The 62,843-nt window shown below is 43.2% G+C and overlaps 1 protein-coding gene and 1 non-coding gene across 2 annotated transcripts; one reads left to right on the top strand and one right to left on the bottom strand.

Annotated features, from left to right (window-relative positions):
* Positions 1–17,006: 17,006 nt before the first annotated feature.
* On the bottom strand, positions 17,007–17,113 carry LOC133053198 (U6 spliceosomal RNA). The gene has a single exon (XR_009692133.1). It is a non-coding gene; the product is annotated as a U6 spliceosomal RNA (small nuclear RNA).
* Positions 17,114–21,406: 4,293 nt separating this feature from the next.
* LOC133052177 (synaptonemal complex protein 3-like) lies at positions 21,407–60,640 on the top strand. The gene is made up of 5 exons (XM_061136943.1): positions 21,407–21,519; positions 22,388–22,487; positions 23,981–24,079; positions 27,289–27,393; positions 60,590–60,640. Exons 1-5 carry the CDS (start codon positions 21,407–21,409, stop codon positions 60,638–60,640), a joined length of 468 nt encoding a protein of 155 aa, XP_060992926.1.
* Positions 60,641–62,843: the final 2,203 nt, after the last annotated feature.

A 62,843-nucleotide genomic window follows, 5' to 3' on the forward strand; every position in this document is an offset into this window, starting at 1 on the left:
GATTTCTGTGGTTAGAAGAATCTAACATAGTCTGCATGTAATTTGAGTCCTGGATCCTGGACATCACTTGGTATTCTTCTGCTTTCTCTTTGGGAATGTCTGGAAGCAATGCTGGCATAGGCTAACAGTGATGAGGAAAGGAAAGGAAACAACACTGGCAAGGCATCTAGCACTCTGCCTGCCATATAGTCCCACCCAGTAAGTGTCAGTGATCATGACAGTGTCAATGCAAGTTTGTGTGAAGGATTTTTATCCAGGCCAGGGTGGGATTTCTGGCCCAGTCATTAGGGTCAGATGAATGCATTGCCCTTAGCTGACAAGGGACACAGTTTCTAAGTTAACATTGATCTTTGCTTACTCATTTTCTTTTAAAGTGTGTACTTTAAAATTATTTTAAAACATGCCATAAAGTATACAAATCATGACTATCAGGGCAAAAATTCGAAAGTAATGTTTAAACAGTACTCAGCCAAAAGCATTTAAGAAAGAAATAGCACCAATACCACACACCTCCTCAGAGAGCAGAGAAAGCAGAGGAACAGGGTCTAACTCATCCCAGGTGATCAAGACAGTGACGCCACTGAAGCTTGGCTCAGTTATCACAAGAAAGAAAACCACAGGTCAATCTCCTCCATGAAAATCCCAAACACAACACTAGCACCCCGAGTCAAGGGATCTCCTGAAAAACCTAACCCTTGACAATGAAGCTGGACCCTCTCCAGAAAGGTAAGGTTGGCCCAACAGTGGGAAATCAGTGCTCTTCACCATTTCAGCAGGACCAGAAATAGAAACAGCATGATCATCTCAATAGATCTCTGCTTCTTCAGCAAAGATTTTAATGACATTTTTCAAACATACAAAAAATCCGGGAGAATAGCACAGTGAATTCCCACTGAACAATGATTAAGGTTGTTGTTTCATTCCATTTTCCTTTGTTGATATATTTTAGAGTAAATTCAAGACTCTTAAATTCTCTTCCCTTCTCATTTCTGTTTCTTCTCTTTCTTCACACACACCCCCACCCCAAGTTGCCAAATACCTGGTGCGAATCAGTTAAAACATTGTTCTCCATTTGTTGTTTATTCAAGAGTTGTTGCTCATATACTTACTGTGTGCTGGCCCCTAAGCTAGGCTGGGACACAGTAGTTTGTATGACTCAGAGGCTGTCATTCCACATTGGGTTAGGAGCCCCTGCTCTATTCTCCCATAAGTCCCTGTGCTTCTAGCTGTAATAAGATGGTTTGCACAACATTTCCTTTATGCGTGTTGGTCCCAGGGGACTGTGAGCTCCATGAAGGCAGGGGCTCCTACAATTTTTGCTTTTGCATATCCTGGCCCTAGTACACAGTTGGCACATGAGTTTTTGTAAATGCCTTTAGGAGGATACCAGTATTTACTTGAGGGGACACAAAGGCTGACGGAAGCTGCTTGTTTCTATTCAGTTTGGTTTTTAGTGGAGGTTTGTGGGAATGTTAGAGTTTAGAGTTATTCAAAGTGAACAATCTCTGAGCAAGATTGTAGGGCAAAGGAGAGAGATTAGTGAAGGTGGGAGAGTCAGGCTGGCAGAAAGAGAACACCAGTAGCATCAGTGACGTCATACACAGAAATATAATCTGTTAAGGGAAGGAGGGTCAGGACCTCTGAAAGTTAAGGGGACAGAAGGAGTTGTCAGTCCAATTTACCCCTGCTCCCAACTGCCCTTACAGCAGTTACATGCTGTCGAGTGCATTCCATCCAATAAGCCCCCTTTGTCCAAAGGCTCATTTCTTCCTCACCGTTGCTCGTTGAAGCACTGAGGGTCATAGCATCTAAGCAACTAAGTCTAAACATGTCTAAGACATGTGCCGAAACTCACAATTCTCAAGTGGCAGGGTCAGAATGTTCACCCAGCTCTCTCCAAAATTCAGTCTCAGCCACTAAGACGCACTTGGGAGAAGCCGAACACAGTCTCTTAAAGACAGGAAAAAAAAATAGATGTAAAGATGAGGCACAGGAGACAGATACGCTAACCAGGTCTCTCGCTAAACAAGGCCCCCCGCCCACTTTCCCCTCTCCATTTTTCAGTGTTGTCTCCATGCTGGGGGTGGGGATGGGCCCTGGCTCACATCCCCCAGAGAGGAAGAAGCTTCCCCTCTGGCTCCAATCTAGAACATTCCAGTGGGGTGAGGTACCGCGACAGGCTCAGGCTGGGACTATGCCCAAATCTGCCTCTGGCAGGGGGCCAGAGAAGGAGACTTTTCAGCAGAAGTGGGTAGGGGTGCTGGGTTGACAAGACACTCCACTCTAGATTTACAGAAAACCCAGTAAGTGCCCATGGGAAACCAAAGCTCTGAAGTAATTAATTACTGAAGTTGGCATGCTGCCACACTTGAAAGCAACTGCAGAACGTTATCAGAATGAATGTATTTGACATGAATATGATGAACCTGTGGCTCTGTTTTTACATGAAACTTTTGTAATTGGACGGATTTCATTATTCAGAGGCTCCAAAGAAAGGTCTGCCAAGCACTTAGTCTGGTGGCAACTCTATAGTAAAGTTCTCCAACACTGGCAGTGATCATGGTTCACCAGTGGCCCTCAGGTTATATTCGTGGTCTTATAGCTGCTCATCCTCCACTGCGGGCCCCAGCTCTAGCCACACCCTTTGTCAGCCACATCCCATTTCCCACAAGTGCCATGCACTTCTCTGCCTCGATACTCTTGCAGATGCCCCTCTTATTGCTTGGACTATCTTTCCCCCTCCTCATTCACCTGTGAAACTTCTACTGATATGTCAGGATCCATCACCAACATTTCATGCACTGAGAAATTCTCTAAGAGTTGGCCTCTGGTCTTGAGTTCTTTGAGGCTGTGGTGAGGAAACAAAGCATGTAATATTTAGGCTGTCCAACGGCCTCGATAAGATTCTGCATCCCAGACTGCCAAAAAAGAAAGCAAGTGTTTTGTCATGGATACAGAGAATTAGAGGGAGAAAATGGACAAGACTCTCTAAGGACAAGTATCAACAATATGCCCTCCTAAGGACTAACCCTGCAACAAATTGTGAAATGGTGGTGCATCTGTTCCACATTCCCTATAGATTTTCATCTTTGATGAAAGAAGGAAAATGCATGAGCAAGCAGATAACTGAGGGAGGTAGAAAAGTTAAATTGATGTAGGGAGACTCTGTATCTCTATCTGTAACAGTATCCTTATAACTGTCTTTCTATTTACATCTGCACCTCTGTGTAGACACCTGTCTATCTGTCTCCATACGCAGAGAGAAGAATGAAAGCAAATAATACCGCCAGTGTGAAATGGCATATTATGCCTGAGTAGTGGACTTAGGGGTGAATTCCATTTCCTTCATAAATCATATTTGTTATCAATTTTATTACACTCAAGGTTTATTATTTCTACAATTGGACCAAAGGCTTCACATTAGAAGTTAGGTTAAATTAGAGTACCCCATCATAGATTATCAGGGGGAAGTAGAATGCTTCTCCTTAGCTAACTTCTGGAAGGCTACCTTTGAACATTCGATAAGTGTTGTCCGTACATTGTAAGAAGTAAGAAAGTTGGTGTGATGGTCTATAGATAAAAAGATTCACCCAGCGCCTAAATTCTCATGTTGTTGGATGAGAATTGAAAGGCATCAATGAAATTCACCCCTAAACCTTTGGCACAGAAGGCTCTAATTTGGAGCTAGGAAAGTCAGAAGAGGATATAACTCAATCTTGGTTATTGGTCGGGCAGATACTCCATTCTTATCCGTTGTTCTTTGTTTCCTTTGTGTGTGTGTGTGTGTGTGTTTTCTCTTTTTCCCTCATTTTTGATCCTTTCTTAGCATCCGTGAACTCTAATTGGGAAACTAAGACACTAGTGTCAGGAAGCCAGCAGGTGGAGATGTTGAGCTGCCTTTGTGAATGTCAGCCAGGCCTTCACAAATACAGTGGTTCCAACTTTAGTGGGGCTGACAGCAACCTGGAGAATGCATTAAAAATGTAGCTTCCTTACATATTGTGGTACTCCTATGTTGGGTGCATATATATTTATAATTGCTATATCTTCTTCTTGGATTGATCCTTTGATCATTATGTAGTGTCCTTCTTTGTCTCTTTTCATAGCCTTTAGTTTGAAGTCTATTTTATCTGATATAAGTATTGCGACTCCTGCTTTCTTTTGGTCTCCGTTTGCGTGAAATATATTTTTCCAGCCCTTCACTTTCAGTCTGTATGTGTCCCTTGCTTTGAGGTGGGTCTCTTGTAGACAGCATATATAGGGGTCTTGCTTTTGTATCCATTCAGCCAGTCTTTGTCTTTTGGTTGGGGCATTCAACCCATTTACATTTAAGGTAATTATTGATAAGAATGGTCCCATTTCCATTTGCTTTGTTGTTTTGGGTTCATGTTCATACACTGTTTCTGTATTTCCTGTCTAGAGAAGATCCTTTAGCATTTGTTGAAGAATGAAGGGGAAATTAACAATAACACAATAATAGTGGGAGACTTTAATACCCCACTCACACCTATAGATAGATCAACTAAACAGAAAATTAACAAGGAAACACAAACTTTAAATGACACAGTGGACCAGCTAGACCTAATTGATATCTATAGGACATTTCACCCCAAAACAATCAACTTCACCTTTTTCTCAAGTGCACATGGAAACTTCTCCAGAATAGATCACATCCTGGGCCATAAATCTAGCCTTGGTAAATTCAAAAAAATTGAAATCATTCCAGTCATCTTTTCTGACCACAAGGCAGTAAGATTAGATCTCAATTACAGCAAAAAAAAAAAAAAAAAACAACTATTAAAAATTCCAACATATGGAGGCTAAATAACACACTTCTGAATAACGAACAAATCATAGAAGAAATCAAAAAAGAAATCAAAATATGCATAGAAATGAATGAAAATGAAAACACAACAACCCAAAACCTATGGGACACTGTAAAAGCAGTGCTAAGGGGAACGTTCATAGCAATACAGGCTTACTTCAAGAAACAAGAGAAAAGTCAAATAAATAACCTAACTCTACCCCTAAAGCAACTAGAGAAGGAAGAAATGAAGAACCCCAGGGTTAGTAGAAGGAAAGAAATCTTAAAAATTAGGGCAGAAATAAATGCAAAAGAAACAAAAAAGACCATAGCAAAAATCAACAAAGCTAAAAGTTGGGTTTTTGAAAAGGTAAATAAAATTGACAAGCTGTTAGCCAGACTCATCAAGAAACAAAGGGAGAAGAACCAAATCAACAAAATTAGAAATGAAAATGGAGAGATCACAACAGACAACACTGAAATACAAAGGATCATAAGAGACTACTACCAGCAGCTCTATGCCAATAAAATGGACAACTTGGAAGAAATGGACAAATTCTTAGAAAAGTATAACTTTCCAAAACTGAACCAGGAAGAAATAGAAGATCTTAACAGACACATCACAAGCACAGAAATAGAAACTGTAATCAGAAATCTTCCAGCAAACAAAAGCCCGGGACCAGATGGCTTCACAGCTGAATTCTACCAAAAATTTAGAGAAGAGCTAACACCTATCTTACTCAAACTCTTCCAGGAAATTGCAGAAGAAGGCAAACTTCCAAACTCATTCTATGAGGCCACCATTACCCTAATACGAAAACCAGACAAGGATGCCACAAAAAAAGAAAACTACAGGCCAATATCACTGATGAACATAGATGCAAAAATCCTTAACAAAATGCTAGCAAGCAGAATCCAACAACATATTAAAAAGATCATACATCATGACCAAGTGGGCTTTATCCCAGGAATGCAAGGATTCTTTAATATCCACAAATCAATCAATGTAATACACCACATTAACAATTTGAAATATAAAAACCATATGATTACCTCAGTAGATGAAGAGAAAGCCTTTGACAAAATTCAAAATCGATTTATGGTAAAAACTCTCCAGAAAGCAGGCATAGAAGGAACATACCTCAACATAATAAAAGCTATATATGACAAACCCACAGCAAACATTATCCTCAATGGTAAAAAATTGAAAGCATTTCCCTTAAAGTCAGGAACAAGACAAGGGTGTACACTCTCATCACTACTATTCAACATAGTTTTGGAAGTTTTGGCCACAGCAATAAGAGCAGAAAAAGAAATAAAAGGAATCCAGATAGGAAAAGAAGAAGTAAAACTCTCACTGTTTTCAGATGACATGATCCTCTACATAGAAAACCCTAAAGACTCTACCAGAAAATTACTAGAGCTAATCAATGAATACAGTAATGTTGCAGGATATAAAATTAACACACAGAAATCTCTTGCATTCCTATACACTAACAATGAGAAAACAGAAAGAGAAATTAAGGAAATAATACAATTCACCATTGCAACAAAAAGAATAAAATACTTAGGAGTATATCTACCTAAAGAAATGAAAGACCTATATATAGAAAACTATAAAACACTGATGAAAGAAATCAAAGAGGACACAAACAGGTGGAGAAACATACCGTGTTCATGGATTGGAAGAATTCATATTGTCAAAATGGCTATTCTACCCAAAGCAGTCTATAGATTCAATGCAATCCCTATCAAGCTACCAACGGTATTTTTCACAGAACTAGACCAAAGAATTTCACAATTTGTATGGAAATACAAAAAAACCTCAAATAGCCAAAGTAATCTTGAGAAAGAAGAATGGAGCTGGAGGAATCAACCTGCCTGACTTCAGACTCTACTACAAAGCCACAGTCATCAAGACAGTATGGTACTGGCACAAAGACAGAAATATAGATCAATGGAACAGAATAGAAAGCCCAGAGATAAATCCACGAACCTATGGACACCTTATCTTTGACAAAGGAGGCAAGGATATACAATGGAAAAAAGACAACCTCTTTAACAAGTGGTGCTGGGAAAACTGGTCAACCACTTGTAAAAGAATGAAACTAGAACACTTTCTAACACCATACACAAAAATAAACTCAAAATGGATTAAAGATCTAAATGTAAGACCAGAAACTATAAAACTCCTAGAGGAGAACATAGGCAAAACACTCTCCGACATAAATCAAAGCAAGATCCTCTATGACCCACCTCCCAGAATATTGGAAATAAAAGCAAAAATACACAAATGGGACCTAATGAAACTTAAAAGCTTTTGCACCACAAAGGAAACTATAAGTAAGGTGAAAAGACAGCCCTCAGATTGGGAGAAAATAATAGCAAATGAAGAAACAGACAAAGGATTAATCTCAAAAATATACAAGCAACTCCTGCAGCTCAATTCCAGAAAAATAAATGACCCATTAAAAAAATGGGCCAAAGAACTAAACAGACATTTCTCCAAAGAAGACATACAGATGGCTAACAAACACATGAAAAGATGCTCAACATCACTCATTATTAGAGAAATGCAAATCAAAACCACAATGAGGTACCATTACACACCAGTCAGGATGGCTGCTATCCAAAAGTCTACAAGCAATAAATGCTGGAGAGGGTGTGGAGAAAAGGGAACCCTCTTACACTGTTGGTGGGAATGCAAACTAGTACAGCCGCTACGGAAAGCAGTGTGGAGATTTCTTAAAAAACTGGAAATAGAACTGCCATATGACCCAGCAATCCCACTTCTGGGTATACACACTGAGGAAACCAGATCTGAAAGAGACATGTGCACCCCAATGTTCATCGCAGCACTGTTTATAATAGCCAGGACATGGAAGCAACCTAGATGCCCATCAGCAGATGAATGGATAAGGAAGCTGTGGCACATATACACCATGGAATATTACTCAGCCATTAAAAAGAATTCATTTGAACCAGTCCTAATGAGATGGATGAAGCTGGAGGCCCTTATACAGAGTGAAGTAAGCCAGAAAGATAAAGAACATTACAGCATACTGACACATGTATATGGAATTTAGAAAGGTGATAACGATAACCCTATATGCAGAACAGAAAAAGAGACACAGAAATACAGAACAGACTTCTGAACTTTGTGGGAGAATGTGAGGGTGGGATATTTCAAAAGAACAGCATGTATACTATCTATGGTGAAACAGATCACCAGCCCAGGTGGGATGCACGAGACAAGTGCTCCGGCCTGGTGCACTGGGAAGACCCAGAGGAATCGGGTGGAGAGGGAGGTGGGAGGGGGGATCAGGATTGGGAATACATGTAAATCCATGGCTGATTCATATCAATGTAAAAAAAAAAAAAAAGAAATATAGATCAATGGAACAAAATAGAAAGCCCAGAGATAAATCCACGAACCTATGGACACCTTATCTTCGACAAAGGAGGCAAGGATATGCAATGGAAAAAAGACAACCTCTTTAACAAGTGGTGCTGGGAAAACTGGTCAACCACTTGTAAAAGAATGAAACTAGAGCACCTTCTAACACCATACACAAAAATAAACTCAAAATGGATTAAAGATCTAAATGTAAGACCAGAAACTATAAAACTCCTAGAGGAGAACATAGGCAAAACACTCTCCGACATAAATCACAGCAGGATCCTCTATGACCCACCTCCCAGAATATTGGAAATAAAAGCAAAAATACACAAATGGGACCTAATGAAACTTAAAAGCTTTTGCACAACAAAGGAAACTATAAGCAAGGTGAAAAGACAGCCCTCGGATTGGGAGAAAATAATAGCAAATGAAGCAACAGACAAAGGATTAATCTCAAAAATATACAAGCAGCTCCTGAAGCTCAATTCCAGAAAAATAATCGACCCAATCAAAAAATGGGCCAAAGAACTAAACAGACATTTCTCCAAAGAAGACATACAGATGGCTAACAAACACATGATAAGATGCTCAACATCACTCATTAGCAGAGAAATGCAAATCAAAACCACAATGAGGTACCATTACACGCCAGTCAGGATGGCTGCTATCCAAAAGTCTACAAGCAATAAATGCTGGAGAGGGTGTGGAGGAAAGGGAACCCTCTTACACTGTTGGTGGGAATGCAAACTAGTACAGCCCCTATGGAGAACAGTGTTCAGATTCCTTAAAAATCTGGAAATAGAACTGCCATATGACCCAGCAATCCCACTTCTGGGCATACACACTGAGGAAACCAGATCTGAAAGAGACACGTGCACCCCAATGTTCATCGCAGCACTGTTTATAATAGCCAGGACATGGAAGCAACCTAGATGCCCATCAGCAGACGAATGGATAAGGAAGCTGTGGTACATATACACAATGGAATATTACTCAGCCGTTAGAAAGAATTCGTTTGAATCAGTTCTAATGAGATGGATGAAACTGGAGCCCATTATACAGAGTGAAGTAAGCCAGAAAGATAAAGAACATTACAGCATACTAACACATATATATGGAATTTAGAAAGATGGTAATGATAACCCTATATGCAAAACAGAAAAAGAGACACAGATGTACAGAACAGACTTTTGGTCTCTGTGGGAGAAGGTGAGTGTGGGATGTTTCGAGAGAACAGCATGTATATTATCTATAGTGAAACAGACCACCAGCCCAGGTGGGATGCATGAGACAAGTGCTCAGGGCCGGTGCACTGGGAAGACCCAGAGGGATGGGATGGGGAGGGAGGCGGGAGGGGGTATCAGGATTCGGAACACATGTAAATCCATGGCTGATTCATGTCAATGTATGGCAAAAACCACTACAATATTGTAAAGTAATTAGCCTCCAACTAATAAAAATGAATGAAAAAAAAAATGTAGCTTTCCAGTGCCCACCCACGGAGTTGTTTCTGTGGGCCTTGCATAAGGCCAAGGAGACTGGATTATTTATTTGACTGTGCCGGGCCTCTGTTACAGCAATATTCCTTGAGGCGTGTGAGATCCTTAACTGGGGCATGTGAGCTCTCAGTTGTGACATATGAGAACTAGTTCCCTGATTAGGGATTGAACCTGGGCCTGCTGCATTAGGAGCCTAGAGTCTTAGCCACTGGACCACCAGGGAAGTCCCTGGGAGTTTGGATTTTAACACACCCACTACCCTGTGATCCTGAGACAGGCTGGTGCATGCTCCACACCTTGAGAAACTGATGTAAATGGTAATTGTACCCTGGGTGGGCATGTGTGAAAATGTTAAGAGAAAGGGTATAAGTCGAGAAGGGAGCAGAGTGAAGGCAAGTTCTGGAGAGGCCCACCATGTAACTTCCCACTAGTGTCAGGGGAGGCAGAGGTAGCAAAGTTACTGAGAAGTGGCCAGATGGACAAGAGGATAACCAGAGAATATGTACTTATGGAAGCCAAAGGAACACAGGAAGAGGGCAAAGAAAAGCAAGAGGCAGTTTGTGGTGATGAATGCTGCTGCAAATCAAAAGAGATGAGGATCAAATCCACTCGATTTGGCCACACAGAGGTCACTGGCAGCTTTCAGGTGAGTGCCATTTGAAGAGTTGTGGGAGTTCATGTTGTGCTGGCTTACAGTAGGTCACAGAGCACATGGGAGGGGAGGAAATTGAGGCAACAAGCATACACAAGTCTTGATAGACCTTTGACTGCTAAGAGGAGAGTGGGGGTGGGATGGGTTGATTGAAAATAGAGCCAAGAGATTCTCCTTTGAGTTGAAGGAGATTTGAATACGTGCAAAGGTTAGTGGGAGTGGTGGGAAAGAGAAAGAGAGGCTCGAGATAGAGGATGGAGAGACACCGTGGACAAGAGTGGATCCTGCAAGGTTCCTGGAAGACAGGAGGCCATGTGCCCTAGAACAGAGGGGTGAGGCCCTCTCTCCTCAGACAGGGGGACAGTTTGGGACAGGTGCGGGTGGCCTGTAGGTTTGAGGGCAATAGGTGCCTGGGTTTCCATCTGAACCATTTTTTCTCAGAAAAATAGGGAAAGAGTGAGTTGCTGAGCATGGCAGGGGAGTTGTGAGGGGAAGGAGCAGGATTAAAGGTGGAGCAGAGTGGAAAACGTCGAAAATGGCAAGTGGAGAAAGTGGGTTGACCAGATGCAAATGGGATAAGTGGGGAGGAATTTGTGGGCTTGGTTGAGGCTGTCAGTCATCAATCCAAGGTGCTAATTCTTGGCCATCTTAGGTAATTTTCTCCACCGTGGCAGGGGCCAGCAAAAGGAAAGAGAGCTGGCTTTTCAGAAAAATAGGACTTCACCCAACAAAGACAGGGGCATCCCAGGAGGTTCTAGGGAAGGAATTGACTGAGATACTGGGCCTTCACTCATGCGAAGCTAGGAGGATTCGTGGACATAGGAAAGAAAAAGTGCCAGTGGAGTGGGTGTTCTGATGAGGCTGGTAAATGGATGCGGTGGGAGAACTCGAAGGATAGGAGACAGTGGTTCAAGTGCACGATATAAGAAGGGCAGATTTTTAAGACAGAGCAACTTTGGGTGAGGCCCTCGAAGTTGATGTAGTTTAAACAGAGTGCAGGAGCAGGTCATTTTAGATGAGGACATTTAAGGAACCAAGACACCAGAGAATATGCACGGAAATTGGGGTAAGAACAAGTTCCAAAGTGCTGAGTGAGTGAACACAGGTGACTGACGGACGGACAGATGGGAAGGCTGATTCAGAGGTCTTCTTTGAAGATTAACTTTGCAAGTTATGAGTTTGATTGTTATATTGAACACTTGTTAAAGTATTGGTTAGCTGTGTATCATCTTGTCACTTGTTAGGACCTTTCAGCATCATCCAGATGTTAGTTCTCCCTGAGATAACTTACAGATTTAATGCAATCCCATACAAATGCCAACAAGTTCTTCCCTCCCCTCCCAGAGATATCAAGATGATAGAATAGAAAAAAAAGCAAGAAAACTTCAAAAACAACCAAAGGGAAGAGCTTTACATGAGAACTGGCCAACTAGATATTACAGGATAGTCCAAAGGCTCTATAATTAAAACAGTGTGGTCTTGGACCACAAGTAGACAGACTGTCGAATGGAACATAATAGAAAGTACAGACTAGACCAAATAACATGCAGAAATTTATGGTATGAATAAGGTGGTATTTCAATCAGTGTGGGCAAAGATGAATAGTTTTCTTTATGATATGATTTTGAGGAAATTATATACTATTTGAATAATGAATATGTCAATTTTGAATGTCTACATAAAGGGAAATAAAGCAGTTGGATCTCTACATAATGTCAGCAGAAAACACCAGTTTCCACAGGAACACTGATTCAAAAATGAAAAATAAACCTTAAAAACATAAAAAAATAAAGGAGGAAGATTTTATGACTCCAGAGTAAAGATAAAGTTCTTTTAATAGGCACAGGAAAACACACATATAAAGACTAATATCCCAACATACCAGCAACTTCTATGAATTTATAACTAAACCTTCTACCAAAGGGAAAACTTGAAAAAACTCCCCCAGTGACACTTTTCATGGAGAATAATTTGAAATGACCAAACAGCATAAAAATGGAGCTCAACCTTATGAGTGACTGGAGATACGCAAAAGAGTAATTCTCCCCGATGTAATTTTATACCCACTAGGTCGGATACGACTGAAGTGACTTAGCAGCAGCAGCAGCAGCAGAGTGGCAACAGGCAAGAAACCCGATTCCAGCAAGTATTTGGTGAGGATAGGAAACAATGGGACTCAACCCGCTGGTGGAGGCAAAAGATGGAGACAGTTTCCCTGCACTCAGTGAGCCTATGACCTAGCCATCCCACTCCCTTAAACACTGAAATGCGTATTGCACATGGGCTAGACATCAGAACACTGCTTGCATCGGTGCTCTGAAGGGCTCTCAAGTGGAAAGCATGCAGATGTCCAGGGACAAGAAGAAAAATGGAGGGACAGAGGGAGGCGTGGCTCCACAAGGGTACATGACAGGGCAGGGAAAGAGAAAGCCCGGTGGAGACAGGTCACACTGTAGATACTGGTTGATACTGCCACAATGTCGAGTGATGCAAAGAGGAAGTGGCAGAAGACCACAGAGAACCTGATACAATTGACGGTGATTTGCAGACAACATAAGTAAGCAAGGCTATTTAAGGATTAGGTAACAGTGTCTTTAAAAAAAAAAAAAAAAAAAGAAAGAAAGGAAAATCCAAACCTGAAAATGGAGGGTTGTGGTTTATACAAGACACCCTGGAGGATGGCTCTTCATCTGCAAGCGGAAGGGAGTGAGTGGAACGGAAATCAGGAGGAGAGTGACTAGGGGTTGGTAAATGCTCCTTCATCAGGCAGGCGGAGGCTGGAGCACCTGTTCCTCACTCCCCTGGCCTTCTGTGATTTCCCAGGAAAACGGCCCGCAAGGGCAGTGTCCTCTGCAGACAGAACATGGAGAGCCGCAGCGTGGGTCCCCAGCCTGAGCACCCCGCCCTGGAGGGCTGTTCTGTAAGGGGCGGGGTGAGGCCCAGGCCCCGCCTCCCGCATGCGCACTGTGCCAGCCAATCGGCGCTGCTCCCTCTCAGGAGAGGCCGGTTGCTTCCGCGCTGTCCCGAGGTCCTGAGAGGAGCGTCGCGTGTGCGGTGTGAGGTTCGCAGTTTGGAGATTGTGGTGAGGAGCTCCCCTGTGTGGATAAAGGATGGAGGGAGGGAGGGACAGGCAGAGGGATCCAAGAGGGGAACAGAGGGACCCTCAGGGAGGCCGGCGGCACCACATGACCGTGAGCAGGGCTGGGGGAGGGGCGGCGCCATCTTCTCAGACTTGAAGGAATCAGAGTGTGGGGCTGTGGCAGCCAAGCTGGCCTCTGAGGCGATGTCCCCAAGGCTTCCCCTCGGTCTCCAGCCGGGCAGAAGGAGGACCCCAAGGGCTGGGCCAGCAGGCGGGGTTTGGGGAGAGCTGTCGGTCCCCACAACCCAGGAGAGTCTCAGAGGGTGGGCAGGCATCATCCACCCAGGTCTGTCCTTCCTGCCCGGCCACCGGGCGGGATGAGCCAGTGCCCTGAGGTCATCATGGGGTCCAGAAGGTGTGTTGGGAAGGCCCCCTACCCGACTGTGCCTGGACAGGTGCTGAACGGTTTATTCCCCACCCCTATGGAGGTATACTCAGCTTCGTCCTACATGTTGTTGGGCCTCCCCGCCGGGCACAGGATCCCTGGGGACACGAGGCACAGGGGTCAGCCTCTGTCCCCACGTGGGGTCCTGACACTCTGTCCCCAGAGGGTCGTGACACTGAGATGTCCGTGGGCAGCACGGGGCTGGGAGGGGCAGTGCAGCGGCCTGTCCTCCATCGCATTGCTGGGGGGAAGGGGTCACGATCACTACGTGGTTCAACAGCTCCTGGTCCAACAGGAGACAGGAGAATGTACACACCCTGTTCTGGCATCGCTCGTTGATCCTGGGGCCATCTGTGTCTTTACGTTTGTGCTTGCAGGGTGCAGGTGTATTGTCTGTACCTTGGAAGACACGAGTGGATGGAGACGCGTGGGAGGAAGCGTCTCAGGAGGGCTGAGGATGCCCTGATGGAGGCTCAGGCTATGGCAGCCTGTGACTCTGGGAGTCAGGAGAGAAGAGAGTTGAGTGAGCCAGAGAATTTTTGCCAAGGTATGGTCTGTCCAAAATCTTTGCAGATCACAGCGCATGGGCAAGGGCGGGGGTATGGGGTCGGGCAGTAACCCTGTCCCTTGGGTCACTGCTTCCCAGTCCTCCACATAGTAAGCAGGGAAAGCCATGTGTGTGCCAAGCTGTGTCATGTACCGAAGGCTGCCCAGTTCAGCCTCATATCCCAGATGGACTGCCCTGTAAGCTTCCTAGCAGCTCTCCTTCATAACTGCTTGCACGTCCTTCTTTCCAAATCATTTCCTGGGGTGCTACATGTTTTTTTTTTTTTTCTTTTTTTCCCCTAATTGTAAACCCTGAAAGGCTTGTAATTCTGTCTCCAAAAAGTGGTCCTGGTCCCTGACCTAACTTCATCTGACCTGTGCATACATGATTCCTCGAGATGTCTGCTATAAGAAGCTTTTGGTGATGCAAATCCTGGAACCTTACACAGTGAGGCTGTTTCTTCGGGAAACTTGACCAAAATGTCATACATCAGTTATAAAGGTTTTCCATTTTTATTTCTGTGCAGAAAACAGCTCAGTGATTGAAACCCTCGGAGGGAAACAGCCCTCTGCAGAAACATTTCAGGAAGATTTGCGGTAATGTTTTCTTTTTTTTTAACTTGATGCATTTTATTTATTTTATTTGCAGCAGGATAGGTAAATTTTTTTTTCATTTTATTAGTTGGAGGCTAATTACTTTACAATATTGTAGTGGGTTTTGTCATACATTGACATGAATCAGCCATGGAGTTACATGTATTCCCCATCCCGATCCCCCTTCCCACCTCCCTCTCCACCCGATTCCTCTGGGTCTTCCCAGTGCACCAGGCCCGAGCACTTGTCTCATGCATCCCACCTGGGCTGGTGGTCTGTTTCACTATAGATAATATACATGCTCTTCTCTCGAAACATCCCACCCTCACCTTCTCCCACAGAGACCAAATGTCTGTTCTGTACATCTGTGTCTCTTTTTCTGTTTTGCATATAGGGTTATCATTACCATCTTTCTAAATTCCATATATATGTGTTAGTATGCTGTAATGTTCTTTATCTTTCTGGCTTACTTCACTCTGTATAATGGGCTCCAGTTTCATCCATCTCATTAGAACTGATTCAAACGAATTCTTTCTAACGGCTGAGTAATATTCCATTGTGTATATGTGCCACAGCTTCCTTATCCATTCGTCTGCTGATGGGCATCTAGGTTGCTTCCATGTCCTGGCTATTATAAACAATGCTGCGATGAACATTGGGGTGCACGTGTCTCTTTCAGATCTGGTTTCCTCAGTGTGTATGCCCAGAAGTGGGATTGCTGGGTCATATGGCAGTTCTTTTTTTTTTTTTTTTTTTTTATTATTATTTTTTTTTTTTCCCAGTGGGTTTTGTCATACATTGATATGAATCAGCCATGGATTTACATGTATTCCCAATCCCGATCCCCCCTCCCACCTCCCTCTCCACCCGATTCCTCTGGGTCTTCCCAGTGCACCAGGCCGGAGCACTTGTCTCGTGCATCCCACCTGGGCTGGTGATCTGTTTCACCATAGATAGTATACATGCTGTTCTTTTGGAATATCCCACCCTCACATTCTCCCACAAAGTTCAAAAGTCTGTTCTGTATTTCTGTGTCTCTTTTTCTGTTCTGCATATAGGGTTATTGTTATCACCTTTCTAAATTCCATATACATGTGTCAGTATGCTGTAATGTTCTTTATCTTTCTGGCTTACTTCACTCTGTATAATGGGCTCCAGCTTCATCCATCTCATTAGGACTGGTTCAAATGAATTCTTTTTCATGGCTGAGTAATATTCCATGGTGTATATGTACCACAGCTTCCTTATCCATTCATCTGCTGATGGGCATCTAGGTTGCTTCCATGTCCTGGCTATTATAAACAGTGCTGCGATGAACATTGGGGTGCACGTATCTCTTTCAGATCTGGTTTCCTCAGTGTGTATGCCCAGAAGTGGGATTGCTGGGTCATATGGCAGTTCTATTTCCAGTTTTTTAAGAAATCTCCACACTGTTTTCCATAGCGGCTGTACTAGTTTGCATTCCCACCAACAGTGTAAGAGGGTTCCCTTTTCTCCACACCCTCTCCAGCATTTATTGCTTGTAGACTTTTGGATAGCAGCCATCCTGACTGGTGTGTAATGGTACCTCATTGTGGTTTTGATTTGCATTTCTCTGCTAATGAGTGATGTTGAGCATCTTATCATGTGTTTGTTAGCCATCTGTATGTCTTCTTTGGAGAAATGTCTGTTTAGTTCTTTGGCCCATTTTTTGATTGGGTCGATTATTTTTCTGGAATTGAGCTTCAGGAGCTGCTTGTATATTTTTGAGATTAATCCTTTGTCTGTTGCTTCATTTGCTATTATTTTCTCCCAATCCGAGGACTGTCTTTTCACCTTGCTTATAGTTTCCTTTGTTGTGCAAAAGCTTTTAAGTTTCATTAGGTCCCATTTGTGTATTTTTGCTTTTATTTCCAATATTCTAGGAGATGAGTCATAGAGGATCCTGCTGTGATTTATGTCGGAGAGTGTTTTGCCTATGTTCTCCTCTAGGAGTTTTATAGTTTCTAAAAATATGGAATGCTTCACGAATTTGCATGTCATCCTTGCGCAGGGGCCATGCTAATCTTCTCTCTATCGTTCCAATTTTAGTATATGTGCTGCCGAAGCGAGCACTGCGGTAATGTTTCATAGCAATTTTTACCTGCTAGTTAAAGTCAGCTTAGCTCATGTAACAAGTATTGTCTGTGAAATCCTTGAGTGGGGGATTTCTTTCATAACAAGTATGGTCTTTTAGGTTATCTTTACTGAATAAATTTTGATGTAACTTCTTCACAGGAATGAAATACAGAAGATGCTGGAAGAATTTAGAGGTATGTTTGAGTGATATTTATAATTAATGAAAATTGTTTTAAACCTTTTATAAATTTAGATGTTAAATCGGTGGATTATAAGACTTCTTAGATACAGGATTTTATGCAAGTATTCAGTGTGATTTGATTTATAGGTTTTGTACATTTTGTGGAAAGTGAAAATGGTACTAACATTGTTGATGAACCAAGAATGATGCTTTTATTTTGTGCATGTGTACCCTGAATGGAACATGTAAGGAAATGGATGAGATAGTTTGTACCTCCTTTGGTGTGCACACCTAAAGGGACATTTCAGTTTTTCAGGTCAGTTTTATTATTTTTTTAAAAATTTATATATTTTAATTGGAGGCTAATTACTTTACAGTATTGTAGAGGATTGTGCAATACATGGACATGTATCAGCCATGGGTGTACATCTGTTACCCATCCTGAATCCCCCCCACCTCCCTCGACATCCCATCCCTCAGGGTCATCTCCGTGCACCAGCCCTGAGCACCCTGTCTCATGCATCCAACCTGGGCTGGTGATCTGTTCCACACTTGATAATATACATGTTTCAATGCTATTCTCTCCGATCATCCCACCCTCGCCTTCTCCCACAGAGCCCAAAAGTCTGTTCTATACATCTGTGCCTCTTTTGCTGTCTTGCGTATAGGGTCATCATTACCATCTTTTAAAATTCCATATATATGTGTTATTACACTATATTGGTCTTTATCTTTTTGTCTTACTTCACTCTGTATAATGGGCTCCAGTTTCATCGACTTCATTAGAATTGATTCAAATGTATTCTTTTTAATGGCTGAGTAATATTCCATTGTGCTGTGTACCACAGCTTTCTTATCCATTTGCCTCCCGATGGACATCTAGCTTGCTTCCATGTCCTGGCTACTATAAACAGTGCTGCGATGAACATCGGGGTACACGTGTCTCTTTCAGTTCTGGTTTCCTCAGTTTGTATGCCCAGCAGTGGGAGTGCTGTGTCATATGGTAGTTCTAGTCCCAGTTTTTTTAAGGAATCTCCCCACTGTTCTCCATAGGGGTTGTACTAGTTTGCATTCCCACCAACAGTGTAAGAGGGTTCCCTTTTCTCCACACCCTCTCCAGCATTTATTGCTTGTAGACTTTAGGAGAGCAGCCATTCTGACTGTCATGAGATGGTACCTCATTGTGGTTTTGATTTGCATTTCTCTGCTAATGAGTGATGTTGAACATCTTTTCATGTGTTTGTTAGCCATCTGTATGTCTTCTTTGGAGAAATGTCTGTTTAGTTCTTTGGCCCATTTTTTGATTGGGTCATTTATTTTTCTGGAATTGAGCTGCAGGAGTTGCTTGTATATTTTTGAGATTAATCCTTTGTTTCTTCATTTGCTATTATTTTCTCCCAATCTGAGGGTTGTCTTTTCACCTTACTTATAGTTTCCTTTGTAGTGCAAAAGCTTTTAAGTTTCATTAGGTCCCATTTGTTTAGTTTTGCTTTTATTTCCAATATTCTGGGAGGTGGGTCATAGAGGATCTTGCTGTGATTTATGTCGGAGAGTGTTTTGCCTATGTTCTCCTCTAGGAGTTTTATAGTTTCTGGTCTTACATTTAGATCTTTAATCCATTTTGAGTTTATTTTTGTGTGTGGTGTTAGAAAGTGTTCTAGTTTCATTCTTTTACAAGTGGTCGACCAGTTTTCCCAGCACCACTTGTTAAAGAGGTTGTCTTTTTTCCGTTGGATGTTGACTTTTGTCAAAGGCTTTCTCTGCATCTATTGAGATAATCATATGATTTTTACCTTTCAATTTGTTGATGTGGTGTATTACCTTGATTCATTTGCAGATATTGAAGAATTCTTGCATCCGTGGAATAAAGCCCACTTGGTCATTATATGTGATGTTTTTAATATATTGTTGGATTCTTTTTGCTAGGATTTTTTAAGGATTTTTGAATCTATGTTCATCAGTGGTATTGGCCTGTAGTTTTCTTTTTTTGTGGCATCTTCGTTTGGTTTTGGTATTAGGGTGATGGGGACCTATAGATGGGGGCCCCTATAGGGCCTGAGTTTGGCAGTTTACCATCTTCTGCAATTTTCTGCAAGAGTTTGTGTAGGATTGGTGTTAGCTCTTCTCTCAATTTTTTGTACAATTCAGCTGTGAAGCTGTCTGGTCCTGGGTTTTTGTTTGCTGGAAGATTTCTGATTACAGTTTCAATTTCAGTGCTTGTGATGGGTCTGTTAAGAGTTTCTGTTTCTTCCCGGTTTAGTTTTGGAAAGTTATACTTTTCTAAGAATTTCTCCATTTCTTCCAAGTTGTCCATTTTATTGGTATACAAGTTGCTGACAGTGTCTTTTATGATCCTTTGTATTTCTGTGCTGTCTGTTCTGATCTCTCCATTTTCATTTCTAATTTTGTTGATTTAATTCCTCTCCCTTTGTTTCTTGTTGAGTCTGGCTAATGGTTTGTCAATTTTATTTATCTTCTCAAAGAACCAGCTTTTGGCTTTGTTGATTTCTGCTATGGTCTCTTTTGTTTCTTTTACATTTATTTTTGCTCTAATTTTTATGATTTCTTTCCATCTAGTAACCCTGGGGTTCTTCATTTCTTCCTTTTCTGGTTGCTTTAGCTGTAGAGTTAGGTTCTTTATTTGACTTTTTCCTTGTTTCTGGAGGTAAGCTTGTATTTCTATGAACCTTGCCGTTTTCAGTGCTTTTACTGAGTCCCATAGGTTTTGGGTTGTTGTGTTTTCATTTTCATTTGTTCCTATGCATATTTTGACTTCTTTTTTGATTTCTTCTGTGATTTGTTCATTATTCAGAAGTGTGTTGTTTTACCTCCATATGTTAGAATTTTTAATAGTGTTTTTCCTGTAGTTGACATCTAATCTTACTGCATCGTGATCAGAAAAGAAGCTTGGTATAGTTTCATTTATTTTTTTTGAATTTCAGGTCAATTTTAAATAGTCTTTATTTAGTTACTACTCATGACTTTCTGATGTTGTTTTCTCTGGTGTAGTAGCAGAAATGAAATCTATTTTCATTATTTAACCATTTATAATCTGTGTTGGAGAAAACTAGAGACAACTCTCCTAGCTAGTGAGAGATGTATAATCAGGTCCCCAAACTCGAAAGTTTTATACTGTTCTGTCAGATACTAGTTACCCTATCTGTGTTAGAGGGCAGCACATTTAGGAAAGCATTTGGGGCCATTTGATAGAGATCACCATCACAGGCAAGTATGCTGTGAATACTTTGCTCTGTTTCACTGGGAGGAGGTGCTTGTTTTGTGAGCTGCCTGGTGATCTGTTTATTGTGTATAGATTCTGGATGTATAAATTATATTTATTATATTGCAGACCCTTCATGATTACCTAAAGATAACTATTGATTGTAGACCCATAAAATCAAACCATGTGATTTCAAAGCTTATCTTGAAGTATTAAAACTTTGTGAAATTTAGCACTTATGAATAAAAGCATTATGTGCAAAGCTATGGTAAAAATATTTCTTAAATGTTCCTCAACTGCTTACTCGAAAACTGGATTTTTATACCCACCGTCTTTGTCTCCTTTAGTGAAATACAGTTAAAAACATCACTCACTAGATTGCTTGAAAAATCAGTTTCTTAACTTGCAATATAATGATTATCCTTTTGAAGGTTATTTTCACGAAGGGTTCTTTTCTGCATTATTTTGCAACACATCCTAATGGTAATCCATCTAAACATGTCCCTTGAACTACAGGAGACTTTACAAACTTACAAAGACTTGACTTTTCACTGTTTTCTGATGAGGAATGAATGGAAAGTTTTCTCTTGAGATTCTTTATACACATTTTGAAACTTGGAAATTGCTTTGATTGTTATCACTTTTCCAGTGTCTCTAAATCTAAAGGTGGTCTGTGGTTAGAAAAATTAGACTTGTTATACTATTACTGGAAAGGTTTTCCAGAAAAAAGTGAGCAAATCTTGCTGTTTGAAATGGTGTCTGTATTACAAATTTTAAGTGTCTTTGTGTATTGCTGAGGCAGCATTTGCCCATATTGATTTGAATGTATCAGAACAAAATAATTTTCCACATTTGACTTTAATGAGTAAATATTTTTTATATAGTTGACATGAAACAGGCTCTTCTTGCAAAGAGAAAAAAGTTTGAGATGAACACAAAAGCTACTATCAAAATCACTAATGAAAAACTTGATAGTGTTTGGAAAACACACCAAGAACAAAGGTAAAGTGGTTTAAGTTTTTGTGCCACAATGGCATTTTGTATAATTTCTTAGTGTCTCATGGTGAATATAACCTAAGGCAAAACATATTTTGCTTGTTTTTTTTTCCTAAGCAGGTAAAGTCTTTAATTTTGTAATCCTACTCCTCAAGAGAATTGAGATATATTTCCTAGAAGAAAATAAAGATGACCTTTTCCCTTCCCCTTTCAAAGAACAATTGAGTTTTCATTCTATGTAATAAAATTATATTCATTTTAGACCTGTCCTAGCTCAGCAGTAAGACTGATGTCTTAAACCATTATTCTTGTGACAGTTAACTGTATTCAGTTATGCAGAAAAAGTTAATCTTATATTGTGAAAAATTTGTACCATTTAACTAAGTTGTGTTTACTGTTCTTTTTTTCAAAATTCATTGTTGTGCCAAAGAGGGGAAATAGTTAAGTGAAATATTCCTGTTTGGTAATCTTCTCTGATAAATAGATAGTATAAGCTGACTGAATCTACTTATCATATTAGGACATACAGGATATTCAGTAAGAAGAAATGAAAAGTAAACTGCTTTTATTAATAGATAAAATGATGTTTCTGGGAAATTCATAGTACAATAAATTGTCACTAGATTTCAAGAAGTAGAGAGCATGTGCAATAGTGTTTGTATTTATTCAGTCAGGAGCAGTACTTTTGGAACTGAGGAGTAAGTTATCCACTTAACCTCTCTGTTTCCCGTGAGAATATTTCAGCTGCTATTGTGCTATTACTGCTTTCTTCTTTTATAGTGTAAATTGTGTCAAATCAATTTTGTTTTAAATACAGTTGATATTTGTTTGTATCTTTGTGGAGTTTGACATTGCTCTTTCTTATGTTTTACAGGCAGAATCTTTATCTCAAATATGCTCAGCAGTTTCAGACTTTGTTTCTGGAGTGGGATTTAGACATGAAGAAAGCCCAGGAACAAGAAGAAAAACTAGCTGTTAGTATCAGCCTTAGCTTTAAAATGAGCTTATTGTATCAAAGTCTCAATTAGCAATCGCTCAGGCAATGATACAGGAGAGAAGGTAGAGCCCCTGAACTCATGGGTGAAGGTGGGTGGGAGATGTAGTGAAGGGAGAATGAGTGTTCTCTTGGGAGTGCCTCTGTTTATTTAGTGAAGTAGTAAGGTCACCGTTTAGGAGTAAGGATGGTGGATAAGTTGTTGCCTTTAGGGGCAGAGAAGAAGCCCTGGAATTGTTTCCTGAGAAGACCAGGGAGATACCATTGCCAAGCAGCAATTACGGGTGCAACTTAAGTTGCTGTCCTAGTGATCATGAATTTAAAGTGAGGCCACTCCACATGGCTGATGCAGAGCAGCTGGAGAGGCGGATTTCCCAGGATTGGGGTTTAGTCATGAAGACTGACAGAGAAGGGGCCAAGGTACATGTGCCATGGCATAGGTGTAATGATCGATGGTGGGATTTAAGCTGAGGAGGAGGAGAGAGGAAGTCAAGAGAGTGGGGGTTGGGGACAATGAACAGTCCTAGCATCAGCGGATGTTATTCCTGATGTAGTGTTGACCTGTATGTAGCAAGAAAGGGAATGAAGTGTAAAACAGGGAGGTAGTGGTTGAATGCTGGGGGAAATGGAAAAAGAGTATATATAGTACAGTGATCAAGGGCCTGGACCCCGGAATGGTAAATGTTTGGGATCCAGTCTTGGTTGACCAGTGCTAGCTGTGAAACCAAGGACAGATTTGTTTATCTGTGTGTCTCAGTTTCCTCATCTATGAAAGGAAACACAGTGAGAGTATGTACCTCATAGAGACTTTTTGAGGAATAAAAAAATGAGATCATATAGAAGAAGTCTCTTAAAGTCATTGGAACCATACCTGACCCGTAGTTCCTGTTTAAGTCTTTGCTCTAATTAATATCATGTAGCCGGGGCAGTTCTTGGGAATGACCGAATCCCATGACTATGGGGTATGACTATATAAGTGAGTGGCTAATGTAAAGAAGAGGGTAAGTTTATTGTTGGAGTTTAGGTCAAAGAACAGAAAGGCCAGCTATTGGAAGGATCGTCTATGTGCATATTGAAGGGGCCAAGAATTAATATATACTTTGAGTATTGTTAAGAAAGAATAGTTCCTCAGCAATTACTGTTAGGAAGGATTACTTTGTAGATTTTGCCTACCCGTGGTAAACACATTATTGGAAGGGTCATTTGTGGATTTTGACCTCAAGAATGACATGTTTTGAAGATTGTTAAGAAAGAATATCTCCTACTCAGTGACTGATAGGGTAGGAATATTATATGGTTTCTGTCTTGTAGTGGTGAACACAGTTACTTCAACTTGGTCATCAAAGTTGTCAAAACAGGAAATGTTAACAAGCATTGAGTTAGAGAGAGTTCCTTTAAAGCTTAATGTATAAACATGCTTTCCAAATATTAAACGTTGCCCACATTTTACCACTTTTTCTTTTATATTTGTAGCGTATGTTTCGAGAGCAACGAAATGTTCTTCAACAAGCTAGACTTCTTCAGAGCCAGAGGCTGAAAAAAATTAAAAATTCATTTGAGCAATTCCTGAAGGTCTGTTGTATTTGGTAACACAGTACATCTTATAAAAACAATATGTATATAAAAGTAGAAGATAGTCTGTGTCTATCCAAACTTATGGGGGAGAAAACATTTAGGTTGTGCCTGCCTTTAACTTGTTAAACATTCTCCATTTTGAATTCATTGGTGTGAATACAGCCTAATTGGTAAATGTGTTTTTAGTTTTAGGATTCCTTTATACTTTTGTGAAAGTGAAAGTGTTAGTCACTCAGTCATGTCTGACTCTTTGCAATCCTGTGGACTGTAGCCTCTGTCCATGGAATTCTCCAAGCAAGAATACTGGAGTCGGTTGCCATTCCCTTCTCCAGGGGATCTTCCTGACCCAGGGATCGAGCCCAGGTCTCCCACATTGCAGGCAGATTCTTTACCATCTGAGCCATCAGGGAAGCCTATAGTTTTGTGGGAATCATTTAAAATGGGGAACTGCAAACTGGGAATTTAATCTAGATGTATATACATGGTGAAGAAAACTGATACTTGATTAACCTTTTTATCATAACTATTTTGTTCAGCAATGAGTATTTAGGCGATCAGCCAAGGACAAATATATACTGGAAATTTAGGAATTTAATAAATCATCTCTAAGTGTCTTTTACCTTTCTCCTATTAACTGTTGCTGCTGCATATAAAGTCAGGCAGTTGTAATTAGTGAAGACCTTTTTTGTTTTCAAATGCATTGTATGAACATTTATGGGGTATTAGCTTTTAGAATATGAGTAACTAATAGTGACTTTATATGCAAATTTACAATCACATGAGAAAGTCAAAGTGTATAACTGAATGAAAAACCCAGAAGAGGACTGCATGTTTGTGGATTGAGAGTGATTTGCTGTGTGATATTTGCACATTAGCAAATTGTCCTCAGTGCCTGTTGTCCCCTTCTTCATATATATATGTGCATACTTATTCAGGACGTGATGGGACCCTGCACATTCCCCTTCTTTTTCAGTGACAGGGGAAGCAGAAGTGTTCTTTTGAATGATCATCTTGTCCAAATACAAGATATTAATGTATCACTCTTTTAAAATTAATTGAGATGGCTTAAGTAAAACAGCTAAAGGCTTTTAAATAGATAATCTTTATTTTTTTCTTTTTTAATTTATTTTTCCCAATTAATTTATTAGTTGGAGGCTAATTACTTTACAATATTGTAGTGGTTTTGCCATACATTGACATGAGTCAGCCATGGATTTACATGTGTTCCCCATCCTGAACCTACCTCCCCATCCCATCCCTTTGGGTCTTCCCAGTGCATAAATAGATAATCTTTAAAGAGCTTTAGAATCATATATGTGCAAAAGTTATCTTGAACATGTTTCTAAGTAGACAAGGTGTGGCTCTAATGTTCCCTGAGAACCATTTACTACTAATTGGTATGAAGATTTGATAAAGTACCAAAAAAGATGCTTCTAAAGGTTATTGCTAAGTGTCAGCATTTATGGTATTAACTTTAGTGTTATCTATGATGACTCCACGTCCCTTGTCCTTCCCACCCAGCAATTACTGGACTCTGCAATTTTTAGCTCTGCAACTGCAATTTCTTTCTTTATAAAAAAATTGAAGTCTGATTGATTTACAATGTTGTGTTTAGTTTTTGGTATACAGCAATTTGATTCGTTATGCATATATATACATACATGTGTATTTTCTACAGTTTGTTGTGATCCACATAATCAAAGGCTTTGGCATAGTCAATAGAGCAGAAGTAGATGTTTTTTTTGGAACTCTCTCGCTTTTTCAATGATCCAGCAGATATTGGCAATTTGATCTCTGGTTCCACTGCCTTTTCTAAATCCAGCTTGAACATCTGTAATTTCACGTTTCACATACTGTTGAAGACTGGCTTGAGTATATATGTATATCATATACATACATATATATTTATATACATATACATATATATAGAGAGATCATATATATAGATTTATGTATCTAAATATATACATACATATATATATATATATAATTTTCCATTGTAGCTTATTATAAGATAGTGAATATGGTTCCCTGTGCTACACAGTAAATCCTGTGTTGTTTGTCTCTTTTATGTATAGTACAGTAGTTTGCACCTATTTCATTTCTTCCTTTGAATTCCACTGCTGCTGCCCTACCTGATTCAGGGGCTCATCATCCCTTGCTTGTTCTATTAAACTCTTGCCTGACTTCTCTCTTCTCCAATCCATCCGTCACACTTCTGTAATATGATCCTCCAAAAAGTATCCCTTCCCTCCTGCAAACCTGTCATAAAAGCTTCCAAGTTTGAAGTTTCACATGTTCAACTTGTCCCCCATAACAAGACCCACCCCCTTCTCTTTGTGATTTCCCACATACATTCTTTGTCTCCTCCCACCTGTACAGATCGGTTGCTTTCTCTGCACTAAGTCACCATTATCTCCTTGCTTTGTGTATGCTCCTCGCCTACAATAGGTTTGATTCCCTCCTTCCTTTACTAATTGACATCTTATTCTGACAACAAAGTCAGAATCAATCCTGTTTGATTGATTTAAATTACATAGCCATGGCTGAATATGCTTCCTGAATTGTTATAGTGTTTTTGTCTTTTATTTTTTAATTTTAAAAATATGTAAAGAAAAACACAGCTGAGCTGGAAACCTCTCCTTAGTTTTTTATCTTTTTTTTTTTTGATAGGATGGAAGGAGGACTACTCTTATTTTTAGATAGGATGCACCTGGTCAATATTTGCTGAATGAATGGTAAAGATTTAGAAATAAATTTGTTTTTCATCATGTAGTGAGGTCATAGTAGAGCTCATTCTATTCCCTCCAATGGAGCTATGTTGCACTCATTATTAGTCAATATACATGCATTGTTACTTATTGTTTAGAAAGCTCATTAGAGGGTTTTTAAATTCTGGTATTTCATTCCGTGGGACCATCGATCTTTTTGTTTTTACTCCCCCTTAACTTCCTTAAGTTATTGTTTTGAGCAAAGGGTAAGGTGATTGTACCACTGTAATAATACAGTTTGACTCAAGTCAGCATTTAGAAGATCTATTAAGTGAGTATTTCAATATCCATGTATTTGTTACAGTATTTTTATTTGGAATAAATAATGAGCATCCTTTGAATATTAAGTATTATTACTTTTGAACTTTAATCATATCCATCTAGAATGTGAGAGAAAACTGGTGCTTTCTCATTGAACTAGACTTTCTTTTTTAGCATATGGAGGAGTTAGAGAAGGATCATGAACATTTTCTGAATGATGAGCAAAGTGAAATTCGACAAGGAATGGCCATGCTGCAAGACAAAATTATCGTTGAAGCTGTAAGTAGTGTGTATTTAATATTGAGAACTACAGAGGGATGTGAGCATTGGGGTATTTTTTTTTAATGAAGTGTATATAACATTACCTAAATAATATGCAGATGTTTAATATTTCTTTCCTTTCCTGAAACAGCTGCAGAATGAACTGCAAATGCTTCAAAAGTTTCTCCTGTCCCTGTTATTCTGAGGGCTTTGGGGAAAGAGCTTGAACCCAAGTTGTATGATACAAATGCAACATCAGCCACACTGAAGCACATTATTTTATTTTATTTTTATTTTTTACTCTATTTGTTCATTTTTTATGAACCACATTATTTTAAAAATTATAGTTGAAGGGGGTACATCTTGTTTATCTTAGCACAGTTTTTCAGTGCAAGACTCCCCTATGTGTTAAAGCCTATATAAAACCTAAACAGTTTGTGACTATAATCAGCAATTCTCAAATTATAATCGTTAAGCTTTCAGCTCTTCTTGCTAGTAACATTAATGTTTTGTACCTAACAGTGTCAAATAAACTTTTAGCAATAAAGGTGGTTTAATTCTAGGTTTGTCATCAGTGTGTTCTATATCAGTCCAAGGAGTATAGAAAGAAAAGGAGCCTGGTGGGCTACCGTTCATGGGGTTGCAAAGAGTCAGACAAGACTGAGTGACTAACACATCCACACCAATTAAGTAACATTTTGATGTCTCTGTGGAAATAACATATTTACAAACCCATGTCTCAGCACGTTGTTCTCCCTTAAGGAAAAAAATTAAAGAGTATAAGATCCATTCTATCTGTGCGCCCCTTTGTATGTACTCATTAGTTTACAGATTCAATTCCAAAGGAAAAAAAATGATTTCAAAGGAAAAATCTACCCCATTGCTTTATAAAAATTATTAAGAGCAACTTACATTTCTTTTTTTAATTAACTGAACTGCTAAAATATCAGTAAGAGAACAGACTTAGCTATTGAAATACATAAATATCAGTGCTGAGACATGGCTTGTGACTACGTCATTTCCACAGAGACATCAAAATGTTACTTTAATTGGTGTGAGAGTGTTAGTCACTCAGTCATGTCCAACTCTTTGCAACCCCATGGATGGTAGCCCCCCAGGCTCCCTTGTCCATGGAATTCTCCAGGCAAGAATACTGGCATGGGTTGCCATGCCCTTCTCCAGGGTATCTTCCCGACCCAGGGATCAAACCCAGGTCTCCAGCATTGCAGGCAGATTTTTACCATTTGAGCTGGTTCATTATTAAATGACACGTGGCCTTAGCATTGATCAAAAGTGTTCCATTAATATATGCATGTATGCCAATTTGCTTCAGTCTCATTTGACTCTTTGTGACCCTATGGACTGTAGCCCACCAGGCTCCTCTGTCCATGGGTTTCTCCAGGCAAGAATACTGGAGTGGGTTGCCATGCCCTCCTCCAGCGGATCTTCCCAACTCAGGGATCAAACCCGTGTCCCTTGTGTGTCCTGCATTGGCAGGCAGTTTCTTTACCACTAGTGCCACCTGGGAAGCCCTCATCAATATATACATACACTTAATTACTTACAGTTAAAATATTTCATGTCTGTCTTTAAATATAAATTGCCTACAGTGCTTTGTTTTCAAGTTTCACATTCATTGACTATGTGGAAAGTTGATTTTTATTCAGCTAAAAACTTGGATAATTAATTCCTGTGCCTTTCCTTTTGTTTTGGGCATTTTTTTACACATAATAGCACAACACTCTCTTCATTTGGACACATGTTATTTAATAAACATGGCGTTGTTTCAGAATATATTGAAAGAAGTCAGTTAAACATCTTTTTCCAAGTTACTCAAATTGCTTTCTTGACCCATTCAAAACAATATATTCCTATTTGGAGGGGAGGAGTGACTCTCTCCTGTTTTTCTGTGTGTTTTTCCCTTTAATTCTGGCCCTATATACCAGCTTCCTCTTTAAGATTTTCCAAGATTTTTTAAAAACAAGCCCATACAGATTCTCCTTTTCTGACTTGAATGACATATGTCCCATGGACTGTAGCCTGCCAGTCTCCTTCTGTCCATGGGATTTCCCAGGCAAGAATACTGGAGTGGGTTACCATTTCCTTCTCCAAGAGATCTTCCCAACCCAGGGATTGAACCCAGGTCTCCTGCATTAGCAGGTGGCTTCTTTACCACTGAGCTACCTGGGAAGCCACCTTTGGTGACCATTTTTCTTTTTCCGTCAGCACTTTTCTTTCATGTCACTTGTGCCTTAGCTGGTATTTTATTTTTCACAAGAGGGAAAGTTTCGTGTCCACTGTTCTGTGACAATGAGATTTTAACTCAGAATATCAGGATAAGTGGCCCTAAAGCAAATGTAATGTTCTTTATCTTTCTGGCTTACTTCACTCTGTATAATGGGCTCCAGTTTCATCCATCTCATTAGAACTGGTTCAAATGAATTCTTTTTAACGGCTGAGTAATATTCCATGGTGTATATGTACCACAGCTTCCTTATCCATTCATCTGCTGATGGGCATCTAGGCTAACACATATATATGGAATTTAGAAAGTTGGTAATGACAACCCTATATGCAAAACAGAAAAAGAGACACAGAAGTACAGAACAGACTTTTGAACTCTGTGGGAGAAGGTGAGGGTGGGATGTTGTGAAAGAACAGCATGTATATTATCTATGGTGAAACAGGTCACCAGCCCAGGTGGGATGCATGAGACAAGTGCTCGAGCCTGGTGCACTGGGAAGACCCAGAGGAATCGGGTGGAGAGGGAGGTGGGAGGGGGGATCGGGATGGGGAATACGTGTAAAACTATTGCTGATTCATGTCAATGTATGACAAAACCCACTGAAAAAAAAAAAAAGCAAATGTAAAGACTCATTTCCCCCGCCTCTGAACTGGCAAGACCAATTTCTTTTACTAAATACAAATTTCAGAAAAACCACAGTTTGAGTTTCTAAATCCTAGTTGGTAGACATATATTTTCTTTTGTTTCATAGTAACTAAACACTTGCTTTGCAAACATCAAGGAAATCCTTTCTTCTCATATCCTTTGACTGGACAATTGCAGTGCTCTAAGGCATGCGCTTAGGTAGTATCACGACTTAATGTTTCGATTTATAGTGTTTAAAGTAAGTGTCACCTTTTGTTGCAATCAAAGTAAGCAAGGCAGATATCCTCATGTCCTGGATTTTTATCTAACCCTGCAGCAACAAAACCCCAAATGTCTAATAAGGATTTCTCTTCTGACACAGAGATTGCTAAAATTTTGAATCCTCAGGATTGACACTGAGTTTTGGAGCTGTATTTCTGATTACATGTCCAGACTGCTGCACTCTCATTCTGATCATACGTCTGAGCCCAAATGTTGATGATTACAATGGAGGCTTCTTGTCGTCTCCTTCAGCTACTACTCAGTCACTAAGCACCTGATCAGGTGCTTGATGACATGATGTCTAGAAAACATTACAATGAAGGTGTCTTGAAATTTACAGACACAAAACACTAAATGTGGCATCATACAAATGATGCAATGACCTTTGCAAACAAAAACAAAATATAAAAGGTTTCATGGTCTGTCTTTCCTGAAGCAGTGGCTATTTTCCTGCTATCCCTTAAATCTCAAACTGTAGCCTAAATTTTTTTCACTGAAAATAGGACATTTTAGAACAGTGTTCTGTATTTCAAAATATATGAACCTCACTGGAGTTGCATGGAATACACAGGAGTTGCAGGAACACACAGTTACAAAGACTGAGTCACAGAGGTAAAAGGACTAGGCTGAAATGCTAAGGCTTGAAAGACATGAGATCCAGTACTTCTGACTCCAGATTCTGTCAACTGTATGCTGCACAAGGAGACCACAAATCTTTAACCTGAAAGGTCCATCAGTCATTAATATGTAATCATCTCATTCGGTCAGATAATTATCTTATTCTTTTGAGGTTATTTCTAAGAAGGCCAAAGTCTTGAAATAAACACCATAGTTGAGGGGAGGCAGATACAAAGCTGCGATGCATACAAAATTTAGAGGAAGGCTCAAGGCTAGCTCTTGAGGAAATTTACCCACAAACCAAGGTCAAGTGGTTTCTTTCAGCAACTGAATTCCAGGAGAAAAAGGAGCCTCCTGCCTCCATCTTTCAGAGAGGGGTTTCTCCTGACCCAGTAGGGAGAAACATTCATATCACCTCCTTGACTTTACTTGAGTAACTCCATCTTGCTTCCCACCACCCTTCCCCCTTTTAGACTGAGGTATAATTCACGTATCACACAATGTTCATTTCAAGTGTACAATGTAATGATTTCATATTTTTATGTGTTGCAAAATGATCACCATATTGTGTCTAATTGGCATCCTTTACCTTTTCTCTGAGGCTGGAACTTGGCCCCCTGCAGAGGTACTAGGGGTGACTAGGGGCATGCCCCCTTTGTTCGACTCACACATCATTTTACAGAAGAAGCAAGTCTGACTTACATAGATAGGGTTTGCATCCTCAGCTCACCATAGCACCTGCCACTAGGGCGCACTAGGCCAATTCACTCCTTTACAAAATTGGCTTTGGAATTTTTTTCCTACCTGATATTTAAGCTGTGTATTACCAATTCCATATGGCAGTCCACATCTAAGTACATAAAGGAAATTCTAAGGTGACTATCTAACAGATATTTTGAATAATCACCTCTATGTATTAAATTTGGATTGCTTTTAGCCTTAAAAGTATGTTTGGGGGGTTAGCAAATCAAATATTCTGGTTTCCAGACACTTTTAAGAATACTGCCTGAATAGCTCTTTCATGTGTCAGAGGATTAAATAGTTACATCTCACCACTACAGGAAGAATGGAAGACCTTTGGGGAGATTAAGAATGGACATTAATTTGTTGATTTATTTCAAGAATAGTGTAGTCATGCTAAAGTAAAGGATAATCACGTGTCTTCCAATGGTCTGTGAACTTGGCACAATACAGATAGAGATTTTTTTAAAAGTTAATTTGACAGACAGGGTGAGGTTTTTCAAATTATCCAAAGATTCACTGCAGGGCTTCTTTTCCCACACTTTCTTATGTGTTAGTGTAACAGTAGCAGCTTGAGAAAGGTCAGCGAGACAGAGAAAAATGCAAGACAGTTGTTCAGAAACACTGTGAATTGAAGAGCAAACATAAGCATAACATATCCCAGCAAAATGTGAAATTTGATAATGCTGCATTTTCCTATATGGAGGTGTTTGTTACCAACACTGATTGTTTTTCCTCAATCAGTGACCAGGTTACACTTTTAAGCTCTAAAATTCTATATTTTATAGTCATTTTGGAAAATGTATGTGTAACTCACATCCCTTTGTTAAGCACAGTGTAATTAAAACAAATTTAACCTTTTCTTGGTGACCCAGAGTCATCATCATGAATACAAATTATGTTTTCTTCTCAGGGACCTACAGATCTATAGGGCTGCTTGCTTCTTGCACAAAGTGGTCTCAGAACCCTGCACTTGGCAGTTCTGTCTGTTTTTGTTTGTTTCTTCAATAGTGGTATACAGTTGTATTTTTTAAAAATCATTTATTTATTTTAATTGGAAGATATTTATTTACAATATTGTGATGCTTTTTGCCATACGTCAATATGCATTGGCCCTAGGTATCCGTGTGTCCCCTCCATCCTGAAACCCCCCTCCCATCTCCCTCCCCACCCTATCCCTCCATGTTGTCACAGAGCACCAGCTTTGGGTGCCCTGAGTTGTATATCAAACTCACAGTGCTTATTTATTTTGCATGTGGTAACGTATATGTTTCAGTGCTATTCTCTCAAATCAACCCATCCTCTCCTTGTCCCACTGAGTCCAAAAGTCTGTCCCTTACATCTGTGTTTCCTTTGCTGCCCTGCATTTAAGATCGTCAGTACCATCTTTCTAAATTCCATATATATGCGTTAATATACGGTATGTGTCTTTCTCTTTCTGACTTACTTCACTCTGTATAATAGGCTCTAGGTTCATCTGCTTCATTAGAAACTGACTAAAATACATTCCTTTTTATAGCTGAGTAATATTCCATTGTGAATATGTACCACAACTTCCTTATCCATTCATGTGTTGATAGACATCTGGGTTGCTTCCATGTCCTAGCTATTGTAAATAGTGCTGCAGTGAAACCAGAGTTGAAAAAGACACACATACCCCAGTGTTCATTGTGGCAGACAGTTCTTGATGCATCAAGTCCCCACCTCTGCTAGCACTGCCGCCATCTAACTTGATGTTATCTGCTGCAAGCTGGCGATCATTCTACAATGGTAACAAGCTTGTCTGTATTCCTGTGGGAAAGTAAAATTATTTAGACATCTTTCACCATTTTGTTTGGGGGGGAGTTGTCGGATGGGAGAAAACTGCAGTTCCTTTTGAGGTACCCAGTTGTGCATTCAAGGGAATAGGTTGTTGGAAGCTTGACCTCCAGCTTCCAACATCTTCTACTGTGTGTAATACACAATAAAATGATTTACAGATTATAAGAAGCAATTCTAACTACAGTTCAGAAACATTTGCTGTATAGATTCTAGAGACATCAGTCTAAAAATAAAAGACCTGTCCAGTAAACGCAGTGACTTAAAGACACAGTGCACTTTTGATGGTGTGAGGTACATATAAAGAAGTAAGCATATTATACATCTGTGAGTTCACATTCATGTAATTTGATGAAAATCACTGTGTTTATTTCAGTAACAAATTTTGACTGTTTTAGCTTTTATTTTTAGGGCTGAGTATTACTTCCCACTAACTGATTCAAATTCAGACAGGTAAAGTATAAGGAGACCATTTAATCTGACACCTGATATGGGGATGCATGAGTGCGTGCTCAGCCCCTCGTTTGTGTCCAACTGTTTGTGACCCCATGGACTGTAGCCAACCAGGCTCCTCTGTCCATGGGATTTACCAAGCAAGAATACTGGAGTGGGTAGTCATTTCATCCTCCAGGGGATCCTCCTGACCCAGGGATCAAACCCACGTCTCTTACCTCTCCTGCGTTGGCAGGTGGGTTCTTTTACCACTAACACTACCTGGGAAGCCCCTGTTGGCTCGGATGGTAAAGAATCTGTCTGCAGTGCAGGAGACTTGGGTTTGATCCCTGGGTCTGGAAGATCCCCTGGAGAAGGGCATGGTCACCTACTCCAGTATTCTTGCCTGGAGAATTCCATGGATATATACTGGAATACTGATACCTAAACCACTTAAATTCATGACTGAGTAACCTAATAAGTTTTCTTATACCGGATTCCTTGATACCAGAAAATTGTAATGGATAATAACAGTTAAAGCAATAAGTAAAGAACTTACTCTAAGGGGGAAAGTCTGGCTCCCTAAATACAACATTAGTACATAGCACAGTCTCACAGTGTCCGACCCTTGCAACCCCATGGACTGTAGCTCACCAGGCTCCTCTTCCCATGGGATTTCCCAGGCAAGAATACCGGAGTGGGTTGCCATTTCCTTCTCCAGGGGATCTTCCCAACTGCAGGCGGTATGCAATAGGGCATGCAGTAAGGTGAACCACATAGCCTAAAGGAGTAACCAGACCAGATCTATACTTTCTAGATTTCCACAGAGCCTCATGGTGTTATTCAGAGGTCATGTAGGTTTGGGTCAATATACACAGTGTTTTATGTCAGTGAAGGACTAGCAGAAATGAAAGGGATTTACTCTATACATATTTTACTGTGTTGAAGGCCATCAGCCCAGTGGTTGCTAGTTAATACATTGTTGCCCAGATCTCTAAAGTGTGCTTCAGTTTAGTTCAGTCACTCAGTTGTGTCCGACTTTTTGGACCCTATGGACTGCAGCATGCCAGGCCTCCCTGTCCATCACCAACTCCCGGTCCTTGCTCAAATCCTTGTCCATCAAGTTGGTAATGCCATCCAACCATCTCATCCTCTGTCCTCCCTTCTTTTCCTGCCTTCAGAGTCTTTTCCAGTGAGTCAGTTCTTTGCATCAGGTGGCCCAAGTATTGGAGTTTCAGCTTCAACATCAGTCCTTACAATGAATATTCAGGACTGACTTCCTTTAGGATGACTGGTTGGATCTCCTTGCAGTCCAAGGGACTCTCAAGAGTCTTCAACACCACAGTTCAGAAGCATCCATTCTCTGACACTCAGCTTTCTTTATGGTCCAAATCTCACATCCATACATGACTAGTGGAAAAACCAAAGTTTTGACTAGATGGACCTTTGTCAGCAAAGTAATGTCTCTGCTTTTTAATATGCTGTCTAGGTTGGTCATAACTTTTCTTCCAAGGAGCAAGTGTCTTTTACTTTCATGGCTGCAGTCACCATCTGCAGTGATTATGGAGCCCAAGAAAATAAAGTCTGTCACTGTTTCCATTGTTTCCCCATCTATTTGCCATGAAGTGATGGGACCAGATGCCGTGATCTTCATTTTTTGAATGTTGAGTTTTAAGCCAGCATTTTCACTGTCCCCTTTCACTTTGATCAAGAGGCTCTTCAGTCCCTCTTCGTTTTCTGCCATAAGGGTGGTGTCATCTGTGTATCTGAGGTGATTGATATTTCTCCTGGCAATCTTGATTCCAGCTTTTGCTTCATCCAGCCTGGCATTTCATATGATGTACTTTGCATCTAAGTTAAATAAACAGGGTGGCAGTATACAGCCTTGACATACTCCTTTCCCAGTTTGAAACCAATCCATTGTTCCATGTTCGGTTCTAACTGTTGCTTCTTGACCTGCATACAGAGTTCTCAAGAGGCAGGTAAGGTGGTCAGGTATTCCCATCTCTTGAAGAATTTTCCACAGTTTATTGTGATCCACACAGTCAAAGGCTTTGGCATAGTCAATAAAGCAGAAGTAGACGTTTTGCTGGAACTTTCTTCCTTTTTCTGTGATCCAACGGGTGTTGGCAATTTGATCTCTGGTTCTATACAAATGTTAAAATCAGTGATTAGCAGGAGTTTAGCTCTGCCCTGGAGTGTTGCCCACACATCACTCCTCCTCTCTCTGTCTCTGTCTCTCTGTTTTTTGCATTCTGACTTCAAGTGTCTGAAATGTAAAATTCTACAAGGCAACCCATTACACTTTTATCCATGTGAGTCAGGATTCTCTGAGCACTGCTCCTCCAAAACATATAAAGGGACAAATTAAGTGTTGAGGCTCACTAAATCCAGAATCATCTGTGTGCATTAAAACAGCTTTATTCTTGCTTATTTGTAGAGCAGAAACTGATGGTATTTTCTATGCCATATGATTACTGGGAGTGTCAGATGAAACAGTGAGGGTGAAATGTGTAGGCACAAATTATGTGCAGAATAAACGTTAGTTGTTAGTGACCCGTTGCTTCATTAATCTTCTGAACACCATGGACACCTAACGATGAGACCAGCATCCAGCTATGTGGATATAATTTGTGGTACCCAAACAATTTGGGTTAATTTTCCCACCACTTTTCTTGTTATGTAAGTGTTGAGTTCATGACCTTGGCTTCCTATGAACCCACTTTTTTTTTTCTTTTTTAAAAATTATTTTTTTATTGAAGGATAATTGCTTTACAGATTTTTTGTTTTCTGTCAAACCTCAACATGAATCATTCATAGGTATACATATTTCCCCTCCCTTTTGAACCTCTCTCCCATCTTCCTCCCCATTCCACCCGTCTAGGTTGATACAGAGCCCCTGTTTGAGTTTCCTGAGCCATACAGCAAATTCCCATTGGCTATTTTACATATTGTAATGTAAGTTTCCATGTTGCTCTTTCTATACATCTCACCCTCTCCTCCACCCTCCCCATGTCCATAAGTCTATTCTCTATGGCTGTTTCTCCATTGTTTCCATGTAAATAATTTCTTCAGTACCATTTTTCTAGATTATGTTTATATGCATTAGAATATGATGTTTATCTTTCTCTTTCTCTTTCTGACTTACTTCACTCTGTATAATAGATTCTAGGTTCATCCACCTCATTAGAACTGACTCATATGTGTTCCTTTTTATGGTAGAGTAATATTCCATTGTGTATATGTACCACGACTTCTTTATCCACTCATCTGTTGATGGACATCTAGGTTGCTTCCATGTTTAACTACTGTAAAAAGTGCTGCAATGAACAATGGGATACATGTGTCTTTTTCAATTTTGGTTTCCTCAGGGTATATGCCTAGGAGTGGGATTGCTGGATCATATGGTGGTTTTATTCCTAGTTTTTAAAGGAATCTCCATACCATCTTCCATAGTGGCTATATCAACTTACATTCCCACCAACAGTGCAAGAACATTCCCTTTTCTCCACACCCTCTCCAGCATTTATTCTTTGTAGACGTTTTGATGATGGCCATTCTGACCAGTGTGAAGTGACATCTCATTGTAGTTTTGATTTGCATTTCTCTAATAATGAATAATGTTGTGCAGCTTTTCATGTGTTTGTTAGCGATCTGCATGTCTTCTTTGGAGAAATGTCTGTTTAGGTCTTGTCCCACTTTTTGATTGGGTTGTTTGTTTTTCTGGTATTGAGTTGTATGAACTGCTTGTATATTTTGGAAATTAATCCTTTGGCAGTTGTTTCATTTGCTAGTATTTTCTCCCACTTTGAGGGTTGTCATTTCATTTTGTTTAGTGTTTCTTTGCTGTGAAAAAGCTTTTAAGTTTAATCAGGCCCCACTTGTTTACTTTTGTTTTTATTTCCATTACTCTAAGAGGTTGGTCATAGAGGATCTTGCTTTGATTTATGTCATCAAGTGTTCTGCCTATGTTTTCTTCTAAGAGTTTTATAGTTTCTGATCTTCCATTTAGGTCTTTAATCCATTTTGAGTTTATCTTTGTGTATGGTGGTAGGAAGTGTTCTAATTTCATTATTTTACATGTAGCTGTCCAGTTTTCCCAGCACCATTTATTGAAGAGGCTCTCTTTGCCCCATTGTATATTCTTGTCTCCTTTCCAAAAAATAAGGTACCCACAGGTGCATGGGCTTGTTTCTGGGCTTCCTATCTTGTTCCATTAGTGTATATTTCTGTTTTTGTGCCAGTGCCATACTGTCTTGATGACTGTAGCTTTGTAGTATAATCTGAAGTCAGGAAGGTTGATTCTTTCAGCTCCATTCTTCTTTCTAAAGACTGCTTTGGCTATTTGGGGTCTTTTATGTTTCCATTTGAGTTGTGAAATTTTTTGTTCTAGTTCTATGAAAAATGCCATGGGTAATTTGCTAGGGATTGCATTGAATCTGTAGATTGCATTTGGTAGTATACTCATTTCCACAACATTGATTCTTCCTACCCAGGAACATGGAATATCTCTCCACCTGTTTATATAATCTGTGATTTTTTTCATTAGTGTCTTATAATTTCCTGTGTACAGTTCTTTTATCTCCTTAAGTAAGTTTATTCTTAGATATTTAATTCTTTTTGTTGCAGTGGTGAATGGGATTGATTACTTAATTGCTCTTTCTGATTTTTCATTGTTAGTATACAGAAATGCAAGTGATTTCTGCATATTGATTTTGTATCCTGAAACTTTGGTAAATTTACTGGTTAGCTCTAGTAATTTTATAATTCTATCTTTAGGGTTTTCTATGTACAGTATCATGCCATCTGCAAACAGTGAGAGCTTTACTTCTTTTCTGATCTGGATTCCTTTTGTTTCTTTTTCTTATCTGATTGCTGTAACTAGGACTTCCAGAACTATGTTGATTAATAGTGGCGTAAGTGGACACCCTTGTCTTGTTCCTGATCTTAGGGGCTATGCTTTCATTTTTTCACCATTGAGAATAATGTTTGCTGTAGGCTTATCATATATGGCCCTTATTATTATTTTGAGGTAGGTTCCTTCTGTGCCCATTTTTTGAAGAGTTTTAATCACAGATGAGTGCTAAATTCTGTCAAAGGCTTTTTCTGCATCTATTGAGATCATGATATGGTTTTATCCTTCAATTTGTTTATTTGGTGTATCACATTGGTTGATTTGCATATATTGAAGAATCCTTGCATCCCTGGAATAAGCCCAACTTGATTATGGTGTATGAGCTTTTTGACGTGTTTCTGAAATCTGTTTGCTAAAATTTTGTTGAGGATTTTTGCGTTTATGTTCATCAGTGATATTGATCTGTTGTATTCTTTTTCTGTGTTGTGTTTGTTTGGTTTTGGTAAATCAGGGTGGTGGTGGCCTTGTAGAATGAGTTTGGAAGTGTTCCTTCCTCTGCAATTTTTTAAAAGAGTTTTAGAAAGATAGGCATTAGCTCTTCTCTAAATGTTTGATAGAATTCTCCTGTGAAGCCATCTGATCCCGGGCTTTTGTTTTTTGGGAGAGTTTTGATCACCGCTTCAATTTCAGTGCTTGCAATTGGGTTGTTCATAATTTCTATTTCTTCATGGTTCAGTCTTGGAAGATTGGACTTTTCTAAGAATCTGTCCATTTATTCCAGGCTATCTATTTTATTGCCATATAGTTGCTCATAATAGTCTTTTATAATCTTTTGTATTTCTGCATTGTTTGTTGTAACCTCTCGTTTTTCATTTCTAATTTTGTTGATTTGATTCTTCTCTCTTTTTTTCTTGATGAGTCTGGCTAAAGGTTTTTCAATTTTGTTTATCTTCTCAAAAACAAGCTTTTATTTTTATTAATCTTTACTGTTGTTACTTTCATTTAATTTTAATTTATTTCTGCTCAGGTCTTTATGATTTCTTTGCTTCTACTAATTTTGCGGGGTTTTGTTCTTCTTTTTCCAATTGTTTTAGGTGTAAAGTTAGGTTGTCTGTTCGATGTTTTTCTTGTTTCTTGAGGTAGGATTGTATTGCTATAAACTCCCTCTTAGAACTGCTTTCCCTACGTCCCATAGGTTTTGAGTTGTCGTGTTTTCATTGTCATTTGTTTCTGAAAATTTTTTGATTTCCCTTTTGATTTCTTCAGTAATCTGTTGGTTATTTAGAAATGTGTTGCATAATCTTCATGTGTTTGTATTGCTTACAGTTTTTTTCTTGTAATTGATATCTCATCTCATAGTGTTGTAGTCAGAGAAGATGCTTGATATGATTTCAATTTTCTTCAATTTACTGAGGTTTGATTTGTGACCCAAGATGTTGTCTCTCCCTGGAGAATGTTCCATGGGCACTTGAGAAGAGGGTGTATTCTTCCGCATTTGGCTGGAATGTCCTGAAGATATCAATGAGATCCATCTCATCTAAAGTATCATTTAAGACTTGTGTTCCCTTATTAATTTTGTATTTTGATGATCTGCCCATTGGTGTGAGTGGGGTGTTAAAGTCTCCTACTATTATTGAGTTACTGTCAATTTCTCCTTTTGTGCCTGTTAGTGTTTGTCTTATGTATTGAGGTGCTCCTATGTTGGTGCATAGATGTTTACAATTGTTATGTCTTCCTCTTGGGTTGATCCCTTGATCATTATGTAGTTTCCTTCCTTATCTCTTGTCATCTTCTTTACTTTAAGGTCTGTTTTGTCTGATATGAGGATTGCTACTCCAGCTTTCTTTTGCTTCCCATTTGCATAGAATATATTTTTCCATCCTCTCACTTTCAGTCTATATGTGTCTTTAGGTCTGAAGTGTGTTTCTTATAGACAGCATATATATGGGTCTTGTGTTTGTATCCCTTCAGCCAGTCTGTGTCTTTTGGTTGGAGCATTTAATCCATTCACATTTAAAGTAATTATTGATATATATGTTTCTATTGCCATTTTCTTAATTGTTTGGGGTTGATTTTGTAGATCTTCTTTCTTCTCTTGTATTTCTTGATTATATAAGTCCCTTTAACATTTGTTGTCAAGCTGGTTTGGTGGTACAACTTATTTTAAATTTTGCTTGTCTGGAAACCTTTCTATTTCCCCATCAATTTTGAATGAGATCCTTGCTGTGTACAGTAATCTTGGTTGTAGATTTTTCCCTTTCAGTACTTTAAATATATCCTGCCATTCCCTTCTGGCCTGCACAGTTTCTGCTGAAAGATCAGTTGTTAAGCATACGGGGTTTCCCTTGTATGTTACTTGTTGCTTCTCCCTTGCTGCTTTTAATATTCTTTCTTTGTGTTTAGTGTTTTTTAGTTTGATTAGTATGTGTCTTGGTGTGTCTCTCTTTGGGTTTATCCTGTATGGGACTGTTTGTGCATCTAGGACTTGATTGACTATTTCCTTTTCCATGTTGGGGAAATTTTAACTGCAAGGAGAAAAGAACAGCAGGAAAGGCAAACAAAGGAATAAATGTAGAAAAAATAAAATAGGTCTAAAAATTAAAAATTAAAATTATAAAAAAGAGAAAAGAAAAGAATGGAAGAAAGAAAAAAGGGGAAAAAAGGAAAGCTCTACATAACTTCAAAAGCCAAATGTAGATGCAGAGGTTTATAACAACAATAAAAAGTATGACTGAATATACACATATACATATACACCCATAAGCAGAATCAAAACAGTCCAACAAAAATAAGTTACTGACCCAGTACTTTATTTAATATACTGACCCATTAAACAAAGGAAACCAAGAATTATATCTTCCAGAACAAAACTAACTAAAGCACAAACTGGAAAACAAAACTAAAGCAAGGTGTCAATTTTGGAATTAAGCAATGAAAATAAACAAATATGATGAGAGAAGAGGAGAGAAAGGAAAGAAAGAATAAATATGCAAAATAAGTTAGAGGTAAATAAAGAAGATTTATATACATTAAAGATTAACTGCAAGGGAAAAGAACTTTAGGAAAAGCAAGCAAAGGAATAAATGTAGAAAAATAAAAATAGGTTTTAAAATAAAATTTAAAAAAAGAAAAAAAGGAAAACCCCACAGAACTGCAAAAGCCCAACATAGAGGCAGAGATTTATAACAACAATAAAAAATGTGACTGAGGGAAAAAAAGCTCAAAAGCTTCATTGGATTTCATAGTGCCAATAAAATCGACAACTACAACAGAGGGAGAATAAAGAGGAAAAAAAAGAATCTACATAACAAGTCAAAAATTAAGATTAATAGATGTTTTTCTTGAGTCACTACTGTCAGAGTCCTTTCCCTCACTGGGAGTCACAGTGCACCTTACCTAGCTAGGATAACCTCCAACACTCTGCTGACCGCTGGACCTGCTGTAGGGGCAGATCATATTCTAATCTGGTCCTCCCCGTGTGTGTTCTTGCCTCCAGTGTCCACAGCTATCAGAACTAGTGTGTTTTCTTTTGTGGGAGCTCTCAATGACCTTTTACATATTCCATAGACAACAGTTCAGTTCATTTCAGTCGCTCAGTCGTGTCTGACTCTTTGCAGCCCCATGAATTGCAGCATGCCAGTCCTCCCTGTCCATCACCAGCTCCCAGAGTTCACCCAAACCCATGTCCATTGAGTCAGTGATGCCATCCAACCATCTCATCCTCTGTCGTCCCCTTCTCCTCCTGCCCTCAATCTTTCCCAGAATCAGGGTCTTTTCAAATGAGTCAGCTCTTTGCATCATGTGGCCAGAGTATTGGAGTTTCAGCTTCAGCATCATTCCTTCCAGTGAACACCAAGGACTGATCTCCTTTAGGATGGACTGGTTGCTTCTCCTTGCAGTCCAAGGGACTCTCAAGAGTCTTCTCCAACACCACAGCTCAAAAGCATCAGTTCTTTTGCACTCAGCTTTCTTTATAGTTCAACTCTCACATCCATACATGACCACTGGAAAAACCATAGCCTTGACTAGATGGACCTCTGTTGGCAAAGTAATGTCTCTGCTTTTTAACATGCTGTCTAGGTTGGTCATAACTTTCCTTCCAAGGATTAAGCATCTTTTAATTTCATGGCTGCAGTCACCATCTGCAGTGATTTTGGAGCCCAGAAAAATAAAGTCAGCCTCTGTTTCCCCATCTATTTTCCATGAAGTGATGGGACCAGATGCCATGATCTTAGTTATCTGAATGTTGACTTTTAAGCCAACTTTTTCACTCTCCTCTTTCACTTTCATCAAGAGAATCTTTAGTGCTTCTTCACTTTCTGCCATGAGGGTGCTGTCATCTGCATATCTGAGGTTATTGATATTTCTCCCAGCAATCTTGATTCCAGCTTGTGCTTCTTCCAGCCCAGCGTTTCTCATGATGTACTCTGCATAGAAGTTAAATAAGCAGGGTGACAATATACAGCCTTGACGTACTCTTTTTCCTATTTGGAACCAGTCTGTTGTTGCATGTCCAGTTCTAACTATTGTTTCCTAACCTGCATACAGGTTTCTCAAAAGGCAGGTCAGGTGGTCTGGTGTTCCCATCTTTTTCAGAATTTTCCACAGTTTACTGTGATCCACACAGTCAAAGGCTTTGGCATAGTCAGTAAAGCAGAAATAGATGTTTTTTCTGGAACTCTCTTGCTTTTTCAATGATCCAGAGGATGTTGGCAATTTGATCTCTTGTTCCTCTGCCTTTTCTAAAATCAGCTTGAACATCTGGAAGTTCATGGTTCACGTATTGCTGAAGCCTGGCTTGAAGAATTTTGAGCATTACTTTACTAGTGTGTGAGATGAGTGCAATTGTGTGGTAGTTTGAGCATTCTTTGGGATTGCCTTTCTTTGGGATTGAAATGAAAACTGAACTTTTCCAGTCCTGTGGCCACTGCTGAGATTTCCAAATTTGCTGGCATATTGAGTGCAGCACTTTCACAGCATCATCTTTTAGGATTTGAAATAGCTCAACTGGTATTCCATCACCTCCACTAGCTTTGTTTGTAGTGATGCTTTCTAAGGCCCACCTGACTTCACATTCTAGGATGTCTGGCTCTAGGTGAGTGATAACACCATTGTGATTATCTGGATCATGAAGATCTTTTTTGTACAGTTCTTCTGTGTATTCTTGCCACCTCTTCTTAATATCTTCTGCTTCTGTTAGGTCCCTACCATTTCTGTCCTTTATTGTGCCCATCTTTGCATGAAATGTTCCCTTGGTATCTCTAATTTTCTTGAAGAGATCTCTAGTCTTTCCCATTCTATTGTTTTCCTCTATTTTTTTGTATTGATTGCTGAGGACAGCTTTCTTATCTCTTCTTGCTGTTCTTTGGAACTCTGCATGGAGTCTGCCTAGTTGATCATGCAGATTTAATCTGCAACTTGTACAGCTGGTGGCAAGGTTTAGGGTATTCTTCCTTAGCCACACTGCCCCTGGTTTTCAATTGTGGTTTTATTTCCACCTCTACATGTGGATTATCCACTGGGTTTGCTCCTGAGGCTGCCCTGGAGGACTTGTGTTTGCCTCTGTGAGGGCCAGGTGTGGAGGTGGTACAGCTGCTTTGGTCGCAGCAGTTTTGATAGCACCAGGTACTCAGAGGAGTTGGTGGCTAGGGCAGCGGGAAATATAGTGCTCTAGAAGGGTATAACAACCAGTATTGTCCAATATCCTCTAGTATTCTTGCCTGGCGAACCCCCCTCCCTGACAGAGAAGCCTGGCAGGACACAGTCTACAGGGTTGCAAAGAATCAGACATGACCAAAATGACCCTGCTCGCATAGACACTAGATTTTTTTTGCCTGTGGCAGCTCTGGCCCAGTGAGAGCTGAGCGTGACAGTAACACAGCTGCCTGGCTTGAGGGGACCCTGGCAGCACCAAGTGTGCAGAGACACGGACTGCCTCCAGTGCAGAAGTTATGGCCCTAACCAGACTGTTTTTTCGAGCCTCTTGTAGCTGGCGATCAGAAGGACTCTCTAGCCAGTCTTTCTCCAAAGCTCCAACCGTTCAGGCACTTAGAGGGCTCCCTTGCCTGGGGTCCTTCTCTCTTGTTCGGTGTGTCAGGCACATGGAGGGGGATGGGCTCCCCTGGCTGGGGTCCTACTCTGTGGATCAGTACATCAGGCACTTAAAGGGGCACCCTGGGTGGGGTCCTACTCTGTAGATTGGTGTGTCAGTCACTTAAAGGAGTGCCTTGAGTGTGGTCCTACACTGCAGTTCAGTGCGTTAGGTGTTTGATGGGCCAGCCTCTCTTTTGTTAGGCTGCTGATGCTGGTGTGTGGAGACAGAGTGGCTGTGGTGATGGCCCCACCCCCTACCCATGACTCAGCAGTATCACCTTCTTTCCATGTCTGCTTGGCTTTCCTCCACCAGCATACCCCAACACCATCTCCTCCCTCACATCCCCTCAGTCCGTCTCTCTGCAGTAAACAGCAGACCTCGCCCTGGGATTGCTCCACAATCCCTAAACTCCAGCTCCCAGCTGCTGCACCTTCCAGGGGACCAGTGTCCCTGTCTGGAGTATGCATTGCTACAGCAAGGACTGTCTGATTCTCATTCCATTTAGGCTGCCACAGATCAGCTGTTTCACTCTCAGACTTAAATGTTTCTCCTTTGACTCAGACAATTGTCCCAATGTGGGGATCGGACTGCTGCTTCAGTTCCCCCACCTGCCGAGGGCAGGTCCAGTCCTACTGACACTACTGTTTTCCCCCTATTTCCTTTGTCCTACAGAATTTTGCATGGCTCTATATATTCTTTTCCACTGGCCAGGTACTCCTGTCCACTCTCAGCTGGTGTTCTGCATGCACTTCTGTGTCTGAAGGTTTATTCTTGATGTATCCATGGAGAGAGATGTGCTCCACATCCACCTACTCCTCTGCCATCCTGTCCCCATGAACCCAGTTTTATCAACATACTGAGTTCACCAACCAACCAACCAACCAACCAACCAAGCAGAAGACAAAAATACTTCTCATTGTGGGGATTTTAACCATATAAAAATTTATAGAAATGCAAAGTAGCAAGTTTTCTTTCCCAATGTTGAGAAACATGTTTCAAATATAAACTATTATAATGGACATATTTGTTTTAAAATTTACTCTATGAGATACATTTTGGCCTGTAAAAGTTGAACTAGTATACTGAACTTTGTATTAGGGAAACTGGGTTATCCTCTTCTATACGGTAATATGTTCAGGCATAGGGGAAAGTGCCATAATGCAGTATAGAGGATAACAACATTATAAAACAAAGAAAAATGGCCAAGAGTTGGAACTGACATTAAATACAGTGCAAGGATTTTTGAAGAAGATGAGCAGTACACTATTGTTCTGCTGAATATTTTTCAAGTGCCCATAATAAATATAAATACTCAGGTTTACCATTTAGGCCTTCATTGTTGCCCCTCAAAAGGCAGATATCACAAAGATGGTCACTGAAGCCACCTGAATTTCAGTTACAACAATTCTAAGATGGAAGAGTGAACAAAGTAATAGAAGTGAGGTTTGCACATAAAATTCCTAAACGTGGAGGACAGTTGATCTGGTGTTAAGCACCAAAATTGTAGAAATATCAGCAGACTTGGCTTATTTTTTTTACCTTTGTTCTTGTTGTTGCTTAGTAGCTAAGTCATGTCTCAGTCTTTAGCTATATCTCCTGATGGGACATGGACACGAAGGGAAGTACAAAGTAACATCTATGATGTATTCTCACCAAAAAGTCAAATCTGAGTCTGTTGAATCTCATCAGTTTACAGTAAATAACTGTGGATAGAAGAACAGGTAAAGAAACACAAGAGGGATGCAACCAGCCAAACCCAGGGTTTCTGAAATTTTAGGACACAAGGACCTCATTTCTTCAACAAATAAAAGGCAAGGAAAAGCAAGAGGAGAGAGACTGATAATAGATTTAAGAGACTAACAAGCATGACAGAGAGAGGCAGGGTGCAGGCATTGGTTGAATCCTGACTTGAACAAGCTGAGAATTTAAAGACATTTATGGAATAATCTGGGAAATTTAAACACTGGCCAGATATTAGATAATACTAGGAATTATTGACAGTTCATAAAGTCTGTTGTTTTAAGAAATGGATGTATGTATGCAAGGGCTGTGAGTAAAAGGGTGTCTAGGATTTCCTTTAAAATGGCTGAATGGGGGTGGGGTAGTAACAGAGCTCGAACAGGATATATGTGAAACAGAATGAGGTGTAACTTAATGGATGAAGCTGAGTGGTGTATAGGTGGAGATCATTAGTGTTCTTTCTACCTTTATGCACATTTGACAGCTTGCTTTCAAAAAGCACAGCCAATTTCCTTCTTCCATATTCTCAAAACCTCAGAAAACCTCTCAGTGCTTCTTGGCTCTTTTCAGCCATGTGGTGTATGTGAATGGGGAATGTGTGGGCTTTGTACTCAGATAGACATAGACTCAACACTAGGTGATGTGGAACACACGACTCAACTTTGCCTGTCCTCAGTGTCCCATTCTGTAAAATGAGATAACCCCCGTTGACCTTGCAGAATTGGTGTAAAGATCAGATATACAAACTGCTTGTTCATGACAGTCATTATTATCCTTTGTTTGGCTCCCAACCTAGTGTCTGGATCATGGTACGTGCTGAATAAATCTTCGTTTAGGGGTTAAATGAGTTTATGATGAATGAACTGTTAGCATATTTTACATTGACTTCACTGTTAGTACCTTTAGTTTTATCTGCTATGGATTATGGCCAAACTTCCCAGTCTAGATGAAATTCAAGAATATCCATCAGTTTATGAATCCAGCACCTTCTCTTACTACTCTCCAAAAAGAATCTTCAAGCCTGTTCCCCCTCTTACTGTCTAAACTCATCCTCATCCTCACTTCCTTGTTTGCCTACCTTCCCAAAGGCCCTTATAACCTGTTGATCCCCATACAGAACAGAGAGTGGAGAAGAAAGTTGTCATAAATAGTGCCCAGTCGAAAGTGAAATAAAAGTTGCTCAATCGTGTCCGACTCATCACTACCCCATGGATTGTAGCCCCCCGGGCTTCTCTGTCCATGGAATTCTCCAGGCAAGAATACCAGAGTGTATTGCCGTTCCCTTCTCCAAGGGATCTTCCTGACCCAGGGATTGAACCTGGGTCTCCTGCATTGCAGGCAGATTCTTTACATCTGAGCTACCAAAGAACCCAGTCAAAAAGAGGGTAGGAAAGAGGAGGGAAGAACAGGGAACAGAAGAGACCATTAGAAAACAAATACATCCCTTCCTCAAGGACTGGCTGATATGCTTCTTCCTTCACCTGAGATTCCCTTCACCAATGATGATCTGTCTCCAGTCATGATTTTCCATTCTCCAACTGTTTATACTGAGAATATGCTTTCTTGAAATGTTTATTTTTCACGGTTAATTCAGTCTGTGCAAATATAGAAGCTTTGTTTTGTACCACACATGCTCATTAGATCACTGGCCTCTCAAGCATGCAAATAGAAAAAAATACACAAGGATGGTGTTCATGAATTTGTAACAATGCTCTATTTTGATGGTATAGTTTTTAAGATTCAAATGGCTGTCTGGGGCCTCTGGAAGGACAACAAGGTGAGCATAGAAGGGCATTGGTGTGGAGGAACAAAGACTCCAAGTGAAAGGATGGGGGCTGAGGAGTGGGTGTGTGTCAGGTAAGGACAAGGAAGGAGTCTTGGGGATTCAGTGGGAAAGAGGATGAAGAGCTTGGATGGGGTCATCTCACTATGAAAGTGCTTGTGGACCTGGGTTTATGGGGGGAGGGTGGAGTGGGGGAGTGGGGAGGGCTTTCTTTTCTTCCTCCCTTTATTGCTTGGGGTCAGTTTTTCAGTCACTGTGGTTTCTGGGTCACCATGGCCATAGTCTCCTAGTGGCCTATCTCAGGCTCATGGCCTCCTTCACTTAAACTCTCCCTGGAGCAATGAACATCCACACCTTTAGGCATTGATTGGTCATCAAGGCACCCTTCCAGCCAATGGTAGCCCTGCGTAGGTGCTTAAATGTCACCAAGTGTTAGTTGCTCAGTTGTGTCCGACTCTTTGCGACCCCATGGACTCTAGTCTACCAGGCTTCTCTGTCCATGGGATTCTCCAGGCAAGAATACTGGAGTGGGTAGCCATTCCCTTCTCCAAGGGATCTTCCCAACCCAGGAATCGAACCCTCATCTCCTACATTACAGCAAGATTCTTTACTGTCTGAGTCACCAGAGAAGCCCATACATCACCAAGCAATATTATTTACAGTCTGAGGTGGGGGGCAGTGCTGGGTTTGCCACAATGCTGTGGTTCCAGAACACTGACATTTTGTTAGCACCTCTAAGGGGTACACCAAGCTTTGAGGCTTACTAGTACATTCATTGGGAAACAAGTGAGTATATAATTGCCCAGAGGTCATCTCAGCCTTGGTTAATGAAGTCAGAAATCCTTGTGCCAGGCAACACCAGGATGGCTGTGTTTCATCCCCAGAGTGCAAAGCACCTGAGTGTTGGTACATCTCACAGCCATGGCTTCTGGCCTGGGGTGACAGCCTGCAGGCTGCTTGTGTTGCAGAGGCAGAGAAAATCCCTCCACACTGATAGGGGTGGATATAAGATTTGAGCAGTGACCTTGAAAGCCCTTCCAGGAAAAGGGGAGGCTCAGGACAGTTACAGTCCTGGGTCAGTGAACTTGGCAGATCATCAAGGGCATGGTGAGAGGCTCTGAGTGGGCATGGGACTGAGGCGTGATGCCTCAGTGTGCCTGAGGCACCGAGAGCCCTCCATGACCTGTAAGAATCTGAGGGTGGACATGGAATTGGTGAGGGTGTGGAAGGTCATGAAGAGTTGCAGGGAGGGGCTTAACTCCAGGTCAGACTGGGTCCCACTCTACTAGACCCATGCTCCCAAAGTGGGGCAGAGGGGCAGGGGAGTGGGATGTAGATTGAAGGCAAGCAAGGGTTCGACTGGCAGGAGGTGTTGCACAGAATCTCAGGTCAACTTTGGGGCCCCAGATAGTAACTTCCTATTTGGAGCACATGGGCCCTGGCTTCCCCAAGGATGGGATGTGATGAACTGGCCTCGAAGGTTCCAGTCTGTGTTATATTCGAACATGGATATAGAGACCTGAAATGCTGTCCATGCCTTCTCCATGCACCTTTGCCAACCAAATATTAGGGACAGAGCCTAATGTTCAGTCATCTGACTTGAGACCAGAGGAGAGGAGGCCTCCTTAATCTACTAGGTTAAGGTGGGTGGCAGGTTGGGCTTTCCCATCAGGTACACACACCCCTGATGGAGAACCAGCTTAGGGCAGACTTAGAGCTGCCTTAGCAAAGGTTTAGGTTGGAAAGGCTGAGTATACCCAATCAGCTAAAAATCCAGTTCTACACACCGAATGTTTAAGTCAAAAAGAAGAAATGTCTAAGGATGGGACAGGGGTTGGCACTAATTACAATAGCCAGGATGTGGAAGCAATGTAAATATCCATCAACAGATAAATGGATAAAGAAGATGTGGTACACACACACACACACACACACACACACACACACACACACACACACACACACACAGGAATACTACTCACCCATGAAAAATAATGAAGCAATACCATTTGCAGAAACATGGTTGGACCTAGGGATTATCATACTAAGTGGAGTATGTCAGAAATGGAAAGCCAAATATTCTATCACTTATATGTGGAATCTAAAAAGATGATACAAATGAAATTATTTGCAAAGTAGAAACAGACTCAAAGAATAAACTTTTTGTTACCAAAGGGGAAAAGCAGGGGAAAGGATAAATTAGGGATTTGGGATTAAGAGATACACACTACTATGTATAAAATAGTAGTACTGTCATGCTGGAGAAGACTCTTGAGAGTCCCTTGGACAGGGAGGAGACCAAGTCAGTCAATTCTAAAGAAATCAACTCTGAATATCCATTGGGAGGACTGATGTTAAAGCTGAAGCTGTAATATTTTGGTCACCTGATGGGAAGAGCCAACTTACTGGAAAAGACACTGATGCTAGGAAAGACTGAAGACAGAAGGATAAGAGGGTGCTAGAGGATGAGATGTTTGGGTGTCATCACCAACTCAATGGATGTGAGTTTGAACAAACTCTGGGAGAGAGTGAAAGACAGGGAAGCCTGGTGTGCTGCAGTCCATAGGGTCACAAAGTCAGACACGACTGAGTGAAAGAACAAATATGCATAAAATACATAAATAAGGTCCTACTGTATAGAACATGGAACTATACTCAATATCTGTGATAACCTAAAATGGAAAAGAATTTGGAAGTGGTATATATATAGTGAATCACCTTGCTGTACACCAGAAACAGATACAACATTTTGTTAATTAACTATGTGAAAGTGAGTGAAAGTCATTCAGTCATGTCTGACTCTTTGCGATCCCTTGAACTATAACAGTATACAGTTCATGGAATTCTCCAGGCCAGGATACTGGATTGGGTAGCCTTTCCTTCTCCAGAGGGTCTTCCTGACCCACGAATCGAACTGGGGTCTCCTGCATTGCAGGTGAATTCTTTACCAACTGAGCTATGAGGGAAACTCTAACTATACTTCAATTAAGAAGAAAGGAAAAAAAAAAAAAAAGTAAAGTTGGAAGAGTGGGCCAGCAGATTGCACAACAAGCAAGCAGTACAATACTGTCAAACCCTAGTGTCATTTCAGACATAAAGTTGTCCCCTTTCCTAAAGCTTCCTCCAATTGTCATTTGGGAACACTAGTTGGGCAATATAACAGGCCAAGACCACGCTCCCCATATCATCTTATCTTCACTGCCTGCACTATTCCTTCAAAGGCAGTAAGCAGGGGTCCCACACTGGTAAACTCCTCGTGGCAGTAGAAGCTGTCACAGCTCAGGCCATTGAGGAGTTGGTCTGGGCAAACTTAACACCATGTCTTCCTTCTCTGCACAATGCATTAGCAGCAGCCACTTTGCTCATCCTGGGGGACACTGGGTGCCACAGAGGGCAAATCAACCTTCTGCTGGGGGCCAGGAGAATCTGGGCCCAACGCCCTCACCTCTGTGTGTGTTCAGTCGCTAAGTCATGTCCGACTGTTTGTGACCCTTTGGACTGCAGCACGCCAGGCTTCCCTGTCCTTCACCATCTCCCAGAGTTAGCTCAAATTCACGTTCGTTGAGTTGGTGATGCTATCTAACCATCTCATCCTTTATCTGGGCAATAACTCTCAGAACATAAAGACCTAATGTCATCTCTCTAATGTCATCTCATCTAATGGAGTCAGGAACAAGAATTGGAAACCTCCACAGAATCCAGGAGAAGTTAGCCTGTAGAAGATGGTGCCCATGTCTAGTTCAGCAAGGACAGGCACCAGATGCCAGAATTGCTCATCCTGGAAAGAGCCATGCTGGTCATCACCTGACTCACCTGTGTGCCCCTCTTGTCTACTTGCTGCCTGACCCTCTGTATGGGAGGCACACAAAGTTTTGTCCAGTCACAGACTAACCAAATGACTGAATCGATGAATTCTTCTTGGGGAGAGAAACAATGGCTTGCCTTTAAAACTGCAAGTGAGGGCATCAATCAACTGTACGCAGGACACAGGCCAGATGTCTTAGAGTCACCTCTGAGTTGCACCCAGTCTAGTATCCCAGCCCCTTTCCCATGACCTTGCTCCAGCTATACACCTGGGCTCAGTTCCCTCCATAGGTCTGACCCTTCTTGGGGGCCCTTCCCCCATACCCCAGCCAAGGAGACTCTCTTCACTATAAGACCCAATCCAGATGACCCTCTCATCTAAAAAGCCCTCCATGGTCCCTTGATGTGAGTTAGTGGTTGGTTACCCACTCTTCATGCTCCCCAACTTCTGCCTCATTTCAGACTTTGCACTTTACAAGTCTGTCTGGAAGATGCGCTCCAGCCTCTCCACCCACCATCCCTGAGTGATGCAGGGGTGAATGGACACCTGACGGCCTGCATGGTGGAGGAGCCTCTTGCATACCAGGTGTCCCTGGACTTGAATGCACTTTGCCTTGTAAGGTCTGGCACCCAGACCTGCCCTCTCTTATCAGGCTGTGCTTTCACCGGGGCTAGAAGATGGCCAGGTGGCCAGCACACTGGAAGCAGTTATCTTCCCCAACCCAGCAGTTACCTGATTCAAAAGACACCAAGAGCCCCTCCCACCAGGCTGCATGCAGGCCAGAGCGTGGTGCCACCCAGGCAAAGGCACTTGGCATCCTCTGCCACACAGCCACAACTCGGGCACCAGTTCCTGGTGTCAGTTCTCCCACTTGGTCAATAGCAATCACGATGCCTCAGGCACTATGAGGGCCTGACCACTGGGGTCCACTGTGGACATCTCCAATGCCTGTCTGCTCTGCACCTTCTGACAGGCTGGCAGTAACTGTCAGGCCAACATCGCAGGTGAAGGGATGCCCTGCCCACCTCTGCCTGCTTCCTGCCCCCTTGATGGGGAGTCCCCAGCCAGCCTCCAGCACCAACTCCCCCCTCCCCCCAACCCACGAGAACAACCTCACAAAGGACCCATCCCAAGAAGTCTGGCCCTGGAGTGGTCCGAGGAGAGGTGGCGAGATGGGGCCTTGGAACAAGGTTGACATCCCCTGCCCCACTGGTTATGAGGTCCCATCCTGTGCACTCAGCCCTGGGCTCAAGATCACAGCCCAGCTGCTAGAACTTCTGCTGGGCTGGCATGGGGAGAGGAATTTCCTGGCAGTTGAGAAGATCCAGGCGTGTGGAACATGAGAGGAATAGATGGGAGTGACTTCTTTGCTTTGCTCTGTAAGGGGATGGCCAGCTTAGGGTTTAGAACAGTGAGAACCAAGAAGGGGGGCAGGGTCTCCCTGGTAGCTGACAAAGCTTCAGGCAGTGGACAAACATTGGCTCAGGATTTGACAGGAGTGGCTGAACCTTAAAAGACACTGAATGTTCCACCACAGCAGGCCTGACCCGCTGGCATTGAAGGTCCTCTTGGGAAACCCTGCATCCCTAACACAAGTGCCAGGGAGACCAACAGGCAAGCCCCTGAAGACCGGGACATCCCAGACATCTGTGAATTTCTGAGCCTGCGGCAGCAGCCCTCCCATCCCATCCCATAAAGTGCTGGTGTCCTCTCCACCCCCAAGGGAGCAAACGGGACCAGAGTCCTCCCTCACAGGTGCCCTCTCCCAGAATGCAGGGGAGCTAGCTGCCCTGATCTGAGGCAGGACCCACAGCACTACCAGCAGGAGAACCAAGCTACCATGGGAAGAGTTGGTCACCTAATGTCCGGTTGCCAAGCAGAGCAAAGTCACCACACAACACAAGCCAGACTTGCCAGGCCTGGTGATGGAGGAGATGGACAACACCCCCTCCCCCTGTCCCTGCTGCCCAGGAACTGCAGCAGAGGTTGTGGGGTTGCACTGAGCAGCCAGGAGCCAGGGACCATACCAGGGTTTCTGCCACCCAGGAGTCTGGACTCACAGAGCAGGGCAGGTGGTCAGTAAAATGCGGCTTCCCAGAGGCTCGATAGGTGGGCAAATGACCAAGGTACTGTCCAAAACGACACTGAGGCCAAGAGCAGCCACCACAGTAAACAGGTCAAGATCCCTTGCTCAGGTTTGGCCTCTAAGCCAGTTCTCAGGTCTGAAACTGAGGAAGAGGGATGGGGCAGGTCCGTGGGAGAAGGACTCTGATGCTCCACAGCAAAAAGACACATGAACGTCCCCAGCCCCTTCCAACATGACCTTGGGCTCTGTGTCAGTGACCACACGCAGGGCAGTGGGACCATCAGAGGGTTTGAGGTTGCCAGAGAGGGTCAGCTTGACACCGACGTGAGAGATCTGGTTAACTTTGACTCTGTGGCTGCTTCGGGAGCAACCCCCGGGCTAGGGTTTCTGAGCACAGGGCTTCACAAAGCAATGGACACAGGGTCAGTTCTGAGGATTTGTCAGTTGGTCTTGAGCTGGGAGAGCCTGGATTGCAGGATCCCCCAGAGCCAGGTGCAAGGCTTAATGAGATGTCTGTCGAGGAGTCCTTCAGAACCTGATGTGAGGAAAAGATTACGGTAAGGCTGAATGGAAACCCTGTGTGAACTCCAGTGAGTAAAAGAGAAACACACAGAAAAAGAGGGGGATACTCACCCCACTTATGAACTGGAGAACCTTCCCACCTCTGGTGGCACCTCATGGGTGGCCTCTGCTCCTGAAACACACAGAAAAAGAGTGGGGTACTTGCCCCACTCACGAACTGGAGAACCTTCCCACCTCTGGTGGTGCCTCATGGGCAGCCTCTGCTCCTGACTCCTCACACCTTCTCTGTGCTTGGCCAAGTCACCATGGTGGGCACGCAAGTACAGGGTAGCCGGACGGGGCTCCTGCCCAGCGCATGAGAGTCCACTCACTGAAGTCCTCTCACCATGAGTATGGGATGACAATGCACACTCCAGGCCGCCCTCCCTGCCCTTGTTCTTGCAAACTAAACAGCTGGATCCATTCTGTGGGCTGCAGCCTGGTGTCCAGAAGCCCCCTCAAGAGGTGCGGGGCCTGGCACCTGGGTAGTGGCCAACCTGCCCAGATGAAAGACTGTGAAGAACATGTAGACCCCATAGCTTGGGAATGATGGACACATGCAACCGGCATCTCCCGAGCCCAGGTCAGATGTGATATAAAGGCCTATGATATGAATGTAAGTGGGCAGTGCCAGAGGCTCACAGAAGCTCCCAAGGTCCCCCTGGGTGGTACCCATCCCCTGGGCAGGCAGCATTTGAGTACTGGCAGCAGAGTGGCCACCTGTGTCCACAGGTCCCATGTGTGTCATGTCCTCTCAAAGAACTGTAGTGGAACTGAGATGAAATCAGAAACGTGTCTGGTTCTTAGGCTGGCCCCTGCATCTACACCATATGGAGAGGGGTGCAGCAAAGAGGAGCTGCCCTTGGGACAGATGGGAAGGCTGGCCAACCGTCTGGACCTACATGTCTGCCCCTGGGCTTGTCCAGCGTGTGGGAGTCCAAGGCCCAGAACTAAAGCTAGCCAGGGTCTGAGGGACTGACACGGATGTGAAGGAGCCCTCTCTCATGGGCAGAGTGCTGGACGTCAGGGCAGTGTCTCCTTGGGGGCTGTTCACCACACGTGCCAAGCCTGGGGATGGATGGCAGCCCCCAGATGGAGGGCCTGAGGGACATGCGCTGACCTGTGGGGCACTTACGGCTCCGAGAGACCAGGCAAATACTGAGTCCATCACTAGCTTGCAAACAGAAGAGAACGAATCTGAAACACAAACAACAAGGGCAGGATGAGCACCCAGACTCCAAAAGAGGTACCCACAACTCAGCACAAAAAGGACACACAGCTCAGTGGAGAGATGGGCAACAGACATTTCAGACAGGAAACCACATTGGCCAAGGAGGACACGAGGGAACCCGAGAATCTGAGTTGAGCCCATTCCAGGACAGTGTTGCCTGCAAATACACAGAAGGAGCACAGTGGAATCCTCACCAAACCTCAAAGACCCAGGTGGGATGGCAGCACTGTGGCTCAGTCTGCACATCTGGGCATGTGGGGAGAGCTGGGGTCAGCAGCAGGGAAAGGATGGGTGCAGAGAAATGCCATGGAGCAGGTCCTTACAGCTGCCCCCTTCAGCAGCCACATGTCATAGGTCTCCAGTTTACTGGGCAAGGTCTTGTTCGAAACCAGGATTCAGGAGGAACATCAGCAGCACATCCACCATTCACAGGACCCTCCCTCATGATCTGAAACCAATACCAGGAGGTTCTGGTATTGTTTCTGGGGTGTCTGGAGGCAGCTGGTAACCACTCTTGGGGTGAGGAGTGGGGCGCCAGCATGAGGGAGTTGGGCATGGTGATTGCTCAGGTCCTTGCAGTGCTGATGCCTCAAATCCAGGAGGCAGCCTCTGCCCCTCAACTCACGGCTGAAAGGCTTCTGCAAGGAAAGAGCAGGCTGCACACTGAAAGAGAAGGCATTGCTCTGATTCAGCATTCCCACAGCAGCAGCTGTGTGGGTACCCAGCTAACGTGAACCAGTGAGACACTGACCTTGCCTTCCTGGGACTCGGTGACCCTTGGGCGTCCAGAATCGTGCATAGCAGCCACAGCCTGGGAGGAAGAGGGGGGCAAAGGCAGCAGCAGGAAGACGCAGGGTGCCCCAGAACTCCCAGATGAAAGCACCTGACACTCTGGAAGATGGAGAAAGGGATGTTACAGTCGTGCCTGGCAGGAGGACAATAGGTTGTTAGGACAAGAGGAGCCAGCGGTCCAGGGGTGAGAACTGCACGAGCTGAAGTGTGGGGTCCTGGATGTGCTCTACACAGAGCGCAGGGCCAGCACAGCCATCTTTAGTGCTGGGTGATGAGGAAGGAGACCTGGGACCACTGAAAGCCACCCCAGGGCAACACGGACAGTTTGGGGCTTAAACAGGAGAGGGCTCGTCTGCACTTTTTATCCGGAGTTGACGAGGACGATGTGCATGTGGTGTGACACAGAACCGACGGTGTGCAATACCAGTTGGAGGAGGAGACACAAAGGGGTTCCAGTCCAGTGGGGAGCCTAGGCTGACAGCACCTGACCCAGGCCATGAAGTCTGAGCTCAGCTAGTAGCAGTGGGGACAGGAAGAGGAGCATTTACTCTGATCAGGCACTTGAGAGGCAGGGACACAGCAGGGAAGGTGGTGGTCAGGAGCAGAGTCAGGTGGCTGCCCTGGGTGGGATGAGCCCCCAGACAAGAGGAAGAGGACAGGAAACAGTTTTGAAGGCAAAGCTGGCTTTCTCTGTGACATCTCAAGTACCAGGGGCAGCATGAAACACAGTGAGGATTTTCCTTCTCATCTGCAAAAGAAAAAAAAAGACTGTTGCTCAGCACTGGGCTAGCAGCCCCAGGGTGGCTACACGAGGAGCCAACCTGGGCTTTCAGCCCAGAGATGTGGAACTGGGCCCAAAGGCCCTGCCTCTCCTCGCTTCCCTGGCCCCTGGGGTCCATTCTGAAGCTAGGGTGCATTTGCTGAGGACATTTGACTCTCACCAATTCTCACGGACTGGTCGCCTACTGCAAGGATTCAAAAGAGACCAGTCAAGCCTCTGCCATGGAGTTGCACAGGCCCAGCCTCCGTGGGTTCCCTGGGCCCACAGCTCCATCCCTGTCAGCTCCGCCCCACTCCTGAGGTGGCCCGGCCCACCCCGCCTCACCCCGCCCCGCCCCACCCCAGCCCCGCCCCCTTCTCCAGAAGCTCTTCCTCACCCAAGTCTTTCCCAGGTTTCAGCCCCTTACACCTCGCCCTGCTCCTCCCACCTATGCACAACTCTTCCACCCGGCTGCTCAATTCCTGGTTCTCCTCCAGGTCCTGCTCCAGGCCACCGGTCTCGAGGCCCCTCCCGGGTTGGCCTTCCAGACACCTCCATTCGTGGCGGCTCCCATTTCGTTTCCTAGCAGACAGGGCTGGCACATGCGTGTTTACGTAAATGCGTGCCTGTGTAACTGTGTGCATACGTGGGTACCGGAAGCCATACACACCAGAAATGAGGGGCTTCAGGGTTTGTGGGCGTGGTGCGGCTAAAGTCAGCCGCCTAAACCTGTCAGTGGTCTCGGGTCCGGTAGCAGACCAATGTCCTGCCTGGTGGCCGTATCCCAGCCATCCCAAAGCGCCGGCAACTTGCTCTGTTTGCAGGAAGGCAGGACCTGCTTCCTCCGCGAACAGTACCACCGGGTGGGGTTTCAAGGCTCTGCGACCAGGAGCACCTGCCAGGCGGCCAAGCCACACTTTCTGGTTCCCTCCATGGCTACAGCCCCTGCCCGCCATCCTTCCATGTGTGCATCCCAGCGATGCCCTGGAATACATGCGAAGACACCCACAGACCTGCCATCCAGCTTCCTGCTCCATCCCCAGACTGTGACCTCACAGGAGCCCCACCTGACCCCATGAGCCACCCAGGCATGGGCCTGACCCTGAAGGGCTCAGCTGCTTGTCCACAGTTCCCCTCCTTGTGGGGCCCAACCACGAGTCCATGGAGGATGGCCGACTGACTGTGGCGGCCCTGATCCTTCCAGAGTGGCAGTATGAGGGGAGGAGTCATCTTTTCTTGTTCCTTGCAGGGTCTCCTGGGCTGTAGATCACCATTACTCCTGGGGGATGGGTTTCTTTGCAGTGGGCCGATGCATTGTGGGGTCCCTGTGGGAAGAGTCTGTCCCATCTCTCCGCCCTCACTTCCAGGGCATTGCTGGCCATGGTGGGTGTGTCTGGACTTGGAGAACTCTGCCTTCCTCTTCACCCCAGTTCTCTTGTGTGCCTATCTGTTTCTAACTGTGTCCTTTGTATGGGGACAGCTGTCCTGTTAGAGTAAGGTCCATCCTAATGAGCTCACTTGACCTCCATCAGCTCTGTGAAGACCTTTCCTTTGTCTGTAAAGTCACACCAAGGTACCTGGGATTGGGACTCCAGCACCTGACTCTGAGGGGACATGATGGGACTCCTCACACCCTACAAAGGCTCTGAGGTAGGAACACACTGGAGTGTTCTAAGGATGGAAGGATGGCCTTTATAGCTACTGGGGGTGAATCCAGAGGTGAGGAGAGCAGGCCACCAGGGTAGGAGCCAGATCACGTGGGGCCTTGTGAGCCTGTGAGAATTGTGACCCTTCTGTGGTCGGGGAAGGAAAGGCCCAGGAGGCTCTAGGCTGGGTTCCTCTGGGCTTTGTCCCTGTCCTCACTGCCTTGTGGAAATGGAGGCTCCCTGCTAGGTGCTGAGACCCTGCTGAGGTTCAGGCCCATGGCTGTGCTTCTCTGCCTCCCCACCATACAATAAGCAGAGATCCCACTCCAGATACAAGGATAAAGGTGAGTATGGATTGCTTGTTGTCAGGTCCCCAGCAGTCATGGGCTATCTCTCTATCCCTGGATGCCTCCTCAGCCATCAAAAGAGGTGACAGTAATCTAGTGGGTTATTTGAGGTTTGAATTCTGTGATCCCTCCTGTCCCAGGCCCTGGCAAGGACACGGAGCATGCCCATTCCAGTAGATCCTGCTCTCCTTCATTCTTTCTCTAGGCTCTGGGAAGGGGCCAGGGCATCTGCTGACAGTGGAGGAAGTGGTGCAGGAAGGGCTGGGAGGAAGGTGGCTCCCAAAGGCATGGGGAAGACACATGGCAGGGCCATCTGTGGTCCAGGATGGCCCCAGGGCCGAGGGCAGATTGGTTAGCATGGATCTGTGCTCAGCAGCCCTAGGCTGAGATGGGGGATCTGCAGAGCATGGTTAGGGATGGGGCCGGGGAGCTGAGGGGTGGGGTTTGGGGCCCAGGGTGGGAGAATCCAAGCCCAGGACTGTGCCTATCTGTGCTAGGAGAAGAGCAAAGCCCGGCCACTGGGCTTTGAAGCCTGGGGACCCACCCTCCCTCCTCAGTGCTCCCACAGTTTTGAGTCCCTCTGTCTTAGATCTCACCTCATGCCTCTCTCCTGCTGTTTAGGCCTCCTTCCAGAACTCCCCACAGACTGCATGTGATGGACAGGTCCTCTGGATCACCACCCCCCTGTCACTAGACCACGTGGAGACAGATAGAAGAAGCCAGCCCTCTGTGACCCTCCCCTCTGTGTCAGCAGGCTTGGGGGATGCTTGGACACGTGGAGCTGATGTCCGGCCCAGGGCCGTGAGCTTGGAGGCTGCTGTGTCAGTCTCCTGACCTTTGTGGCTCTGTGTTTCCACAGCCACGTGAGGCCCTGAGAAATGAAGTCCAGCTGTCTGTCCTTCTGACAGCCTTATGTGGGTTTCATCTTAAACAGTGTCAAGACCCTGTAGACACAATGGCCCCCTGTGCTATGCGGACCCAGCACTGTACCCTGGCTGTCCACATCGAGCACTGGGACTGGGAGGATGTGGCCTGGAGGGAGCTGCTGGAGCAGAGCCTGGGGATGAGCCCCGCCCATATCCAGGCCTTGATGCTGGACAGGGACAAGTTCAGCCACGAAGTGATCGCTGGCAAGTGACGCCCTGGCAAGTGACGCCTGATGCTGCCCGCATGGCCCCCAGAGCTGCCCTGGATCTCAGCCGGGGATGTGCTCGTTTGTTTTCTGTTGAATCAGTTGGTGAGGGGTGGGGTGATGCTGAGGTTTCCTCAGAGGGGCAATGAGAGTCTCTGGGCTGGAAAATGGCAGTCCGAGGTCCCTGACCACCACTGTGGGCCTCAGTCCCTGTTTGTGCTCTAAGAGGCAGAGGTGTGTCCAGGTCTGTATGTGGTACTTGTCTCTGTGTGTGTGTCCCCACATGTATGTGTGTCTGGCAGTGATCATGAGAGGCAGCACAACACCCAGCCTGGGTTCCCCACCCCCACTGCCTGCAGCAAGGCCTGAGCAAGTCTCCTGACTCCCCAGGGGTGAGGCCCCACAGCAACACCTGTATCCTGGTAATTCGCTTGGGGACCTGATGTCTGCGGCCTCCCTGCTGGGTCCCTCTGCTCTATCCATGCAACCCATAGTGGTCAGACTGAGAGGTGCCCTTGTCCTGGTGGATTCATGGAGTACCAGGCCTCTCCCTTTCATTTCACTCCCTCCCTCACTTTGCCTCACCCCGAATTCCCTTTGCTGAGGTGAGCCTGTCTGAAAGGCTCAGCCAGAGGATCAAGTTCACCACAGTTCCCCTCTGAGATACGGTCTTAGTCTCTAGTAGGCCTGACTGTGAATCACCTTGTTCTCCTTCTGTGTCCTGTCTTGCACACAGGTCTCGTGGACATTGGGGTCACTTTGCTGTGCTCAGAAAACCTAGGTCCCAAAGAGGTGTGGAAGTGGGAGCATCAAGCCCTGCTGCCCGACCTGTGAAGGAAGTACCTGGCCATGCTTGGCAACCCCCACTGTCTGCTGCAGCCTGTCCCAGAAGGGCTGGGAAGGGCATCTTCCAGGTGGACATCCCCGAGCACCTGATCCCCTTTGGGCAGGAGGCCTGTCCAGACTGGGCTCTCAAGTGGAAGGTGACCGAGAGACCAGCTCATGGTGACACCATCCAGTTGCCATCCAGCCCTGGATGTGCCCATCTGGTTTGGTCTGAATCAGCCCCACCCTGGGGTGCACTGCCCACTTGGTGCGGGGCTCGGGGCCAGGACTCCCCTCATGTGGTGCTGCTCTGGACTCAGCGAGAGTCTGCAGGAATTTGACCTTTACAGTAACATGGCCTCGACACTCATTTTGGCCCTGCTGTGTCTGGGTGGTTGAGAGAAATGTGTTGTTAGGAAACCGCTTAGTGGTTTTCCCTCTGTGTTCTGGTCCAAACTCCCCTATGTTAGAACGGTATCTAGGGGGTGATGGAGAAGGCTGGGGGTGGGGCTGAGCCTGAGCAGCCGGCGAGGCCTCTGGCAGGCAGAGAGGCCCACAGGCCCTGAAACAGGCCACGGTGTGTCCTTGCAGGTGACCCTTTCCCTGCTCTAAAGTGTCCCTTGGCTCACAAAGTGTGTGTGTTGGTCACGGTGTCTGGCCACTCCCGGTCCAAACACAGGCTCCTAAACACAGCTGTGAGGGCAGAACGACAAGGGCTAGTGTTCACCTGGTAAAACCTTGTACTTGTTTTTGGGTTTGGGATCATGTGTTTGCAAGGCCCTTGGTGGGTGGGGTGACCCTGCTTTCTGGTGGGCCTCTTGGGGAGGCCCCTGGATCGGGAGCTGGAGACGCTCAGCTGCTAATCAGAAACTTGTGTCATCAACCGGGGGGACCCAGCAGGAGCCCCTTCTGCTTCAGGGTGCATGACTCATGGAAGGTGACACCCCCCATAGTCAGGAGCCAGACTGGGTCTTCTGCTGTGTGGCAAGCAAGGACCAGGGACCAGCCCGTCCTGGGCTGGCCTCAGCACTTGGCTCGGGAGCCACACTCT

Source organism: Dama dama, chromosome X, assembly GCF_033118175.1.
Source record: "Dama dama isolate Ldn47 chromosome X, ASM3311817v1, whole genome shotgun sequence".
NCBI classification, from domain to species: Eukaryota; Metazoa; Chordata; class Mammalia; order Artiodactyla; family Cervidae; genus Dama; species Dama dama.

Excerpts from the sequence above, each read along its gene's own strand:
- LOC133052177 (XM_061136943.1), top strand. The coding sequence starts at position 21,407 with ATGAAACAGGCTCTTCTTGCAAAGAGAAAAAAGTTTGAGATGAACACA. Across the intron at positions 24,080-27,288 it reads CATTTGAGCAATTCCTGAAG|CATATGGAGGAGTTAGAGAA; the intron begins GTCTGTTGTATT and ends TTTCTTTTTTAG. Across the intron at positions 27,394-60,589 it reads ACAAAATTATCGTTGAAGCT|GCTTGGGGGATGCTTGGACA; the intron begins GTAAGTAGTGTG and ends CTGTGTCAGCAG.